This window comes from Leucopleurus acutus (genome assembly GCF_964270905.1).
Source record: "Leucopleurus acutus genome assembly, chromosome: 5".
Taxonomy (NCBI): domain Eukaryota; kingdom Metazoa; phylum Chordata; class Mammalia; order Artiodactyla; family Delphinidae; genus Leucopleurus; species Leucopleurus acutus.
The window spans coordinates 46,178,621-46,250,709 of NC_139147.1; the positions used below are offsets into that span (position 1 = coordinate 46,178,621).

At 38.0% G+C, this 72,089-nt stretch overlaps 1 protein-coding gene across 1 annotated transcript; it reads left to right on the forward strand.

Annotated features, from left to right (window-relative positions):
- Positions 1-6,616: 6,616 nt before the first annotated feature.
- Positions 6,617-56,463, forward strand: LOC309962505 (uncharacterized protein; the record flags this gene model as incomplete). Its single annotated transcript, XM_082840386.1, is given in 7 exon segments — positions 6,617-7,004; positions 7,007-7,120; positions 20,751-20,887; positions 20,893-20,972; positions 20,974-21,239; positions 55,464-56,234; positions 56,237-56,463. Coding segments are annotated over 7 exon segments (1,983 nt in total).
- Between the last annotated feature and the right edge of the window lie 15,626 nt (positions 56,464-72,089).

Below are 72,089 nucleotides of genomic sequence, written 5' to 3' on the forward strand. Positions count from 1 at the left end.
AACCTATGCAGAAAAATCAAATGGAATCCACAAAAAGCTACTACAACTAACAGATGAGTTTAGCAAGTTTCCAGAATACAAGATCAATATTCAAAAATCAACTGCACTTCTGTATAGTGGTAATAAACACTCAGAAATTGAAGTTTAAAATACTGTGTACAATTATAATAAGCATATGAAAACTCAGTTTTAAATCTGGCAAAAAATGTGCAAGACCTATAAATGGAAAAAGAGCAAAAGCTTTTCTGAGGAAAATTAAAGAATACATAAATAAATGGAAAGATGGGTTAGAGGATTCAATATTGAAAAAATGTCAATTCTCCCCAAATGCATTTATACATTTAATAAAATTTCAATCAAAATACCAGCAGGATTTCTTGTAGATATTGACAAGCTGATTCTAATACTCACATGGGAATGCAAAGAATATAGAATAGCCAAGACAAGTTTGCAAAAGGAGCAAAGTTAGAGATCTAACACTATCTGATTCTAAGATTTAACATAGAACTTTATTATCAAGATAGTGTGGAATTGTTGTAAAGATAGACAAGCAGATGAGTAGACTAGAATACAGTCCAGAAATAAACTCATAAATATATGGATAGCTGATTTTGAACAAAGCTGAGAAGGTAATTCAGTGAAGAAAGGACAGTCTTTTCAACAAATGATGCTGGAACATCTGGATACCTATATGAAGAAAAATGAACTATAATCCAAATCCTATACAAAAATTAACTCAAGATGGATCATAAACCTAAATAAACAACCAAGAAATATGACATCAAAAGCACAACCTATAAAAGAAAAAATATTGATAAATTAACTTCATTAAATAAAGAATTAAATTAAATATATTGCTGTTAAAAATTGCTAAAATGAAATGACAAACCATAGAATTTCAGGAAACATGTTTAAATCATATATCTGATAAAACACTCATATGTAGGATATGTGAAGAACTCTCAAAGCTCAAAAATTAGAAAACAAATTTTAACTACTGAAACAGTTAAAAATGGGCTAAAAAATTTGAAGAGACACTTCACTAAAGATGGCCTACAGATGTCAAATAAGGGCAGAAAAATTCTTAATCATCATTAGCCATCAGGGAAATGCAAATTAAAACCTCAATGAGATACCACAACCCACCTGTTAAAATAACTGAAATTGAAAGGACAATCCACTCCAGAAGCAGCAATACAGACCTTTGTGTCATAGATAGGCAACACAATAAATTAGAAGATAATTACACAAAATTGAAGGGGGCAGTAAATTTACGTCAAATTTTCTTTATGTTAAAAGTTCCCTCGGCACATTCTAGTTACCTCTGCACATCCTACTGCTTACTCAGCCCTTCTGCAGAGTTTTCGCAGTGAATCCTAATCTTTAATCTATGTTATTTTTTCTCCACTTTTTTGCCTTTCATTAGCAAAATTCTAAGGAAGCAGGAAAAGGATTAATGCATCTATCAAACAATATGCCCTTTTTCCCTGGTATGTTGCCAGACACATTTCAATTGGAAGATATTTTTTAAAAACTTTTTAGATATAAAATCAATATGTCACAACTAAGTAAATTAAGGTTTATTTTATGAATGTTCATGGATAATTTTCTCTGTTAATGCACAAAAAGCAAATCTGAACACATTACCACCATGTTCAAAATCATGTTAATAATTTTTCTTTAAGTTGGGGTAAAGAACAAAGTCCCTGACCTGGCCTCCAAAGCCCTGTGTTATCTAAATATGCTGGCCTCTCCGACCCCATAGGGCTCCTCCCTGCTTCTCTTTTGGCAAGCCACAGTTACCATGCTGTGCTTCTCCAGTTACCTAGGTTCTCTGATAATCTGATAGTCCCTCCAATGATGAAGGCCCTGTGGATGGGACCTGTCCACAGGCAACAATCACTTTGTTAGAGTTGAAGACCCCTGGGCCCCACACAGACCTACTGAAACAAAATCTGCCTTTTAACAAGATTTCCAGGAGGTTCACAGGCAATAAAGTTTGAGGAGCACTGATCTAGATCACCTCTCACTGTGATCTTTTTTTCCTTTGCTCCTCCCCAGATCTTTGCTTAGTAAGATTTCTCATCAGATTTCAGCTTAAAGTTGGGAGTTAGGTGTGAGTCTGGAATGTGAGCTACAGTTTGCATGAGGAGGACAACTTTACTTGGGGTTCACTCCTGAAGGGAGTCTAGAACTTTGACCTCATTAAAATCATGTATGATTAGCTCAGACAATAGGATACTAAGCAGAGCATCAAAATTTATAGATAAATTGAAGTTTTCATAAACAGATGTGTCATCTGTGGTGAAAAGTAATGGCATAAAGTGTGGTTTCTACTGTTAAAACTGGAACTATCTACAATGATTGATGTTTATAATTTCAGAGCCTATGATGCCCCATGGGACAATCTGCCTTTCTCATACATGTCCAAGTCCACAGTGCCCAGTAAATGCTTAGCTTTGCCCTAAAGGGAATCCTTGCAGGGGGTATCAAGGGAATTTTAGTTCTTCAGTCCTCCTTCTTCTGGCAAAAGTACACAGTTGTATAATTGTTTGACCCTTCTGTTCAAAGCAAATTAATATAAACTATAATTTCCTGAGCTTGGGAAGTCTCCAAAATGAATCAGTGTGCAAAGAATTGCTACCTATTTTATTGTCATTTCTGTGCTGTTGTAGAGAAAGCCTAATGTATTGACAGGATATCCACAATTTCTCATAAGATATGGGTAAGAGAGAAATGATTTGTATAATATTCATTATTCTTTATATAAAAATTAAAATACTGTTTATAATAATTTTAGATTGGGTTCATAAGATGTCAAAATAGCTGTGTAGAAATGAAAAAAAGTGAATTGTGTATTTTACTTTTGTGATTAAAATTTAGACATGTAAAATAGCTGTAAGACAGAATTGTTCCCTTTAATTTAATGATGTCTTATTATTTTGTTAACCTAACTATAAAGATTTATAAGGTAAATTCTGGTGAACCAGAAAGTTAAATAATTTTAAATTGGGTTTAATGTTTCAGGTCATATGATTCTTATATAAGAAATCATTTAGAGCTTTCTGACAAAAAGACCCACTCTGATTAGTTAACTGATTAAAACTTTTAAGGTAAATCATTTAAATATTAATTCCTATATTCCTTCACATACTTATGAGAAAAATTTTATTGAATATTTTGTACATATAGCATAGAAATATATACATGTATTGGAATATAAATGGAAAAAGTATATAAATCATATATATATATGTTAGGAAATATATAGACAATGTTTCTCCACTATGTTTTCCAGCATTTATGAATTAATAAGTACCCACACACAAAATAAATTTGAGAACTTTCAATTACTTAGTGATTGGGATTGAAGAGAAGGAAGGAAATTTCATATAAAAATCTACTTAACAACTGAAATTCTTGATGTTCATTATTTATATCACCTATATTCAAGATCCAGTTTGGGATCAGTTTTTGATTCTCCCTGCAAAACTAAAAAGCCCACAATTGGTGGAGAGTAAAGTGTTCTCAAGTTAAATGAGCAGGATTTCTAGATAAGGTAAGTTCTAATTACTCTAATAACAGAGAGAAAGTAATTTTAAATATGGAAAGAACTTTCTGTCAGTGCCAATATATTTATTAACAACACACAATTTGTAAGATACAATTTAAAATAGAAGTCTCTTTTTCGTACACAAATTCTAGAGGAAAATAAACTTTGCATAAAAAAAGATTCAGGACAGACAACCTTGGGGAACACCAGAGTTAAAACAAACACTCACCCCCAAGTCTCTGAGCCTTTCCCTTTACAGGTTTCCCCTGCTATCTGAAAGTAGAACATTCCTATGAAACCTTTTAAAAGCTGAAATGGCATAAAGAGAAGAAGCTATTACCTTAAGACACATCTTCCTAACAGACGGACAAAATAAATCAAGATAAAGCACAGATACAGACACAGTTCAAAGATATGATGGCTTGATGCTGATAATGATAAATGTAGTTCCCAGGGAAGGAGCTTGGTGGGGCCATTCTGGCTGCTGGGGGTGTGTGTCGTCTCTATAGCTGCTTGCTGCAAAAGAAATGCTGAACACTGTTTTTGCCTTTTATTGGTAATAGCAAAAATCCTTTTCGGATCTCTTTTGGTTAGTGAAAACAATTATTAATATAGTTCTTTCATAAAAGAGAAGTGGTGGTAAAGCAAACTTTTGAAAAGTGGGGCATACCTATATTTCCTCTTCAGCTTTTCTTGGACACTTGCTCTCTCAGATACTTCCTTCTCAGCTCTACTTTGGCTTGTCTTTCCTATACTTATCCATCTATGTCTCTTGATATTTTCCATCTGTTATCTCCCCACTGTTTTCTTTTCACCAATACACATTATCTTCCCACTTTTCCTGTTCCCTTTCTCCTCTCAACTCCTTACTCTCCTCTCTTTTGAAAACTTTCATTAAAATATTCTAGAGGGGAAAAAAACCCCATATGTGTCTAGGAGAAGTAGAAAAATGTCAATGGTTCTCCACCTTTCGTGGAGTACTCCAAATCCTTCCACACACTTGTTTCCCTTTCACTTCTCATTAGTCTCTGGCCTTAACTCAATCACAAAATGCAAACTGCTCTCACTAAAGCCACTAAAAATCCCTTAATTTCCACACTCAGTGAAATCTGATCACCCTTTGTCCTACTAGACCATTTATTTTGGCATTTGACATATCATTCTCTTCGTTCATTTTGAATATCTTTTCTCTAAGTTCATAACACTCAGCTTTCCAGTCTCCTTCCTGCTTCTCAGCTCAGTATCCTTTTCTGGTCTCACCCTAGTCTTTCTCTGTTGTGAACCAGGCCTCTTGGTTGCCACAGGAAACGAGTTAATTGAATGGAAATGGCTCTAACATAGAAATGCATGAGACAATGGAGAAATCAGGTGAAAAAATGATCAGGAAGAGAAGGAAGCAAAGGAGCTAATCAACAGCCCAAATCATGACCCAACACCAGCTCAATGAGACCTGCTGCCACTGATGTTGAGGTTGGAATGCCAGCTCACACTCACAGTGCCATGGTTGTGGATGCAGGATGCGTTTGCTGGAGTCTTGATATTGCTGTCTTTGCAACCAATATTCTCTTTTGTCCTGGTACATTTTTTTTCTCTCTCTCTTCTTATTCCAAATGTAGGTTTTGTGGATTTGATTTGACAAATCTAGGTCAAGTTCCCTCACTCTATGTGCAAGGGGAATGGGAAAGTCAGTTTCTAGTTTTTTGGCTTCTTTTTTTTTAAATTAATTTTTTATTGGAGTATAGTTGGTTTACAATGTTGTGTTAGTTTCTGCTGTACAGAAAAGTTAATCAGTTATAAATATACATATATCCACTCTTTTTAGATTCTATTCCCATATAGGTCATTATGGCTATCATCTTTTGGCTTCTTGAATGGGTGATACCCTCTACCAGCCACCACGACTACGTGGGAGAAAAGGGGATCAGATGTTGGCTATCTAATATATGCTGTGTATCCACTGTGTAACCTCTTTAATATAAGTTCCTCAAGTTTCTTTCTGTGCCCTTCTTCTTCTTATGCATACTCTTCAATGGATAGGTTATCAATAAATATGCCTTCAGCTACCCCCAAAACTCCTAAGACATTATTTCTATTAAGCTATTTGTAGACTCATATTACTAAGTACATCTCATCTTGATGTTCAGAGGATGCTCTCTCCACAAACTGGCCACTGCAGCTGAGATCTTGATTTCAACTTTTGCTGTCCATCTAGCCAGTCACCAAGTGACTCTTCTCTCCTTCACTGACCATCCCTTTCACATCTAATGTTACAAGGTCCTAGTGTCTCTGCATTTTGAATTCTTTTGCATCTCTCTCTCTGTCTTCCTCATGACAACCAAAGTTATATCACCAACGGACTAGGCACTACACATGCATTTGTGGAGCATTTTTTTAAAGTACAGATTCCTAGAACTGAATCTTGACCCACTGAATTAATTTCTACAGTAATGTCTCACAATGTATATTCTGCATAAAAAGCTCCACAATCAATTCTGATGTGTAATCTGGTTAGAAAACCATTGGACAATAAATAGCAATATCTCCTGAATAGTATCCCTGACTCCAGCTTTCCCTCCATGACACCTATTTTCTGTGCTGACAAAAAATTAATTTAAAATACTTTCTGAGGCCTCTCCCTGTCTTGAAAATTTTCAGTATATACATATTACCTGAGGCAAAGAGTTCATGATCCTTCACGTGGCATTCAATTCATTTTATAATCCAGATCCCTTAAACATCTATTTCCTTGACTAATAATCCATGTCCCAGACTCAGAATTTCCCTACCACACTCTATCAGGTCCCCACAAATTTAGCAAATGGTTAGAATGTCTCTTTTATATAAATCTATTAATTTCTGCACATTATTTGAACTGAAATTATCATATTGAGTGGCATTTCTTCAAATCCCCCAGTTTATATAGGGATATTTTATGAAATTAAAAGGGCATTCTGATAGGAGTATGATTTTGACTCCACTTTACAAGTTTTCAATTCATAAATCCATAGTGAATGTTATTTTTATATTTATTGCATTTTATTTCAGGGGACATCCAGTGAAGATATGGAAAAGGAAAATGCAACATTGCTGACAGAGTTTGTTCTCTCAGGATTTTCATATCAACAGGAGTGGCAAATCCCCTGGCTCCTGGTATTCCTGGTGATATACCTCATCACCATTGTGGGGAACCTTGGTCTTATTGCTCTCATCTGGAATGACTCTCAACTTCACACCCGCATGTACTTATTCCTTGGGAGTTTGGCTTTTGTGGATACTTCAGTATTATCCATAGTGACCCCCAAGATGCTGGTCAACTTCTCCGCCAAGAGTAAGATGATATTTCTCTCTGAATGCATGGTACAATTTTTTCCCTTTACAGTCAGTGCGACCACGGAATGTTTTCTCTTGGCAAGTATGGCATATGATCGCTATGTGGCCATATGCAACCCTTTATTTTTCCAGTGATTATGACCAATAGACTATGTATGCGACTGTTCGTCTCATCATTTGTAGGTGGTGTCCTACATGCCTTTATTCATATAGGATTTTTATTCATATTAACCTTCTGTAATTACAACATGATATATAACTTTTACTGTGAGAGTCCACCTGCCGATGCAGGGGACACGGGTTCGTGTCCCGGTCTGGGAAGATCCCACATGCCGCGGAGCGGCTGGGCCTGTGAGCCATGGCCGCTGAGCCTGTGCGTCCAGAGCCTGTGCTCCGCAACGGGAGAGGCCACAACAGTGATAGGCCCGCGTACAGCAAAAAAAAAAAAAAAAAAGAAAGAAGTTTGTAAGATAAAGAGATCAGTAGTATGTAAAAGTTATTCAAATGTGTTGTTGACAACAAGGGGCTTTAAATGCATATTATCAAAGCTCAAATAATGTTAAGATGATATGATGCCATAGTTCCCAGTGGGTAGCTGAGAAATACTTGAAAATACTTGAAAATACTTGAAATACTTGAAAGCTGAAAAAGTTCCCAGTGGGTAGCAAGAATTTGGCTGTTTCATGCTCTAAAAGTCCTTGAAAGGTTGCTCTCCTCACATGCCATACTATTTAAGTATAATAAGCAATCCATTTTCAGAGCCATTTTGCCTTTCCTCTCCTGACACTTAAATTCCATACACATTCCATATCACTCAGGTCCTAACGCTCAAAACTACCGACCTCTGTTATTTACCCCTTCCATCCTGCTGATATTCTTTTCCTTTCCAAACATACCTGCAGGATTAACCTTTATAAACAGGACTCTGATTACATGATATCTTTCTTCAATAACTTTTAATAGATTGTCATTGCTACCAGATTTTTCACATATATGGGAAATGTATCTAGAGCTGTATACATACATATGCATTATGATTATTTCTTCATTTATGTTAAGATTATAATGTATCTAGAGCTGTATACATACATATGCATTATGATTATTTCTTCATTTATGTTAAGATTATATGGTATATAAATACAAGTAAATATATATGCATATATATCTATATATACAGACTTCTTCCTTCCTTCCTCCCTCCCTCCCTCCTTCCTTCCTTCCTTTCTTCTTTCTTTTTTTCTGTTCTTTCTTTCTTTCCTTCCTTCTTTTTCTTTTTCTTTTTCTCTTTCTTTCTTTCTTTCTTTCTCTCTTTCTTTCTTCTTTTCTTTCTTTCTTCTCTCTTTCTTTCTTCATATTTCACCCTGCATATGTTCATCCCGGCATTCAAATAAAACCTTGCTTTAACTCTGAAGGCTCTTTCTCCACAATTCTCCTGTGGACTCTACACTATACCCAAACTGAGTTACTGAAAGCTTTCTGGACAAACCTCTCTCTCTCAGGTTCATGCTTTTGCTCACACAGGTCTCTCCACAGAGAATCCTCCCCACCCAACTTCTCTATCTTCATTTAAAATTGAAAAGGTATCATTTCCTCAACGACTCTCTCAAATTTTACAACTTCTGCGATGTTTTTCCAGTGTACCTCAAAGATAATAGGAATGCTCACTCATCTCAAATGTTTAGCAGTTTATTTATTCTTCTTGGTCACACTTGGCCTCGTATAATAATATTTTTGGCCTACAAACTCTTTTAAATTACAATTTAGAAATCCTTCTGTCTTTTGTAGTAGATAGCACAGTGGCTTACTCACATGAGCTCCTAAATAAGTATTCACAAAATATTTATAAACTTAAAATGATCTGACAGCTCATATACATAGAATACAGTAAGAGTGCATCACTCTTTTTCAACCCGGTAATGAGCCCAGAGAAATTACTGGAACTGGCATGGCTGTTGCATGCCAGCTCACCTTCTTAAATTTCTTTCATGACAATTGAAAATATTATCAGTAGGTTCCTGGGATAGAGTATGACAAAATATCAGGGAGAAGCTTAATCAGAGGTTTGGTTTAAAGATGCAAGACATATAATTATTTAAAACAAAAATCATTACTCTATATTCCTGGAAGTGCGAGTCACAAGATTAGACCAGGTCATCTGCCTTCTTTTTACTCCTCTGAGACATCCCCCTATGTCCCAAAAAGGGAATGCATTCATCACATTCCAGTTGCTTTTACCGTTTCTTCCTAGAGTCTTTTTTTTTTTTTTAAGGAAACTCCATATTGCTCTTCATAGTGGCTGTATCAATTTACATTCCCACCAACATTGCAGGAGGATTCCTTTTTTTCTGCACCCTCTCCAGCATTTATTATTTGTAGACATTTTGATGACGGCCATTCTGACTGGTGTGAGGTGATACCTCATTGTAGTTTTGATTTGCATTTCTCTAATAATTGGCGATGCTGAGCATATTTTCATGTGCCTTTTGGCCATCTGTATATCTTCTTTGGAGAAATGTCTATTTAGGTCTGCTGCCCATTTTTTGATTGTGTTGTTTGTTTGTTTGATATTTTGCTATATGAGCTGTTTGTATATTTTGGAGATTAAACCCTTGTCAGTCTTATTGTTTGCAAACATTTTCTCCCATACTGTAGGTTGTCTTTTTGGTTTGTTTATAGTTTCCTTTGCTGTGCAAAAGCTTTTAAGTTTAATTAGGTCCCATATGTTTATTTGTTATTTCAATTCCTCTAGGAGGTGGATCCAAAAAAATATTGCTGTGATTTATGTCAAATAGTGTTCTGCCTATGTTTTCCTTTAGGAGTTTTATAGTAACTGGTTTTACATTTAGGTCTTTAATCTATTTTGAGTTTATTTTTGTGTATGGTGTTAGAGAATATTCTAATTTAATTGTTTTACATGTAGTTGACCAGTTTTCCCTGCACCACTTATTGAAGAGACTGTCTTTTCTCCATCGTATATTATTGCCTCCTTTGTCATAGATTAATTGACCATAGGTGTGTGGATTTATTTCTGGGCTTTTTATCCTGTTTCATTAAAATAGAGCTACCATACGATCCTGCAATCCCACTCCTGGGCATATATCTGGAGAAAACCATGACTTAAAATGATACATGCACCCCAATGTTCATTGCAGCAATAGCCAAGACATGGAAGCAACTTAAATGTCCATCAATGGATGAATGGATAAAGAAGATGTGGTATAATATATGCGGTGGAATATTACTCAGCCGTACAAAAGAATGAAATAATGCCATTTGCAGAACGTGCATGAACCTAGAGATTACCATACTAAGTGAAGTAAGCCAGACAGAGAAACACAAATATCATATGATATCGCTTATATGTGGAATCTTTTAAAAAATGATACAAATGAACTTATATGCAAAAGGCCCAAAGACATAGAGAATAAACTTATGGTTACCAAAGGGGAAGGTGGTGGAGGGATAAGTTAGGAGTTTGGGATCAACATACACACACTATTATGTATAACATAGATAACCAACAGGGGCCTACTGTATAGCACAGAGAACTTTACTCAATATTTTGTAATAACATATAGGGGAAAAGAATTTGAAAAAGAATAGATACATATATATGTATAACTGAATCACTTTGCTGTACATCTGAAACTAACATGACATTGTAAATCACCTATGCTTCAATTTTAAAAAATTAAAAATAATAAAAAAGAATCATTGTTATTGCATATGTACGTAGTTCAATGATTTTTATTACTGTATAAGGTTTCCATTGTTTAGATGGATTCCTTCAATTATTTAGAGTTTTGCTTCTTCATACATTGTAATGACCCAAAGACTAACTGAAAGTATAGGCAGCGGTATGTATTTCTTCTGCCATCATTAGCACTGTTTCCTAAAGAATTTTTCTTTGAATGAGAAGTCTGGTGTCAAGCTATGAGTATATGAGTGGGTGTATAACCCATCACATCTTAATTTAGGTTGCTGAGTACAGAATAGACAGTTGGAGGCCTCTCAGAAGTGCAGACTTCCTTGAAGCCTTCTCTTGTAGACGTCTAGTCTACAGATTCCTCTGCTCTGTATTGATCTTCAGTACAATCTCAACTACTTTATGCCTTCCAGAAATTACCAAAATCCCTACTCAAATGATGTGATCCCATTCACTTCTATTATAGATTTATTCATTTGTACATTTTTTTGTCATTTCAATGGTACATTGGTAAAGAGGTAAAAGATACACCTGTGAAAAATCCACATTTTTGGACAAGATATTCTGCTGATTCCTTTAAAAAGAAACTATGAAATTAAATCTGTATTGTTTAATGGTTATTTAGATTTAAAGGATGATGTAATTTTGCTAAGTTCATCCAGTTGTCTGGACACTGCTGATGCTAGATTAGATCATTTGTTGGAAATACAAATAATATACTTGAGATATTCTTTATTATGAAGTTGTATTCATTTTTTTAACCTGGAGATTGAAAAGAATATATAATAAATTATCTCTCTTTATGTATATGTGCATATGTTTTTTTCTCTTTGCCTTCCAATACCTTCTACTAAGTAAGACTTCTACTGTTCAGGAGATTGTTGATAATTTTATCCTAGACTGTGTTCAAAGAAATAACATAACTAGGATTGGGCAAAAACAAACAAATATAAATCAAAATTAGAACTGTAAAACTAAAGTCTGTTTTGTTGACTAATTTTGGCATGTAGTCTTAGCACATGTAGTATTAGGAAAGTGTCAAAACCCTCTGGTATAGGCTTTCATTTTAGCTCTTTTTGTTGGTCTTTTAAAACTAAGGTTTGAAAAATTTAGTGGGCATCAGAATCACCTGGAGAGCTTATGAAAACACAGACTGATGGGCATTATCATTAGAGTTTCTAATTCAGTCATGCTAATGCTGTTGTTTTGGGACTCTACATAGCAAACTACTGTTGTGAACTGAATGTTGATTTCCCTCCAAATTCATACATTGAAGCACTAATCCCCTAATGTGGTGGTATTTGGAATGAGGACTTTAGGAGGTAATTAGGGTAGGAATAGATCATAAGGGTCAGGTTTTCATGATGGTATTAGTGCCCTTATAAGAAGAGAAAGAGGCAAGAGAACTAACTCCTCCCCACCACCCCCAGGAATACTCAACCTGCAAAGGCCAAGTGAGAAGGCTGCTGCCTACTAGGCCAGGAAGCAATCTCTCACCATGTACAATAAATATCTGCTGGCCCCTTGTTCTTGAACGTCCCATCTTCCAGAATGTAAGAAATAAATGTTGGTGGTATAAGCAACACAGTCCATGATATTCTGTTACAGTAGCCTGAGCTAAGATAATCACTGCTTTAAAGTAATCAGTGAAGCAAAATTGTTATAGTATTAGGATATTTTGATATCAGATGAAACAGAGTTTCCATATACTCTATTCCCTACTTAAACAGCACTCTGAAAATATTTTGACAGTTTGCACCCTCTATTTATACTTTCCTTTCAGTTTTGGACAGAAAGATGCAAATAGGGCATCTATTTCAAAGGATGAATTATTGTGGATTTTTAAATAATTTTTTCTCGGGAACCATGATTGATAGTGATGATAGCCAATAAAAACCACATTGTCTAATTTCAGTATGGTTAATGGGAGGGTTCTCTGTCCCTTTTGAAAAATTAATTACCAAGCCAGATCAGCATTTAGATCACCCCTTTCAAGTACAACTTCATATACACAATATTCCTTATGCTGTAGTACGTGACGTTTACCTCTTCTGAAAAGGTACCTTCATAGTGAGACTTATTTAGAGCCATAGCTAACAGTTACATCACGATATTTCCCTCACTTTGCAAGATAAAACAAGATGTTCACTAAACATACAGTGAGTTTTGGTTATAGTCATGGTTGTCCAGAGTAACAGAACCAGGAGAATCTATCTCTCTATCTCACTACCTCCCTATATATCTATCTATCATCTATTTATCTATCTATCTATATTTATACCAAGACATTTATTATAAGATATTGGCTGACATGATATGGAGTCTGAGCGGTTCCATGATTTTCCCTCTGCACGCTGGAGAGTGAGGACAGTAGTGTCCTACTTCAAAGGTCTCAGGCAGTAGGGCCAATTGTATAGATTCCTTTCTGAGTATGAAGTCCTGAGAATCAGATCATCAAGGGCAGGAGTATATCAATTCTAACCAGTCAAACAGAAAGTGAATTCCACCTTCCTCTGCCTCTTTGTTCCATCCAAGCCCACACCAGACTGGCTAATGCCCAGCTACACTGCGGAGAGTCATCAGCTTTACTGAGTCCACCAATTCCACACTAACTTGGAACTTCCTCACAGAAACACCCCCAAATAATGTTTAATTAGATATCTAGACAGTTCACGGACCAGTTGACACATAAAATTAACCATTACAGGTTCACCTTTTGTCAACTTAGCACCCATACACATATCTTAAAACTATTCTATTTCTAAATAATGATAATAGCAAGGTCACCTAACATGATACAACTATGCTATGTACAACCAAAAATGTACTTCTTCCCCGGAGTGGAGGTAAAATCTTTGATGTTTACTATTGATTCTCCTTGATATCTGGTAATACAAATACTAAGATGTCAAATTAACAACACTCAATTATTATACTATAAAGTCAGTACATCTTATGTCTCATGATAAGGGAATAAGAGTGGAAAGAAAACAAAGCTGTTTGCTATACACACCCACAAATGTTTTCATATCAAACTAAGAAGGAAATCTCTTGGCAAATTACACCTCATATCTGTAACTGGACATGTGATTGTTGCTGGTATTTTAACTAACTTCTTTCACTACCCATTCTGCATTCTCTTCGCCTCCAGCAAACACCTCACTCAGGTGGTCATTGTTCTTCACCTTGTGGAATAAGCCAAAGGTTCACTCCTGAAGAGTCTGGGCCACTAGAACTACTATGTGGTTTGGCCTGTTAAAGTTTTCCATTGATCTTAACCATGGGAATGATAATGCTAAGAGATAGCCTAAGGTATCTTCTGTATTCCAGATATACTCTTCCTTACCCTCTTTGTGGAATAGTCCAGTTTCCTCTTGGTAGTTGCCATCAATCACCTCAGCCAGCACAGTAACTCACTTCTTTGTCTCATGAGTCAAAGGAATGTAAAGTCAAAGGGACCAAGGGGCAGTCTACTTTCAGCTCAACGGAAGCATTGTTGTGTGTCCTGGTGGAAGCAGGACTGCCCACTGTAAGGTTTTCCCTTCACTACTGTCCTTCCTAAATGTCACAGAGAGGAGTGGTCATGCAACAGCTGTCCACTTTATGATGGTGCCTGCATACCATGCAGAACCATCTGTAAATCAGGCCCCAGTCTTCTCTTCTCTGTCAACTCATCATAGAGAATTCCCTATAGGACCACAGGTCCAGGCTGGGAGACAGACGCCATTGCAGCAGGAGTAGAGGCCAACAGCATTTGCACCACTTCTTCATGTAACTTACTTGTGCCTTCAGGACCTGTTCCTGCCTTGATCAAGTGTCTACTACTTCTATTCGATGAAGGAATGCTGCTGTGCACACTGAACTTTATGGTTAGTGGGTCAAATAACATTCAGTGTGTCAAGGGCAGCTCTGGTATCATGGCAAATTGGTGGCCCATTGTTAAACGTTCATGTTTTACCAAGGCTCACTAGCAGTCCAACAGCTGTTTCTCTAAAGTACAGTCATTATCCACAGAGGATGGCAGTGCTTTGCTCAGAATTCTAAAGGCCTGCACTGTGATCAACCTCTAGAGGCTTATTAAAGGCTCCAAGCATCTGTCACTGCCATTTCAGGCTCCACTGGATCTGCTGGATATGGTTCAAGGAGCAGAACAGCTTGCACAGAAGCCAAGACATGTTGCAAAACCTTCTGCTCTGAGACCCACTCAAAACTAGCCGCTGGTAAATGGGCTGGAGTAACACACCCAAATAATGCTAATACTGCTCCAAAATCCACAGGGGCACATTATGTGTTGTGCCTCTCTTTTGGTTTCAGGAAGGGTCAGGTGTAACAACTTATCCTTCACCTTAGAAGGGTTTTCTTGACATGCCCTATATCACTGGACACCTAGAAATTTCACTGAAGTAGAAGGCCCCTGAAATTTTGTCAGATTTGTTTTCCACCTTTGTCCTACAAATGGCTAACTAATAAATATTATTTCTTGCTCACTAAGACCAATCAGCACAATGTCATCCATGTAACAGACTAGTGTGATATAATATTTACAAATCATATGTGTGATAAAAGGCTTGTTTCCAGGATATATGAAGCACTCTCAAAATTCATAATAAAAAACAACTAAACCAATTAAAAATGGGTAAAATAATTGAACACTTTACCAAAAGAGATATACAGATGTCAAAGAAGGATGCAAAAAGATGCTTTATAAAATTAGTTACTAGGGAAATGCAAATGAAAGTGCTATGAGATATTACCTATCAAAATGACCAAAATTGAAAAGACTACCCAGAGTGGAAGCAGTAATACAGGCCTTTGCGCTCAGAGAGAGGCAACCAAATAAGTTAGGAGATAATTATACAAAATTGAAGAGGGCAGTAAATTTTAGTCAAGTGTTGGTTATGTGGAAGCTACCTCTGCACATCATACTCCCCACATCACTCTTCTGTGCACTTTTCACAGGACTCTTCTCTTCTATGTTATTTTCTCCTCTACTTTGGCTTTCATCAGTAAAATTGTAAGGAAGCAGATTAATTGATCGATCAATCTACTAAAATGATGCTGTTTGCTTTCCCCCATCTAGCCATCCAAGTCCCAAATGGAGGCTAAGCATTTTCTTTTGTTACTCAGATATCATACCAAAATACCACAAATAAGTAAGTTAAGTTTTATTTTTCTGAATGAATGTATACTGACAACTTTCTCTGTTAATGCAAAAAAGGCAAATCTGATCATCATGGTACCACCATTTCTAAACCCCTCAATAGCTTTCCTTTAAATTAAGGTATAGAACAAAGTCCCTGATCTGGCCTCCAAGGCCCTGTGTTACCCCCATATGCTGGCCTCCCTGACCCATCTGGCTCCTCCCTGCATCCCTCTTTGCAAGCCAGCTACATTTACCATGCTGTGCTTCTCCAATTATCTAGGCTCTCTGATAATCTCTGATAATCATGATAAAGACCCTGTGGATGGCACCTGTTCACAGGCATCACCTCTTGGAAATGAAGACGCTCAGGCCCCACCACTGATCTACTGAAACAGGATTCGCTTTTTAACAAGATCTCCAGGAGACTCACAGGCATTAAAGTTTGAGAAGCACTGCTATAGGTTGTCTCCCACTGCGTTCCTTTGTTTTGTTTTTCCTTTACTCCTTCCCCAGACGTTTGCTTGGTAAGATTTCTCACCAGATTTCAGCTTAAAGTTGGGAGTTAGGTATGGGTCTGGAACGTGAGCTACAGTTTGCATGAGGAGGACAAATTTACTTGGGGTTGAGTCTTGACAGGAATCTAGAAATTAGGCCTCATTAAAATCATGTGTGATTAGCTCAGATAAGACCATACTGATCAAGGCACTCAGAGCATCAACACTTATTGATAAACTGGAGTTTGCAAAAACATGTCAGAAGTGTCCTCTGTGGTTGAAAATAGTGCCATAAAGTGTAATTTCTATTGTTAAAACCAGAACTGTCTGCAATGACTGATGTTTATGATTTCAGAGACTGTGGTGCCCCATGCAGCAACCTGGATTTCTTGTACCTGTCCAAACCCACAATGCCCAGAAGAACAGCTTAGCTTTGTCCAAAAGGTAATCCATGGGTGCTATCAGGGGAATTTAAGTTCTTCACTCCTTCCTCTTCTGGCAAAAGCACACAGTTATACAATTGGTTAACTCTTGTGTTCAACACAAATTTATATAAACTTATGTAAACAACATTTTCCTGAGCTTGGATAATGAAGCCTCCAGAGTGAATCAGTGTGCAAAGAACTGTCACCTGTGTTATTGTCATTGCAGTGCTCTTATATTAGTTTCTACTTCAGAAAGCCAAACACTGAAAGGAGCTCAACAATTTCTAACAGATATAGGTAAGAGAGAATGCTTTTTGTAATATTCATTATTTTTTCATAGAAAGTTAAAATACTGTTAAATTTGTAATAATTTTGATTTGATTTACAAGATACCAAAATAGCCAGTTGAAAATGGAAAACAAATAGTGAATAATCTGCATGCTTTATTATCGTGAGTAAAATCTGGATGAGCAAAATAGCTCTAAGAACACATTGTACTCTTTAAATATTTAATCATCTGGTTAGCATACTTACAATGACTCTATAGGATAAGTTTTGGTGAATTAGAACTTTAAACAAATGAACAGTAGTTTAAGGATTTAGGTCAATGTTTTCTACATAAGAAATCTTTCTGATAATTGCATTCAAAATATTTATTTGATTTAATTAACCATATTCTCTGATTAAATTTTAAGTTAAATCACTTAAATAATAACCTTTCTATTCTTTCACCTACTTCTGACAATAATTTCGTTATACATACATGTATATATACATATATATATATATATATATATATATATATATATATACACAGAACAATGAAGAAAATGTTTCTCCAGTGCTTTTCTCAGGTTTATGACTTAATAAGTACCCACACATCAAATTGAGAATTTTTGAAATGTTTAGTGATTTGAGATTGCATGGAAGGATGTTCACTCAAAATAAATATACATTTAACAACTGCAGTTATTGGCACTGGTTATTTATATTGCCTGTATTAAGTCCCAGTCTTTGGATCAATTTTATTCCACTAATAAAACTTGTGGAGAAGCAAATGCTTTAATCGCAAACCAGGAGGATTTCTAAAGAAAGTCAGCTCTAATCATAGTAATAACAAAGATAAAGCATCTTTTATATATGAAAAGAACTTTGAGGCCATATTAGTATATTTATGAGCAAAAAATAAAATTAAAATGAAAGTTTTTAACACACCATTGTAAAGCAATTATACTCCAATAAAGATGTTTAAAAAAATTCTTAATTAAAAAACCTAAAAAAATGAAAGTTTCTAATTAATACACAAATTCCATAGGAAAATAAACTTGGAGTTTTTAATAAAAGAAAAAGAAAGGTGACCCTGTGTTGACAACTTTTGTTGAAGTCAGAGTTGACAGATATTTATCCTCCAAATGCTGAGACTTTCCCTTTATTTCATCTTCAGCCTTCCTCTGATACTTCCTCTCTCTATTTGCTTGTCTTTCCTACACTTATTCATCTATGTTCGTTTGTCTCTTCCAGTTTTTTGTTGTTCCTTGTCACCCACACAAATTTTCCATTCCACTTCTCTACCCACTCTCATCTCAATGACCTCTTCTCTCTCTTTTGAAAACTTTCATGACATCGTTCTATAAGGAAAAATATCGCATCTGTCTATGGGCGGTGGTAAACAAATGTCAACTGTTGTCCACAACTTATATACTTTATTTCATTCTCCTCACTGCTGTGCCATTTGCTTCCTTATCATTTCTCATTATTCTCCGACCTCAACTCTATCCCAAAATGGAAATTGCTCTCACTAAAAACTCTCTTAATTCCTACACACAATGATCTCTATTCACTCCTTATCCTACCAGAGCAATTATTTCATTTTAGGCACTGTATTTTCTTTTGTCCTTCTTGAGTATTTTCCTCTCTTTAAGTTCCCAACACTCAGCTTTCCAGTTCCCTCCTGCTTCTCTGACGCTCTGCTCTGTAGCCTTTTCTGGTCTTTCCTTTTCTCCTTTTGTGTGAGCCAGAGCTCTTGGCTGCAAGATGAAATGAGTTAATTGAATGAAAATTGGCTTGGACACAGAAATGTTAGGGAAGTTGGGGAAATCCACTAGAGAAATTGGCAGGACACAAAGAAAGAAGTCAGACAGTCAACAGCCAAAATCATGTCCCATCTCTAGCTCAATAAGACCTGTTGTCACTGCTGCTGAACTTGAATGCCACAATTCACACTCCCAATGCCATTGCTATGGGTACAGGATTTTCTGGGGTCATGATATTGTTTCCTTGGTTGACTTTATAGCCAAAATTCTCTTTGTCCACATTTGACCTCTTTCTCCCCTCTCCATATTCCAAATAGAGTGTAAATGAGTTTTTTGGGGCTAACCCTATATCAAGCCCCCTCATTCTAGGTACCAGGGGGATGGGAATGATAGTTTCCAGAAACTTTGGCTTCTAGAGAGGATGAGAGCTTTAGTCTGCCACCAAGACTCATTTGGTAGAAAAGAGGATCAGATGTGAACCATCTAATAAATGATGTACATCCATTTTTAATCTCTTTAATGTAACTTCTTCAAGTTTATTTTCATTCCTTCCTCTTTTTTTTTTACCTTATGCACACTGTCCAATGTATAAGCCATATATAAGTATGTTTTCAGCCACCTCAATGATACCCAAGTCATTATTTCTATTAAGCACTTGTAGAATCATACTGCTAAGTTTATCTCACCTGGATGTTCAGAGGATGCTCCTTGCAAAAACTAGCTACTGCATCTGAGTCTTCAATCTCAATTTTTAATGACTACCTATCCAGTCATTAAAGAGAGTGACTCTCTCTCCTTTACTAATTACTCCTTCACATTTAATCTGTCACCAAGTCTTAGAGACTCTACATTCTAATTTATTTTGATCTATCTCTTTGTCTCCCTCATCATTCTAATCATATCACACATGAACCAAGAACCTCACATACATTTTAATCAACTGGGAGCATTTAAAAATGCATATTACTTGACCACATTCATGATCTACTAAATCAATTTCTACAGTAGTACCTCAGACTCAATGTTTTGCATGGAAACCCCAAACAATTCGGATGTGTAATCTGGTTTGGGAATTACTGGACAAGTGTTATAACTTCCTGAAGAGTATTCATGACACAAGATTCTGCTTCCTGCAGACTATTTCTACAACCAAATATTTAATTTCAAAATTAACTGATGATGACACTCCACATCTTAAAAGTTTTCAGTGCTTGCCTATTCCTTGAAGAATAAAATTGAAGATCATTCACATGGCATTCAATTCGTTTGATAATCCAGGCCTTTCTAAGATTTTTTTGACGTGCATACATGTCAAACACACAGAATTTCCCTACCTCATTCAATAGCTTCCCCATAAATTTGCTCATGTTCAGAATTTCTTTCTTTTCTTCTAAATCTGTTTATTCCTATACATATTTTGAATTGAAATAATCACATTTTTCCAATATAGCAATTTCCTGAAATACTTTTCATGTATTAAAGAGTAAATAAAATAAATGGCATTGAGTCTAGTGTATGGTTTTATTTATATTAGCGTAACCAAATCTTCTTTTTAAACTTCTGATAAATGTTACTTTACATTTACTGCATTGTATTTTAGAGGCCATCTAAGGATATGGAAACGGAAAATGCAACAGAGCTGACAGACTTTGCTCTCACAGGACTTACATACCAACCAGAGTGGCAAATCCTCTTGTTCCTGCTGTTCTTAATGCTACACCTCATCACCATGTGGGAAACCGTTGTCTGATTGCTCTCATCTGTAATGACCCTCACCTTCATATTCCCATGTACTTATTCCTTGGGAGCTTGGCTTTTGTAGATACTTGGTTATCACCCACAGTGGCCCCCAATATGCTGGTCAACTTCTTTGCCAAGAGCAAAATGATCTCTCTCTTTGATTGCAAGATACAATTTTTTTCCCTTGCAATCTGTAACCATGGAATGTTTTTTGCTGACCACAATGGCATATGATCGCTATGTGGCCACATGCAAACCATTACACTATCCAGTGATTATGACGACTAGGCTATGCATCTGGCTATTAGTTTTGTCATTTATAGGTGGCCTTTTCCATGCCATATTCAGATTAACTTTTTGCAATTCCATCATAGTACATCACTTTTACTGTGACATTATACCATTATTTAAGATTTCCTGTACTGATCCTTCCATTAATTTTCTGATGATTTTTATTTTCTCTGATCAATACAGTTGTTCACTATTTTCATTGTTCTTGTGTCTTACACACTTATTCTCTTTACAATCTTAAACAAGAAGTCTGTAGAAGGCCTTCTCCACCTGTGGAGCCCAACTCCTATGTGTCTCTTTATACTATGGGCCTCTTCTCTTCATGTATGTGTGCCCTGGATCCACACAAGTAGATGATCAAGATATGATGGACTCTTTATTTTACACTGTCATAATTCCTTTGTTAAATCCAATTATCTACAGCCTGAGAAATAAGAAAGTCATAGATTCACTGACAAAAATGTTAGAGAGAAATGCTAATAGGTGTTCTTTTTTCATTAAAAGAACACATAATTGTACAGGTTAGATGTTGCTACGTGTTGACTAGCGTTCAAAGTTTTTTGCATTTATAATTGTCCTACTATTTTAATGACTTAAGATGTTAGTGCCTAACAAATTCCTTAAAGTATTTGCATATCTTATTCAAAAATATGTAAGGAGGGGGTGGAGGCAAGATGGCGGACTAGGAGGACGCGGAATTTGCGTCCACATTCCCTGTCGACTAGGGCACCTACCAGGCACTGGTAGGGTACCATGGACACCTAGGGTACGGGAGGAACCCCCAGCGACTGGGTAGGACATGGAGCATGGAGGGAGTAAAGGGGGAGGAGAAGTGGAGGCGGGACGGGACTGGCACTCCTGAGGGGTAGCTGGGGGAGGAGAAGGGATTCCCACGCCCGAAGGGGGAAATTGCGGGACCATTGGGAGGACAGAGGATCAAAAGGGAGCATAGCCAGGTTTCCCCTGCCCACCTGGGGCCCCAGGAACCTGCTGAGATCCTGGGCCTGATCCTCTGCCCACCGAGGCCCCCTCCAGCCGCGCAGGTCCTGAAGGAGTGGGGGGAGGGAAGAGGCAGAAAGAGTAAAGGATGGACCTACAGGCCGGCACCTCTGAGGGGCGGCTGGGAGAGGGGAGGAGTTTCTACACCCAGCAGGATCCATCCATGGTTAGGGGTCCAGGGGTCCAGACCCTGTGGGAGACCCTGAGAGGGTAACGGAGGAATGGAAGGGAAGGTGGCCAGCACTTTCCCTGTCCACTTAGGCACTGGGGAGCCTGTTGGGCTCTCAGGCCAATCCTCTGCCCTCGGAGCTTCCCTCTTACCGCAGAGAGCCCAAGCCCTGTCCCTACACCCCCACCCAGGGCCCTACCTCTATACTCAGAGACCCCCTCCAATGTGCTGGGCCTAAACCCCACCCACACACCCTCACCCAGGGCTCTACCTCCAAACTCCAGAACCCCACACTCCACTCATGCTGCCTTTCCCCTTCCACGCAGGTCCTAAGCAGACGCCCTGCACTTCGCTTTAACATCGCCCTGCCTAGGCCCCGCCCCAAAGGCCTTTTCTGGCTGTGTGCGTCCTGAGCCTAAGTCCTGCCTAGGCCCCACCCCTGCCTAAGTTCCACCCCTGCCTAAACTCCACGCCCCCTATAGCCAAGGACTTTTTTTTCTTCTTCTTCTTTTAGGTTGGGGTTCTGTTTTACCTTGTTGTTGTTGACACATTTATATTTTTATTTTTTCTAATAAATCTTTTATTTTTCAAAATTTATTTTATTCTTTATACTTTGTTATTGTTCTGCTCCTTTTGGCTTGTTCCCCCCTTCTTTTTTTTTTTCTTTTTTCTGTTGTGGTTTTGTTTTACCTTGTTGCAGTTGTTTCAATTATATTTTTATTTTTCATAATATATTTTGTACCTTTCTAATTTTATTTTTTATTCTTTGTTATTGTACTGCTCCTTTTTTTCTTTTTTTTTTTTTTCCACTGAGCCACGTGGCTTGTGGGATCCTGGTTCCCAGGCTGGAGGTTGGGCCTCCAAACAAACAAAAAGCAAAAGCCCAAACAAAATTTGTCCTCAAAAATTATATTAAGATTTAAAGGGTTTTCTCTTCTAAATGTTAGAAAAACTAAAGTATAAAAGCAAGCTTTTAATCTACTCTGATATACTTCAGAAAATTTTACACAATTTTCTTAGAATCAGAAAAATTGTAGATGAGTCCCTTCAGATTAGGAATACCACTAACCTGGACTGATTCCAATTATGAGTACTGATATATGCATAGCATTAACAAAAACCTGGAGATGCTGATCAAGCATATTGAGATATAAAATGTTAAAAATTCTACATTTATAAACAAAAACACTTATTGATCCTTACAATTATGAAAGAAAAAAATAATTTACTGAGAACCTACTATCTGCTAGGCACTAAGCTAGAACTCATATATTTTACCCACTAAAGAGTTAGACATGATTTTTCATGACTTTCCTCAGTAAAAAATTTCATACTTTGAAATATCAAGGAAAGGATTTATTACCAAAAGACCAAATCTAGAAATAATAAGCAGATTAACTGATGTATGTGATTCTCTGATCATTTGCCTTTTGGCCTCAATCCATTTTCCAACTTCCTCTCCTGTGTTTTGTTTTATAATTAGGGACCACTGTAAACTCTATTTCCCAGACTCCCTCCCTTTCAAATGTCTTCTGGCTAGATTTGGACAATGATGAGCACTGTAACTAAAGAGTGGGGGGAAACCCACAATATTTCTGCCCTGTTCCACTGCTGTAGGGAGTGTCTCCAGCACAAGCTGCATCTTATCACTGAGTCCACCTCCTGCAGGGAAACTGCTCATGCGGGTCAAATCATGGGTTCTGTTAACTAACCACTCATCCTCATGGGAGCTTCCTACCATTAGTAATCTCTGGGCTGCCTTACTATTCCCTGTTTGACTTTTTGATTTTACAACACTTTCAAACCATTTGCTAAATTAAATTTCCTCTTCTTAACTAGTGGGTAAGGTCTTTGTTTTCCTGAATTGTTCCTCTTACAATGACTACATAAAATTTAAAAACTTTTATATAATAATAAAATAGAAGAGTTAACAGCCACATAAAAATACAAGAAAAGATATTTAAGACATTTATGAGGGAAAGAAAAAGTTTAATACCTTTAATATATAAGGAACTCTTACAATTCATTAAAACATGCAAACATCTGAATGGAAGGAAGGGCCACTGAACATTCAACTGAAGAATTAAAAATATCCAATAAGTTTAAGAAATATATTTAACTTATTTCAATTTAAATAAATGAAATTTAAAATTTTGTTTTATTTATTTTACTTCTATGGGGTGAGGGGAAAGAAGAGCTACCAGTTTGGAAAACATTTAAAAGGATAATGATAGCCAATTTGTGGGAATATAATGGAGCAGTTGTACTGCTAAGATTGATAGTCTTTATGAGGACAGTAAACAAAATAGATTAGATTGGGGGTGGCCACAACTGGGGAAGAATCTTGATCATGGGACTTAGAGGTCATCCGGGCCCAGGGTAGAGCCTGGGTGGGACAGTGGTGGCCATTGATGGCACTTACTAAAGTGGCACCTCAGAAGCCACCCAGATCTCTTAGCAGAGCCATGGACACCTACACAGGCAGCACACTGAACCTCTGTGCATGTGACCCACTCATTTTAACACTCCCCTCTGCTGGGGCAAAGGTTCTAGCACAGGGAGAGGGAAAAAGACACACTTAAAGGGAACAGGGCCCCCTCAAAGCCCAATCCTCATGGCTTCTAAAAAAATAAATAATAAAACATAAATAAACAATTTACCAGATAAAAAATTCAAACATTGGTAGGAAAACTGTGAACTGAATTGGGGAAAATAATTGATCTAAACACTGAACAATTTGACAAGGGACTAGAATGCAAAAACGACCCAGTCAAAAATGAATAATTTAATAGCTGAAATAAAAAACACACTAGAAGAAATGAAGAGCAGACCAACTGATACAGAAGAATGCATAAGTGATTTGGAAGACAGAATAATGAAAATCAACCAAACAGAACAATAGGAAGAAAAACAAGTTTAAAAAATAAAAGCACTCTGGAATACCATGAAGTGTTTCTACATTCACATTATAGGGGTTCCAGAAGGAGAAAATAGAGAAAATGGTGGAAAAAATGTATTTGAGGAAACTGTAGTTGAAAATTTCCCAAACCTGAAGACGGAATAGATATCCAGGTACATGAAGCACAGTGGGTCCCAAAGAAGATGAACCCAAATAGACCCATACCAAGACATGTCCTAACAAAAGTTAAAGAGAGAACTCTAAGGTAGCAACAAAAAGGAGAGCAATATTCAAATGAATCCCCATAAGACTATCAGCTGATTTCTTTGCAGAAACTTTGCAGGCCAGAAGAGAGTAGCATAATGTATTCAAAGTCCTGAAAGGGAAAAACTTGAAACCTAGGATACTCTACCCCTCAAGATTATGATTTAGAATAGAATGAGAGATAAAGAAATTCTCAAACAAGCAAAAACTAAAGAAATTCATCAATACTCAAATGGTGAAGGGTCTTCTCCGAATGGAAAAGAAATAAGAATCTGTAAGAAAGGGAAAAAATCTCACTAGGAAAGGCAAATATATAGTAAGGAGGGAGGACCAATCAATTAAATAAGCCAGTGTGCAGATTAAAAGACAAAAAATTGTAAAAGCAACTTTAACTACAGTAAATAGTCAAGGGATAAGCATGAAGATATAAAATATGACATCAAATACACAAAATGTTAGGTAGAGGAGTAAAAATGTAGATCTTTTAGACTGTGTTTGAGTGTAAACAACTACCAGTTTAAAGCAAGTAGACATACAGGTCAACATTTAGGAATCCCATGGTAGCCACAAATCAAAAATGTACAATAGATTCACACACACACACACACAAAGAATGCAAGCATAATCTTAAAGAAAATAATAAAACCACAAAGGAAGAAAAAAGAAGAAAGAATGAACAGAGAAGAACTACAAAAACAACCAGAAAACAAGTAATACAATGTCAATAATTACTGTAAATGACAATGGACCAAATGCTCCAATCAAAAGACAAAGAATGGCTCATTGGACCCTTCAATAGGCTGCTTTCAAGAGACTGCTTTCAGGGATAAAGACAAACAGACTGAAAAGGAAGAGTTGGAAAAAGATATTTCATATAAACAGAAATGACCAGTAAGTGGGGGTTAGCAATATTCACATCAGACAAAATAGACTTTAAAACAAAGGCTATAATGAAAGACAGAGAAGGGCATTATATTATGATCAAAGTATTAATACAAGAAGATATTATACTCATTAACATATATGCACCCAATACAAGAGCACCTAAATATATCAAACAAATACTAGCAGACATAAAGGGAGAAATTGAAAATAATACAATAATAGTAGGGTACTTTAACAGCCCACTTACATCAATGGACAGATCATCCAGACAGAAAAGCAATAAGGCAACAGTGGTCTTAAATGACATGTAAGCCAAGTAGAACTTAATAGATATATACAGGACACTACAGCTAAAAATAGCAGAATATACTTTCTTTTCAAGTGCATATGGAATGTTCCCCAGGACAGACTACAGGCTAGGCCACAAAACAAGTCTCAGCAAAATTAAGAGAATAGAAATTATATAAAGCATTTTTTCCAACCACAACATTATGAAACTAGAAGTCAATTACAAGAAGAAAAATGAGAAAAGAACAAACAAGTGGGGATGACAGAACATGCTACTAAAAAACCAATGGGTCAATGATGAAATCAAAGCAGAAATCAGAAAGTACCTTGAGACAAATGAAAATGGAAGCACAACACTCCAAAATCTATATGATTCAGCGAAAGCATTTCTAAGAGGAGGCTTTATAGCCATTCAGGCCATTCTCAATAACAAACAAACAAACAAAAAGCAAATAAACAACCTAACCTACCAACTAAAAGATTTAGAAAAAGAAGAACAAAGCCCAAAGTTAGCAGAAGGAAGGAAATAATAAAGGTCAAAGAGGAAATAAACAAAACAGAGATCAAAATGACAATAGAAAAGATCAAAGAAATCTAGAACTGGTTCTTTGATATGATAAAAAATTGATAAACCATTAACCAGGCTAACCAATAAGAAAAGAAAGGACCCAAATAAATAAAATAAGAAATGAAAGCGGAGAAATAACAGCTGATAACACAGAGATCCAAAAAATCTTAAGAGAATACTACAAATGGTCATGTGCCAACACATTGGACAACCTAGAAAAAATGGGCAAATTTCTTGAAATATACACCCTGCCAAAACTGAATCAAGAAGAAACAAGCAATTTGAACAGACTGGTCACCAGTAGTGAAATAGAATCTGTAATTTTTAAAAGTCCCTTCAAACAAAATACAGGACCAATGGTCCTGCATCTTCTTGATTCAGTTTTGGCAGGGTGTATATTTCAAGAAATTTGCCCCCCTGCCAAAACTGAATCAAGTAGAAACAGGCAATTTAAAGATGTAGACATAGAGAATGGACTTGAGGACACGGGGTGGGAGGGGGAAGCTGGGGTGAAGGGAGGGTAGCATTGATATATATACACTACCGAATGTAAAATAGCTAGTGGGAAGCAGCAGCATAGCACAGGGAGATCAGCTTAGTGCTTTGTGACCACCTAGAGGGGTGGGATAGGGAGGATGGGAGGGAAGCTCAAGAGGGAGGGGATATGGGGACATATGTATGCATATGGCTTATTCACTATGGCGTACAACAGAAACTAACAGTATTGTGAAGCAATTATACTCCAATAAAGATCTATTAAAAAAAAAAAAGTACAGGACCAGACAGCTTCACTGGGGAATTGTACTAAACATATAAAGAAGAGGTAATACCTAAACTTCTCAACCCATTTCAAAAACTGAAGTGGAGGGAACACTCCCAAATTCATCCTATGAGGCCACCACTATCCTGATACCAAAACCAGACAAAGACACTAAAGAAAGAAAATAATAAGCCAATATCTTTGATGAAGATAGATGCAAAAATCCTCAACAAAATATTAGCAAACCATATCCAACAAATATAAAAAGGATCATATACCATGATCAAGTTGGGTTTATTCCAGGGATGAAAAGATGGTTCAGTATTCACAAATAATGTGATACACCATATTAATAAAAGGAATGATAAAAATCATATGATCATCTCAATAGATGCAGAAAAAGCACTTGCCAAGATTCAACATCTATTCATGATAAAAACTCTCCTCAAAGTGGGTATAAAGGGAACATATCTCAACATAATAAAGTCCAAAAATTTAGCACATATTTAGAATGTCTTTCATTTTTCTAAGTCTGTCCATTGATTCACATTTTTTGAATTTAAATGATTGCATTTATTTCCATCCCCCCCGCAAAGAAAAGATCCCATCTATTAAGGAGGTATAATAAACAAAATTAAGAGGAAATTCTGAAGTGCATGTTTCATTTCAACTCTCTTCCTCCATAGTTTCACTTTATAATTTCTTACTGACTATTCCTTTCATTTACTCCATGTATTTCAGACACTGCCCAGTGAGGATATGGAAAAAGAAAATGCAATGTTACTGATAGAGTTTATTTTCATAGGACTTACATATCAACAAAAATGGCAAATCCCCTTGTTACTGGTATTCTTGGTGATATATCTCATCACTGTCATGGGGCACCTTGGTCTGATTGCTCTTTTATGTAATGAGCTTCATCTTCACATCCCCATATACTTATTCCTTGGGAATTTGGCTTTTGTGGATGCCTGGATATCATCCACAGTGACCTCCTCCTGGCCCCAGCCAGATGTTGGTGAATTTCTTTGCCAAGAGCAAAATGATATCTCTCACTGAATGGAAGATACAATTTTTTCCCTTTGTAATCAGTGTAACCACAAAATGGGTTTTGTTGATAACAATGGCATATGATCGCTATGTGACCATATGCAAACTGTTACATTATCTAGTAATTATAACCAAGAGACTAAGCATCCAGCTGTTGGTTTTGTCATTTTTAGGTGGCCTTGTTCATGCCATACTTCATAATGTTTTTAAATTCAGATTAACGTTCTATAATTCTATCATAATACAGGACATATACTGTGACATTGTACCATTGTTTAAAATTTCCTGTACTGACCCTTCCATTAATTTTCTGATTGTATTTATTTTCTCTGAGTCAATACAGTTGTGCATAATTCTGACTGTTCTTGTCCCTTATAAAGTTGCTCTCTTTACAATATTAAAAAAGAAGTCTGTACAAGGCATAAGGAAAGCCTTCTACACAAGTGGAGCCCATCTCTTAACTATCTCTTTATACTATGACCCTCTATTCTCCATGTATGTGCTCCCTGGATCTGCAGAAGCAGATGCCCAAGATACAGTGGACTCTCTATTTTGAACTGTCATAATTCCTTTGTTAAATCCAGTGATCTATAGTCTGGGAAATAAGAAAATCATAGGTTCTCTGGCAAAAATGCTAAAGAAAATGCTTAGATCTCATACTAATATCTGTTCTCCATTCATTAAAAGTCACATAAGTGTGCAGATTAGACATGTGTTGATTAGTGTTCAAAGTTTTTGCACTTACAATTGCCCTAGAGATTTTACAACTTAAGGTAGGAGTACTAATAAATATATTAAAATATGTGCATATATTAGTCAAAAGTATAAAAACCATAGAAAAATTTAATCAAGTGTTCAAGTCAAATTAATTAAAGAGGAAAACAAATTAATATATTTTACACATATGTTCTCAATGTGGCTCCATAAATGCATGATGCACTATAACAGCACAATTGCTCTGAAAAAAAACTGAATATGATTTTTTGATAGTAAAGCAGCTGTGCAGCCTGGAAGCTCATATCATGTTTACCTCCACAGTGGAGGCAGGTTTGTGTTTAAGGAAACAGAGGCCAATTACAGGAATTTTGCTAGCCACCAAAAGGACTTTCATTACATTCTATTTGGGACATGGTGAAATTTATTTCTTGTGGGGACTTAATTCTCATATTACACAGAGAAATCAGCAGAAATGAGAAGGCAATAAGAAAAAATGAGAAAGGAATTAAATAAGTGAAAGAACAAATTGTAAGAGGATGCTTTTAGCTAAGTGTGTGTCTATAAATAATGAGAAGAGGGAAGCTGCCTCTCACTGTCTATGATGCCTTGAAAGGCACTGTCCGGTTTTCTTGTATGTTGTATGGTAATCTGAAAAGCTTTACTAATTCAGAAAGCTAAGAGATGAGATTTCAGATTTAATTGGGATGGGCATAGAGAAGAAAAGAGAAATGATAGAATAGGAAGGAAATGGATTAATCCTTCCTACAATTTAAAAATAAAGAAACTGATAAGAAAAAAAAGAAGTAACATGTAAAGGTTATTAGAATATATTGTTGAGTAAAAGAGGCTTCATATGCGTATTACCAAAGTTCAAATAGTTTTAAGATGATATGATATTGGTGAGTCCAGTGAGTAGCTAGAAAAGACATAAAAATGAACAAGAGTTGTTCCCCCAAAGTCCCCCAAATCATGGGGGCATGATTTGTGCCCCCCAAAGTCCTTAAATGTTAGCTTTTCTCTCACTCCATACTCTATGAATAATAAGTGATTCATCTTCATTCAGGTCCATCCCTGACCTTCCAATCTCACCACTGATTCCATACACATTCCTACCGACACGACTGAGGCCCTCACCCTAAAATTACTCATATTTGTCATTTGCAATAGTCTTGTTACTTCCTTTATACTATGTTGATATTCTCTTACTTCCCAAACATTAGTGTCAGATTATTCTTCATAAACAAAACTCTGATTAAATAATATTCCTCTTCAATAAATTTTAGTGGATTGCCATTGCTACCAGATTGTGTGTATATATGGTACATGTATGCAGAACTTCATATATGAATAGACATGTTTAATTTTCAGATCTATGTATAGATAACATGATATATAAACACACCTACATCTAAATATATTACCTTGCATTTGCTTATGCTGGCATTATTTGAGGACTTTCCCCCCAGATTTGATTTAATTCTGAAATCTCTGCCTCCACAATTTTCCTAATGGACCATATGTTATACCCAAAATGAATTACTGACAGCCTCTGCACAAACTTTCCTCTCAGGTACATGGTTTTGTTCATACAGGTCTGTCCACTGAGAATGCTCTCTACAGGTACATCTGTCTTTGTTTACAATTGAAATGGTCCTTTCTTCAAAGTCTACCTTAAATGCTACAGTTTCCATGATGCATTTCCAGATTACCTCAGAGAGAATAGGAATGCTTCCTCGTTAGAAACACTGAGTAGTTTATTTGTTCTTTTAGACCACAAATGACCTTGTGTAATACTTATTTTTGGCCTACAGACTTACAAGTCTGATTATTCTTCAATCTTTTGTGGTACTTAGCACAGCTGTTTACACACATGAGGTCCTAAATAAGTATTTATGAAATATACAAACAATTGAAATAAATATGACTTCAAAAATACTTCAGATGAAGTAAGAGTGCATCCCTTATTTTCAATCTTGTAATGAGTTCAGGGAGATCACTTTGCCTGGGATGGCTACTGCATGTCAGTTCACCACCCTGTTTCTTTTAAGATAATCACAAGTATCATACACATAAAGTGAATTAATCTTATTCTTTTTATCATGAGGATTAGCTCCTGGGATATATCAGGAGAAGCCCTTTAGTTAGATCTTTGGATTAAAGTATTTCTAACAATGTCATTATTACATATTTCAGGAGGTGGGTACAAGATTAGACCAGGTCAACTTCCAGGAGAGATACATTGATTTCACTAGAAAAAAATTAGTTGTCAGGCTGGATCAAATTTTGGACCACCATTCTCAAAGAAGTTTCATATACAAGTTATTCCTTGTGCTATAAAAATATGATGATACCTTGTTTGAGAAGGTACCTTCTAAGTCAGCTTCATTTGGGGGTTACAGTTAACAACTGCATCATGATATTTCCATTTATTTTTCAATATAAAGAATGTGGTTCACTAAATATTCAGTGTTTGTATTAGTCAGTATTGTCCAGGATAGTACCAATAGGAAATCTATATCTATATCTATCTCCACAATACATATACACACATACATACACATACATGTAGACAGATATAGAGATCAACCTATATCACTCTCTATATAAATCTACATCTTCATGTACTTCCATATCCATATCTACACCTATATCTAAAGACTTGTACTATTAGATGTGACTCACCTTATTATGGAGGCTTAGGAGACTCATGATTTGCTATCTGCAAGGTAGAGATCCAGGAAAGCTGACGGTAGTTTTAGGCTTGAAATTGGAGAGCCAATGGTATATATTCCACTACATGTATGAAACCCTGAGAAACAAGAGCATGGAGGGCAAAATAAGATTCATGTTCCTGATCAATCAGCCTTCCTCTGCCTTTCTGTTCCATTCAAGCCCATAATGGATGAGATGACACCCACCCACAAAGGGTGCTGCAATCAACTTTACTTAGTCCACTAGTTCAGTACTAATCTGTTCTAGAAACACCCTCACAGACACACAAAAAAATAATGTTAACTGGATATCTGGGCATCCCTAGGCCATGTCAACTTGACACAAAAAATTAACCATCACAAGTCCACCTGTTGTCAACTTGGCTACCACACATAATTTCTTAAACTACATTTAAACTTCAAACAGAGACAATAGGTTACCTGGGCCAACATGGCAGAGTACAAAAACCCTGAGCTCACCTCTTCTTACAGACACATCAAAATTACATCTATTTACAGAACATGATAAGAAAGACCAGAATCTACCAGAAAATATCTACAACTAAAGATATAAAGAAGGAACCACATAGAGATAGGTAACAGGGGCAGAGTTGTGGTATAATCAAGACCTATACCCCTATATAGATTGCTATATATAAACCTCATGGTAACCACAAACCAAGAATCATAATAGATACAATACACAAAAATAGAAAGGAATCCAAACATAACACTAAAAACAGTATTCAAATCATAAGGGAAGAAAACAAAAGAAGAAAGGAACAAAAATGAAGTACAAAAACAACCCTGAAACAATTAACAAAATAGCAGTAAGTACATACTATCAAGAATTACTTTAAATGTAAAAGGACCAAATGCTCTAATCCAAAGATGTAGAATGGCTGAAGGGATACAAAAACAACACCCATATTTATCCTGCCTACAAGACACTCCCATCAGATCTAAAGACACACAGTGACTGAAAAAGTATAAAAAAGTTATTCCATGCAAATGGAAATCAAAATAAAGTTAGGGTAGCAATACTTATATCAGACAAAATAGACTTTAAAACAAGGACTGTAATAGGAGACAAAGAAGTACATAACATAATGATCAAGGGATCAATCCAAGAAGATACAACAATTGTAAATATGTATGCACCCAACATAGGAGCACCTCAATACATAAAGCAAATATTGGTGAACATAAAGGGAGATATTGATAATAACACAATAATAGTAGGGGACATTGACACTCCACTTACATCAATGGATGGATCATCCAGACAGAAAATCAGTAAGGAAACACTGGCCTTAAAGGACACATTAGACTGAATGAACTTAATAGATATGTATATAGAACATTCCATCCCATAACAGAAGAAAACACATTGTTTCAAGTACACTTAGAACATTCTCCAGGATACATCACACATGGTAGGGCACAAAACAAGCCTCAGGAAATTTAAGAAAGTTGAAATCATATGAAGCATTCTGACCACAATGCTATGAGACTAGAAATCAATAATGAGAAAAAAATCCCCCAGAAAACACAAACATGTGGAAGCTAAACAACATGCTACTAAACAATCAATGGATCAATGATGAAATCAAAGAAGAAATTTTAAAAAACAGGAAAAAATGAAAATGAAAACACAGTGATCCAAAATCGACGGGACGCATCAAAAGCAGTTATTAGAGGAAAGTTTATGGCGAAACAAGCTTACCTCAGGAAGTAAGAAAAATCTCAGATAAACAACCCATCCTTACACCTAAAGGAACTAGAAAAAAGGAACAAACAAAAACCAAAGTTACTAGAAGGAATGAAATCATACAGATCAGAGCAGAAATAAATGAAACAGAGAGTAAAAGAAAAAAATAGAAAAGACCAACAAAACTAAAAACTGGTTCTTTGAAAAGATAAACAAAACTGTTAAACCTTTAGCTAGACTCATCAAGAGAAAAAGAGAGAGGGCCTGAATCAATGAACCAGAAATGAAAAAGAAGAAGTGAAAATCAACACCACAGAATTACAAAAGATCATAAGAGATTATTATGAACAACTATATGCCAATAAAATGGACAACCTAGAAGAATATGATAAATGCCTAGAAATGTACAATCTCCCAAGACAGAACCAGGAAGAAACAGAAAATATGAACAGACCAATTGCCAGTACAGAAATTGAATCAGTTAAAAAAAAAAAAAAAGAAACTCCCAACAAACAAAAGTCCAGGACCAGAGAGCTTCACAGGTGAATTCTACCAAACATTTAGAGAAGAGTTAACACCCATTCTTCTCAAATTATTCTAAAAAATTACAGAGGAAGGAAAGCTTCCAAACTCATTTTACATTGCCAGGATTACCCTGATATCAAAACCAGAAAAATATATCACACACAAAAAAATTACAGTTCAATATCAATGATGAACATAGAGGCAGAAAAATTTTCAAATAAATATTAGCAAACCAAATTCAACAATACATTAAAAGAGTCATACACCATGATCAAGTGGGATTTATCCCAAGTATGCAAGGATGGTTCAAATTCTGCAACTCAATCAATGTGATACACCACAGCAAAAAAATTGAAGAATAAAAATCATATGATCATCTCAATACATTCAGAAAAAACCTTCTGAAAAAAATTTAACATCAATTTATGAAAAATACTCTCCAGAAAGTGGGTATAGAGGTTACATACCTCAATATAATAAAAGCCATAAATGCTAAGCCCACAGCTTACATCATACTCAATGGTGAAAAGCTAAAAGCATCTCCACTAAGATCAGGAACAAGAGATACTATGCTCTATTGCCTGGAGGGAGGAGAATCAAAAAATCTATGAAAATATGTTAACACCACATTAGCAATTAATAAATAGTTGGTAGAGATATTTTGAGACTATAAACTATCTTGTTTCTCCTTTAAGTTTTGCATCACTGGATCTTGCCTGTAGCAATTATTACTTTTTACTTTCATAGCAATTTTCTATTTCCCTGATGTTTTCTACATGTATTAACTGGAAAATATAACTTATAAATAGATATAAAACCCTTGGCTTACACTCTTTTCCTTGAATTTATTGACAATAAATTATTGACAATAGTGATCCACTATTATCTATTTTTTTAACATCTTTATTAGAGTATAATTGCTTTACAATGGTGTGTCAGTTTCTGCTATAGAACAAAGTGAATCAGTTATATATATACATATGTCCCTGTATCTCTTCCCTCTTGCATCTCCCTTCCTCTTACATCTCCCTCCCGCCCACCCTCCCTATCCCACCCCTCTAGGTGGTCACAAAGCACCGAGCTGATTTCCCTGTGCTATGCGGCTGCTTCCCACTAGCTATCTATTTTACGTTTGGTAGTATATATATGTCCATGCCACTCTCTCACTTTGTCCCAGCTTAACCTTCCCCCTCCCCATATCCTCAAGTCCATTCTCTAGCAGGTCTGCATCTTTATTCCCATCTTGCCCCTAGGTTCTTCTGACCATTTTCTTTCATTTTTTTTTTTTTTAGATTCCATATATATGTGTTAGCATACGGTATTTGTTTTTCTCTTTATGACTTACTTCACTCTGTATGACAGTCTCTAGCTCCATCCACCTCACTACAAAAACTCAGTTAAGTTACTTTTTATGATTGAGTAATATTCCATTGTATATATGTGCCACATCTTCTTTATCCATTCATCTGTTGATGGACACTTAGGTTGATTCTATGCCCTGGCTACTGTAAATAGAGCTGCAATGAACAGTTTGGTACATGACTCTTTTTGAATTATGGTTTTCTCAGGGTATATGCCCAGTAGTGGGATGGCTGGGTCGCATGGTAGTTCTATTTTTAGTTTTTTAAGGAAACTCCATACTGTTCGCCATAGTGGCTGTATCAATTTACATTCCCACCAACAGTGCAACAAGGTTCCCTTTTCTCCACCCTCTTCAACACTTATTGTTTGTAGATTTTTTGATGATGGCCATTCTGACCGGTGTGAGATGATATCTCATTGTAGTTTTTTTTTTTTTTTCTTTGCGGTACGGTGGCCCTTCACTGTTGTGGCCTCTCCTGTTGCAGAACACAGGCTCCAGACGCGCAGGCACAGCGGCCATGGCTCATGGACCCAGCCACTCTGTGGCATGTGGGATCTTCCTGTACCAGGGCAGGAACCCGTGTCCCCTGCATCAGCAGGCAGACTCTCAACCACTGCGCCACCAGGGAAGCCCTCATTGTAGTTTTGATTTGCATTTCTCTAATGATTAATGATGTTGAGCATTCTTTCATGTGTTTGTTGACAATCTGTATATCTTCTTTGGAGAAATGTCTATTTAGGTCTTCTGCCCATTTTTCGATTGGGTTGTTTGTTTTTTTGATATTGAGCCACATGAGTTGCTTGTATGTTTTCGAGATTAATCCTTTGTCAGTTGCATCATTTGCAAATATTTCCTCCCATTCTGAGGGTTGTCTTCATCTTCTTTATGGTTTCCTTTGCTGTGCAAAAGCTTTCAAGTTTCATTAGGTCCCATTTATTTTTGTTTTTATTTCCATTTCACTAGAAGGTGGGTCAAAAAGGATCTTGCTGCGATTTATGTCATAGAGGGTTCTGCCTATGTTTTCCTCTAAGAGTTTCATGGTGTCTGGCCTTATGTTTAGATCGTTAATCCATTTTGAGTTTATTTCTGTGTATGGTGTTAGAGAGTGTGTTCTAATTTTATTCTTTTACATGTGGCTGTCCAGTTTTCCCAGCACCACTTATTGAAGAGGCTGTGTTTTCTCCATTGTATATTCTTGCCTCCTTTATAAAACATAAGATGACCATATGTGTGTGGGTCTATCTCTGGGCTTTCTATCCTGTTCCATTGATCTATATTTCTGTTTCTGTGGCAGTACCATACTGTCTTGATTACTGTACCTTTGTAGTATAGTCTGAAGTCAGGGAGCCTGATTCATGCAGCTCGGGTTTTCTTTCTCAAGATTGCTTTGGCAATTCTGGGTCTTTTGTGTTTCCACACAAATTGTGAAATTCTTTGTTATAGTTCTGCAAAACATGCCAGTGGTAGTTTGATAGGGATTGCATTGAATTTGCAGGTTGCTTTGGGTAGTAGAGTCATTTTCACAATGTTGATTCTTCCCATCCAAGAACATGGTATATCTCTCCATCTATTTGTATCATCTTTAATTTCTTTCATCAGTGTCTTATAATTTTCTGCATACAGGTCTTTTGTTTCCTTAGGTAGGTTCATTCCTAGATATTTTATTCTTTTTGTTGCAATGGTAAATGGGAGTGTTTTCTTAATTTCACTTTCAGATTTTTCATCATTAGTGTATAGGAATGCAAGAGTTTTCGGTGCATTAATTTTGTATCCAGCTACTTTACCAAATTCATTGATTAGCTCTAGTAGTTTTCTGATGGAATCTTTAGGATTCTCTATGTATAGTATCATGTCATCTGCAAACAGTGACAGTTTTACTTCTTCTTTTCCGATTTGTATTCCTTTTATTAATTTTTCTTCTCTGATTGCTGTGGCTAGGACTTCCAAAACTATGTTAAATAATAATGGTGAGAGTGGACATCCTGTATTGTTACTGATCTTAGTGGAGATGGTTTCAGTTTTTCACCATTGAGGATGATGTTTGCTGTGGGTTTGTCATATATGGCCTTTATTATGTTGAGGAAAGTTCCCTCTATGCCTACTTTCTGGAAGGTTTTTATCATAAATGGGTGTTGAATTTTGTTGAAAGATTTCTCTGCATGTATTGAGATAATCATATGGTTTTTCTCCTTCAATTTGTTAATATGGTGCATCACATTGATTGATTTGTGTATATTGAAAAATCCTTGCATTCCTGGGATAAACCCCACTTGCTCATAAAGTATGATCGTTTTAATGTGCTGTTGGATGCTGTTTGCTAATATTTTGTTGAGAATTTTTGCATCTATGTTCATCAGTGATATTGGCCTGTAGTTTTCTTTCTTTGTGACATCCTTGTCTGGTTTTGGTATCAGAGTGATGGTGGCCTTGTAGAATGACTTTGGGAGTGTTCCACCCTCTGTTATAGTTTGGAAGAGTTTGAGAAGGATAGGTGTTAGCTCTTCTCTAAATGTTTGATAGAATTCGCCTGTGAAGCCATCTGGTCCTGGGCTTTTGCTTGTCGGAAGATTTTTCATCACAGTTTCAATTTCAGTGATTGTGATTGGTCTGTTCATATTTTCTATTTCTTCCTGGTTCAGTCTCAGAACGTTGTGCATTTCTAAGAATGTGTCCATTTCTTCCAGGTTGTCCTTTTTATTGGCATATAGTTACTTTTAGTTATCTCTCATGATCTTTTGTATTTCAGCAGTGTCAGTTGTTACTTCTCCTTTTTCATTTCTAATTCTATTGATTTGAGTCTTCTCCCTTTTTTTCTTGATGAGTCTGGCTAATGGTTTATCAATTTTGTTTATCTTCTCAAAGAACCAGCTTCTAGTTTTATTGATCTTTGCTCTCATTTCCTTCATTTCTTTTTCATTTATTTCTGATCTGATCTTTATGATTTCTTTCCTTCTGCTAACTTTCAGGGTTTTTTGTTCTTCTTTCTCTAATTGCTTTAGGTGTCAGCTTAGGTTGTTTGAGATGTTTCTTGTTTCTTAAGTTAGGATTGTATAGCTATAAACTTCCCTCTTAGAACTGCTTTTGCTGCATCCCATAGTTTTTTAGTCATTGTGTTTTCATTGTCATTTGTTTCTAGGTATTTTTTGATTTCCTCTTTGATTTCTTCAGTGATCTCTTGGTTATTAAGTAGTGTGTTCTTTAGCCTCCAAGTGTTTGTATGTCTTACATATTTTTTCCTGTCATTTATATCTAGTCTCATAGCATTGTGGTCAGAAAAGATACTTGATACAATTTCAATTTACTTAAATTTACCAAGGCTTGATTTGTGACCCAAGATATGATCTATCCTGGAGCATGTTCCATGAGCACTTGAGAAGAAAGTGTATTCTGTTGTTTTTGGATGGAATGTCCTGTAAATATCAATTAAGTCCATCTTGTTTAATGTATCATTTAAAGCTTTGTTTCCTTATTTATTTTCATTTTGGATGAAATGTCCGTTGGTGAAAGTGGAGTGTTAAAGTCCCCTACTATGATTGTGTTACTGTTGATTTCCCCTTTTATGGCTGTTAGTATTTGCCTTATGGATTGGTGTGCTCCTATTTTGGGTGCATAAATATTTACTATTGTTATATTTTCTTCTTGGATTGATCCCTTGATCATTATATAGTGTTCTTTGTCTCTTGTAATAGTCTTTGTTTTAAAGTCTCTGTTGTCTGATATGAGAATTGCTACTCCAGCTTTCTTTTGATTTCCGTTTGCATGGAATATCTTTTTCCATCCCCTCACTTTCAGTCTGTATGTGTCTCTAGGTCTGAAGTGGGTGTCTTGTAGATAGCATATATACGGGTCTTGTTTTTGTATCCATTCAGCCAGTCTATGTCTTTTGGTTGGAGCATTTAATCCATTTACATTTAAGGTAATTATCGATATGTATGTTCTTATTCCCATTTTCTTAATTGTTTTGGGTTTATTATTGTAGGTCTTTTCCTTCTCTTGTGTTTCCTGCCTAGAGAAGTTCCTTTAGCATTTGTTGTAAAGCTGGCTTGGTGGTGCTGAATTCTCTTAGCTTTTGCTTGTCTGTAAAGCTTTTATCTTCTCCGTCAAATCTAAATGAGATCCTGGCTGGATAGAGTAATCTTGCTTGTAGGATTTTCTCTTTCATCACTTTAAATATGTCCTGCCACTCCCTTCTGGCTTGCAGAGTTTTTGCTGAGAGATCAGCTGTTAACCTTATGGGGATTCCCTTGTATGTTATTTGTTGCTTTTCCTTTGTTGCTTTTAATATTTTTTCTTTGTATCTAATTTTTGATAGTTTGATTAATATGTGTCTTTGTGTGTTTCTCCTTGGATTTATCCTGTATGGGACTCTCTGCATTTCCTGGACTTGATTAACTATTTCCTTTCCCATATTAGGGAAGTTTTCTACTATAATCTCTTCAAATATTTCCTCAGTCCCTTTCTTTTTCTCTTCTTCTTCTGGAACCCCTATAATTCAAATGTTGGCACATTTAATGTTGTCCCAGAGGTCTCTGAGACTGTCCTCAATTCTTTTCATTCTTTATTCTGCTGTGCAGTAGTTATTTCCACTATTTTATCTTCCAGGTCACTTACCCATTCTTCTGCCTCAGTTATTCTGCTATTGATCCCTTCTAGAGAATTTTTAATTTCATTTATTGTGTTGTTCATCTCTGTTTGTTTGCTCTTTAGTTCTTGTATGATACGTTTCTTGTATTTTCTTCATTCTATTTCCAAGATTTTGGATCACCTTTTCTATCATTATTCTGAATTCTTTTTCAGGTAGACTGCCTATTTCCTCTTCATTTGTTAGGACTCTTGGGTTTTTACCTCCTCCTTCCTCTGCTGTGTGTTTCTCTGTCTTCTCATTTTGCTTAACTTACTGTGTTTGGGGTCTACTTTTCACAGGGTGCAGGTTCGTAGTTTCCGTTGTTTTTGGTGTCTGTCCCCAGTGGCTAAAGTTGGTTCAGTGGGTTGTGTAGGCTTCCTGGTGGAGGGGACTAGTGCCTGGTTCTGGTGGATGAGGCTGGATCTTGTCTTTCTAGTGGGCAGGTCCACATCTCATGGTGTGTTTGGCGGTGTCTGTGGCCTTGTTATGATTTTAGGCAGCCTCTGTGCTAATGGATGGGATTGTGCTCCTGTCTTGGTAGTTATTTGGCATAGCGTGTCCTGCACTGTAGCTTGCTGATCGTTGAGTGGAGCTGGGTCTTGGCATTGAGATGGAGATCTCTGGGATATTTTCGCCGTTTGATATTACGTGGAGCTGGGAGGTCTCTTGTGGACCAGTGTCCTGAACTTGGCTCTCCCACCTCAGTGGCACAGCCCTGACGCCTGGCTGGAGCACCAAGAGCCTGTCCTCCACACGGCTCAGAATAAAAGGGAGAATAAAAAGAAAGAATGAAGAAGAGAAGATAAAATAAAGTAAAATAAAGTTATTATGTGCTGGATTGGGCGATTGGGATTGACATATATACACTGATGTGTATAAAATTGATGACTAATAAGAACCTGCAGTATAAAAAAACTAACAAACCAAAGAAACACAACTAATACTAAACTTTCTTTGGGTTATTTGAATGGAAATATGTTAATATAAATATTTCAGACATTACATGAAATTTCCAAAAATCTTATGTTCTGGTATAATGTTATAAGTCATAACTCTAGTTATTACTTTAAAATGTATATCTCAGAAATAATTAAATTTCCTTGTCAACTGCATTATTATGAACTTTCATCAAATCTTTAACCGTGGTCATTTTAAAGTCTTTTGTTATGTACAGACAGTTCTGGGTGTACTTTGATGCTTTTGCAAAAATGTTCCTATAAATGGGTTTCATCTTCAAGAAATTCATGGAAAACTCTGACAAGTACAGGTTTCCGGTAACTGACTATGCTGCTGAACTGAATGAATAAGCATTTTCAGAACTCTAATGGAAAACTGATGAATTCATAAAAGTGCTAACAAAAGATCAAGATGAAAAAAAAATTAATTACATGGGAGTGAGTGAACTGATGAGGATGGTTATAATTTTTGTGGCTTTCTGTTTGAATAAAAAAAAAACCACAAGGACTCAAAGGCAAAAAATATACAAATCAATTTTCACTGCAAAGTAAAGGAGCTGTTACAGTGGAGGATTACTGGACTGAATGTCAATATTATGAAATAGTATGAGTTTTTTTCATGTTTGGTAATTGTAACCATTGTTGCTTTTGTTGTGGTTATCCAAAAAAAAAGAAAAGGAATGTTAGATTTAAAAAAAATTAAGAAAAAAAAATTTTTTAAGTAATAAAAAAAAAACAAAGGACACACAGAACCCTAGGACAAATGGTAAAAGCAAAGCTATACAGACAAAATCACACACAGAAACATACACACTCACAAAAAGAGAAAAAGGGGAAAATATATATATATCATTGCTCCCAAAGTCCACCTCCTCAATTTGGGATGATTCGTCGTCTATTCAGGTATTCCACAGATGCGGGGTACATCAAGTTGATTGTGGAGACTTAATCCGCTGCTCCTGAGGCTGCTGGGAGAGATTTTCCTTTCTCTTGTTTGTTCGCACAGCTCCCGGGGTTCAGCTTTGGATTCGGACCTGCCAATGCGTGTAGGTCGCCTGAGGGCGACTGCTCTTCACTCAGACACGACGGGGTTACAGGAGCAGCTGATTCGGGGGCTCTGGCTCACTCAGGCCGGGGGGAGGGAGGGGTACGGATGTGCGGCGAGCCTGCGGCGGCAGAGGCCGGCGTGACGTTGCACCAGCCTGAGGCGCGCCGTGCATTCTCTCGGGGAAGTTGTCCCTGGATCCCGGGACCCTGGCAGTGGTGGGCTGCACAAGCTCCCGGGAGGGGAGGTGTGAATAGTGACCTGTGCTCGCACACAGGCTTCTTGGTGGCTGCAGCAGCAGCCTTAGCGTCCCATGCCTGTCTCTGGGGCCCGCGCTGATAGCCGCAGCTCACGCCCGCAGCTCACGGAGCTCCTTTAAGCAGCGCTCTTAATCCCCTCTCCTCAGGTACCAGGAAACAAAGAGGCAAGAAAGTCTCTTTTCTCTTTGGCAGCTCCAGACCTTTTCCCAGACTCCCTCCCTGCTAGCTGTGGCGCACTAACCCCTTCAGGCTGTGTTCACGCCGCCAACCCCAGTCCTCTCCCTGCGATCCGACCTCCGAAGCCCAAGCCTCAGCTCCCAGCCCCCACCCGCCCCGGGCGGGTGAGCAGACAAGCCTCTCGGGCTGGTGAGTGCCACTAGGCCCTGATCCTCTGTGCGGGAATCTCTCCGCTTTGCCCTCCGCACCCCTGTGGCTGCACTCTCCGTGGCTCCCTCCGCCACCCGCAGTCTCCGCCCGCGAAGGGGCTGCTAGTATGTGGAAACCGTTCCTCTTTCACAGCTCCCTCCCACTGGTGCAGGTCCTGTCCCTATTCTTTGTCTCGGTTTTTTCTTTTGCCCTACCCAGGTACGTGGGGAGTTTCTTGCCTTTTGGGAGGTCTGAGGTCTTCTGCCAGCGTTCAGTAGGTGTTCTGTAGGAGTTGTTCCACGTGTCGATGTATTTCTGGTGTATCTGTGGGGAGGAAGGTGATCTCCGCGTCTTACTCTTCCGCCATCTTGAAGCTCCTCCTGTATAATCCCATCCCCAACTCAGAAGAGATCAATCCACTGTTAATACGTGCTGTTGAGATGCCTATATGATTTCCTTTCTTTGTAAGTGAGGCTGTCTTTCTACATGGATTTTTCTTGAATTATTTTAAATACTATTTCTGTTCCATTATTTTTTTTCTTTTTCAGGGATTCCAGTTTTGTTTGTGTATAACCCTTGCTTATTTTCCATACCATCATCCTCTGAGTCTTTTTACACATTCATTCTCTTAGTCATTTCCTTTCCTCTCTTCAATTACCCTTTTAAAGATAATAGTATCTCTTACCTTTGAGGATCCTGTAATTTAATCTTAATTTCCAAAATGATTATGTAATTTTCTCCAAATCATTTCCACCTTTAGTCGGTTTTCATCTTATGTATTTTGTTTTCTCCATCTCTAATTTGGCTTCGGAATTTTTGATAAAAGATGTTTTTCCATTATCTTCAAATGCTTATTTAAAGGTAAAGAAACAGACTCTGAGATGGAGATGTGCATTAAAGAAGTCTGTTGGGGAATGCCCTCAGGCACAGTGCTTATTAACTGAATGAAGGAAGTAAGATCAGACAGAAAGATAATTTGAATGTAGTTACAAAACAAAGACCTTAGCCAATCCTGTGGGGAAGTGGGGTTTGTGATGTCTCTTCAAAGTTCCCAAGCCCTAAGTCGGGGGCCTGGAATTTATACAAGAATAGTCATTGGATACAGGCTGACCCCAAGGCAGTAATATGACCTTCATAAGACACTTATCTTCAGATAAGGATATTTCCTAGAGAGGGACTTAGTTGAGAGCCGTCAGCTACTAGCACTCTTACTGCTAGGGAAATAGGTGGGATCTGGGCTGTGAACAGTAGATCCGTTACTGGCTACCTCTTACACTGCTCAGAACTACTTATTTTTATAATAAGTTCTCGGGAAAGCCCCGCCAGAATTTGGATTTTTCTCTTTTCCTGGAGAATCTTAAAAAATGAAGGTTAATGGGACACCTGCAGTTCCAACGGCTACAGCTAGTCTCAAAGCCACACTAATATCCGTCTTCCTCCTCTTGGTTCCCTTCACATTTGCCTCATACCTCTGCTGGTCTAGGTGATAATATGGGAGGATAATCCAGAAGTCATATCCCTGGGGAATGTGAACCTTACATCACCATGCCCTTTTCAGTCCTCATTGCTGTATTTGTCTATTTACTATCAAACTTGAGCAAGGGAGTACCAGCCAATACCTATGGATCACCTGAATGCCAAACAGAATTTGTCCTGCTTCCATTGCATAATAGCAACCCTGTCTCTTCCTGAAAACAGGGTCAGTTACCCCCTTCAATTCTCATGGACTCCTTTTCTTTCCTGGTGGTCTCTTGGACAAGGAATCCAAAGTGACTGGGTAGCTGCTGAGGCTTTATGTATAATAGAATTCTTGCTGCATTCCCTGGTAAGAGCATTTCCCCTCTGAGAAACAGGACTTCTAAACACATAGAGTGCAGATATGTGGGGACATAGAGTACAGATTCCCCAAGTGGGTCACTTAGGGAAGTCCTGGATTCAGGTATTGAGCCTACTGAAGACACAGCCCCATATAATGGTCACTGATTTCTGGTGGAAGGTACACTCTGGAGGTCATAGTACTGACACCTCAATTATACTTTCAACAGGCCGTTTCATCTGTTTATTAAGCTAGTAGTTTCCCATTGATGTGAAATGGGAGAGAACCAGTGTACCAGTCACTGCCCAATATGACACTTCTTTTACTGAAAAGTGGATTTCTGGCCCAATGCCATGTTATACACCACTCTATCAGCCTCAGATACTGGTGCTACCCGAGGTCTTGCCGATAGCAAAGATAACTCATACCTGAATTACGCTGGTATTAGTCAAGATGCATTTCTGCCACTTTCAGAGTACAAGAGGTTCATAGCAGCAAACCTGACACCAGCAGCTGGCTGATCTTCTTGAGGGATGTTGCTATATTGGGGGCCACAATGGTTTCTGATAAGTTAGGCATTTGGAAGCAACATTACCTAGATCAGCATGGAAATGTTGGAGCCTATGCATATGCATTCCTTCATCCCAGCCAATACAGCACTTTTTTCATGTGCCCATTGTGCCAGCACTGGCATGGCAGATGAACAAAGCAGGATGACCTCAACTGGCTAATTCTGTCTATTTGGTTGTTTAACAGCTCTTCCATGGTAGATGCTCTCTGGTGGACATTTATATGGAATATGAGGATCACCAAACACTGTATCCACTCTAGTAAAACCATTCATATGCCTCTTCCTCAGATTTCCTGGTCCCTGACCTTCTCATGTTTCCCCCCACAGGACACTGACCAATATCCAAACTTTACACCTCTACCCTGAGTCTATATATTCTTAGCTTGGACCACTTCTCTTTCTATACAATGGAAATAGATGATGATTCCACTGCTCTAAGGGAGAATTTCCCCTTAGTGATGCCTTTCACGGTCAGCTTGGGTGGAGCTATAGTTCAGCAGCTGTACATTATGACATCAACACACCAAGATGACCATCCAAGAACCTACTTGGCTTTCTGAGGCCAGATGTGTGAGCTGAGGGAAAGATGTCAGTGCAATGGTGGTAGATGACAAGGTCTGGGTCACCTGCTGGTGAGGCTTATGGTATTCTCTGCCCTGCTGAGGCCAGATCCTTGAATTTGCCACCTTCAGCTTCTAATGAATTGCTCCTGGTTCTGCTCAACCTTATACTTGTTAGTGTGACAAATTCCAGCTCATGAAGGCAATTCTGGTTTTGGTCACTTAATGTCCCAAAGGCAGGAGCACTTCCTCTAGCATGTTTCATAGTACACCAGGGAGTTTTTGGGTTTGGGGTTTTTTTTTGTTTGTTTTGTTTTGTTTCTGAATGGTTTATAATTCTCTGCTAAGAGAGCAAATCCTTGATCCAAAACCTTAAGGGTACCTGAGTCTCCAGTTAGAGGGTTTTTGTTTTTTTTTTTTTGGCGGTACGCAGGCCTCTCACTGTTGTGGCCTCTCCCGTTGCGGAGCACAGGCTCCGGACGCGCAGGCTCAGCGGCCATGGCTCACGGGCCCAGCCGCTCCGCGGCATGTGGGATCTTCCCGGACCGCGGCACGAACCCATGTCCCCTGCATCGGCAGGCGGACTCTCAACCACTGCGCCACCAGGGAAGCCCTCAATTGCCCATTAAACACCTTTTTCTAGAAGTCTCAAAGGCACCTCTTACTAAGTAAATGTGAAATCAAACTTATCTCCTGCTCTCCTCTTTCCCCAAACCTGATCCTCTTCCAGGGTTACCTCTCTCAGTGGGTCATCATCATTCTGTTGCATTAGCCAGAATTTTAGATCCTTTGTCTTTAAACCCTACATTCAATCTATCACTAAATCCTGCTCACTCTACAATCTAAAGAATTCTCTAAGTTCTCCATTCCACTCATCACCACCACCTGATCCATGCTACCATAATCTTTTTCCTGGACAGTTTCAATAGTTTGTCCATATCCAGTTTTGCCAGCTTCCAATCTATTTTTCATGCTTCATCCAGAATTAAGTTATAAAATCTAAATCTGATCATGTCAACCTTCTTTATAAGAAATTCCCATGGATTCTTATTGCTGTTAGAATAAAGACCCAAATTCTTAATATTGTTTACAATACCCCCATATTATCTATATCCTGCCCACCTCTCCACCCTCCCTTAGACCATTTTCCCCCAACTCTCTCTGCCTCACTGATTTTGTTTTGGTGCCTTGAAATTGTCATGTATCCTCCAGAAATAGGGCCTTTGTATATGTTAACCTCACAACTCACCCATCCACCTTTCCCTGAAAATTCTGTTTACCAAATTTCAGTTCAGTCATCACTTCTTTAGGAAATCTTTCTGTCACCTCCTCCCTACCTCAAGTGATAACGACAGTGGTGGTGGTGGTAGTGATAGCATTTAGTATTTATTGAACACTTACTATAACCAGGCTCTCTTCTGGTGTTTTACACATAATTCACTAAGTCTTCTAAACTACTTTTTAGTCTCAATTTTCAGAGTATAATCTATTATAATATCCATATTCTAATGAGGAACTTGACGCACAGAGAGGTTAAGTAAATTTCCCACTATCAGCTATAAAGTGGCATAGCCAAGATTCAAAATTAGGTCCTGTTTTCAAAACCCACAGGGTTAGCTACTACATTATTTGCGTTTTCAGACTAAGATAAACCTCTCTATTGTAAGTCTTATATCTCCAATAACCTTGCCTTCATAATAGCAAAGTTGTAATTTTCAATTCATCTGGGTGATTATTTGGTTAATGTCTGTCTCCCGTCTCTTCTTCCCAATTCTATAAGGTGAGGGGAGGCAGATACCACATCTGCTTTTGTTTATCGCTTAACCTTAGTGCTGAGTATTGTGGCTGACATAGAGTAGACACACAATATATGTGAATAAAATGATAAAACAGTTGTAAGTATATATGAAAGAAGAAAGGAAGGAAGATAGGGGAGGGAACGAGGGAGGGAGAGAGGGGGAAAGAATAAGAAAGCAAGTTCCATGTCTCCAGTTATGGATTATTCCATTGAGTACAGCTCAGTATACCACTTTCTATCTCTTAATTTCTACATGTGTCTTAGGAAGTCTTCTGACTATAAGAGCAAATTCAGAAATGCTGTCTGGTATGTACTAAATGACTTTAGAACTTCTCCCGAGTAATTACTTGATTATGAATAGCTGAGTCATTCAATATGTATTTCAGGCAGAAGATGTCAAAACCAGATCAAGCACTGAGTCATCCACCTATAACATAATTATGAGAATGAAGTTCGCTAATACACCCTACACTCCAGCCAGTCTGGGGACTGCTTTCCATTCCTCCAACACTTCATGAGCTTTCATGCCTCTGATACTTAACTTAGCATTCCCTTTCCAACCTTCTCTGCTGAGAAAATGTCTACATATCTTTCAAGGCCAGGGTCAAATGTCCTCACCTGAGTAATCCATAATAAAATACCCCCAACTGTTTTTGTTGTGTGTTTGTGTGTGTATTTCTTATAGAGATAGTGAGCCTAATCGTAGGCTATTTTAATATGATTTCTCTGTTAAAGATGTGGCTCTATTCTTGTGGTTAAGGTTGGAAGCTTCCCTTAAGGGTTGGGCATTCCTAATGTCAATCTCAAGGGGAAGAACTAAGTCCTCAGACAAAATAACAGAAGGGGGGCTCCTGTCTCTCACATTCTTAGCAATAGATCTGGTGGGGTTTAGCCACGCCTAAATTTCCAGGCAACTGGGAAAAGACAAAATCTGCCTGTCAGAGATAGACTTAGGGATAGGTAAGGAGGCCTTGCTATAGGGAACCCTAAAGACAGGATGACTGACCCACTTATATAAACCAGATTATCAAGATCAGCAGCATTCAGACGATTTCAACGCCTTGATGTGTCACAATCAGTTATGAGATGCATCACAATCCATTTCTAATAATAAACTACCATAGTTTAATATGATTTTATATATATATATATATATATATACACACACACACACATAAACTAGGATGGATTCCATATTATCTCAATAATACCTTCCTCATTCCTTTACATTATAATATACTACCTTGAATGGGAGAAATGCAGGGGTATCATAGCTAGCCAATGAGCAATTATTCATTACCTGACAAAGCCCACAGGAATGTATCACGCAGTCAACATCATTTGCCAACTTGCTTTCTCAATGTAGAGAAAGGTTTGAGTACTACTCCTCTAGTTGCATATTACTACATTTTGTTTCCGGTGGTTATCTCTAAGTCTAGTCAGGGCATGTACGAATGATCCCTCTTAATCTTCTCTTTGCTACAGGAAATCACTTGGGCCAGAGTGATTGGGAGAGCAATGCCTTTTTGGCAGCCAATGCCATGGTTTTGGCAGTAGTGGTGACTACTTCCCCAGGGGGAATATGAGAATCTGGGAAAAGGTTTCAAGGATGTGTTTTGCCCCTCCCACATGGAGATTTGCTCTACTGCCAAACTAGAATGTTATTTTATTATGAAAAAGACAGTTTTGTTCCAGAAAGCATTTTTAACACCCCCAGACAAATTAAGTCATTCCCATCTCTTCTCCCATAGTTCCAAATGTATGATTATACTATAGATTCTATCACCTTGCACTCTAATTATTTGTTTACATGACTGCCTCCCTAGCGCATTGGGAAGTTACTGTAAACAGGGATTGAGACTTACACAGCTTTGAATTACTGTTGCTTATTAGCCCTGTGCTTGGCATTGTAATAAGCACTGGCAACTCTTTTTTTTTTCTTTTTAGCTTCGCCGCACGGATCCTGTTCCCCGACCAGGGACCGAACCCAGGTCCCCAGTAGTGAAAGCACCGAGTCTTAACCACTGGACTACCAGGGAATTCCCACACTGTCAACTCTTCAACAAGGGGTCAGACCTTATCAGAAGAGCAAACCAAAAATTCATCATTAAATTTGGGGTCTTTTTTGTTGTCTTAGGATTTTTTAATAACAATCTTAAAGTCATCTTTATTCCACAGCTTTAATCTTAACATGATACATGAGGGGCACCCAAACACTTGTTTATTAATTTATCATTTATCCCATGTCAACATGCAAAATATAGCATAGAGAATAAAGCAATGAGTCACACATAGAATTGTTTTTCTGAAACTCAGATTTGATAGAGTCAGTCCCTTGACAAATTTATTCAGGTCCTACTAAATAGAATTCAAGCTCCTTGATTTGGCATTCTGACCTCATCTTTTTTAGGATACCTCCTGTAATTTCTACACCACTGAATTCTATACCCACCAGGCATTTTGTATGGTAGATAATCTGGTCTAATCTAAACCAGAGAGTACCAGAGGGTTCTCTCTCAGTCACCCTTCTCTATTCTGTCTTCCCACTCTCCCTAAATGATCTCACTCAGTACCAAGGCTTTAAATATATATGCTGATGACTCCTAATCTCCAGCCTTGTCTTTTATATTCGATTACCTGTTTGACATCTCCACTCAGATAACTGATAAGCATTTCAAACATAACATGGATAAAATAAAACTCGTATGTCTAGCTCCATTATCCCCCCTAGAATATTTCTCCTGAAGTCTGCTTCAACTCAATAAATGCTACTATGTTCTCCTCAGATGCTCAAGGCAAAAAATCCAGGCATTTTCCCCACTTGCTCTTTTTACCACCCTCTCAAATAGAAATCATTAGCAAATCCTGCTGACTCATCCTCCCAAACACAACCCAAATCCATCTACATTTCTCCATGTCCACTGCTATCAGCCTAATTCTGAACTACTACAGTGTCCTTTTAACTGGTCTCCCCACTTTCATCCTTACCCGTAATGATCCATTTTCTGACAACGTGAATACGGTAATGCCATTTCTCTGCTTTAAAAAACTCTGGTTTGGTAGGCATAATGATGGTCCCCCCAAAGTTGTCCACCTACAGTAATCAGAAATTGTCAGTATGTTATGTTACACGACAAGGGTGAATTACATACTCCTGGATCATCCAGGTGGGCCCAGTATAATTTTTTAAATGGTGGGAACAGAAGCAGAGGAGTTAGAATCAGAGTAGTACAATGTGAGAAAGATTAAACCGGCCCTTTCAGGCTTTGAAGATTGAAGGGAGCCATGAGCGAAGGAATGCAGACAGACCCTAGAAGCTGAAAAACGCAAGGAAACGGATTCTCCCCTACAGCTTCCAGGAAGGATGTCGACACCTTAATTTTAGCCCATTGAGAATCATTTCTGATTTCTAACCTCCAGAATTGTGAAAGAATAAAAATATGTGTTGTTTCAAGCTCCTGAGTTTGTGGCAATTTGTTAGAGCAACAATAGGAACTCAATACACCTTCCCAAGGATTCTCATTGAGCTGAAAATAAAACGCAAACTCCATACTCTGCATTACAAACTCGGCAAGATCAACTCTTCAATCCCATCATCAACCACTTTCCTCTACCTTTTATGGGTTCCTCAAACATGCAAAACTTATAGCTGCCTTAAGGAATTTTCACGATAGCCTCTGTACCTAACATGCTCATCCCTAAACTGCCACAGCTGGTTTCCTGCTACTCATGTCTCAGCTTGACTGTTCACCTTTCCTATAGACCTTTTCCAATCATCTGATCTAAAGTAACTCCCAGTTATTCTTTATCACACCACTCCATTTTACCCACAGCACAGCACTTACTAATTTTTGCTATTTTTCTTATTTATGTATTTATTTATGTTTGCTTCCCCAGTCTCCTCTATTAGAATGTAAGCTCCATGAGAACAGAATCTATAACTGTGATGATACAGAGTTGTTGGTTTGCAAACTGGCCCCTATACACAGAGGGCAAGGAGAGACCAAAGAAAGAGGCAAACAACTCTAGATTAGTAGGTGGTAGTTTTAATAAGCAAGAGAACTTATATATGAGGTTTGTCTTGGGCAGTTGGTTGCAAGACAAGTAGATCTCATACCATCTGGATAGTCTCAACAGCACCTTGCTCTCTCAAGGCTGCATCCTCGGAAGAGCTTCCACAGTGGGAACAGTGGGCAAGAAGTACATTCTAAGGACGGGGAGGGGGCAATTACCCAACTGTCCAGGTCCAGGTTTCAGGTCAACCAGTGGTCACGTCCTCTGGCTGACTCCTCTGACAATAGTAGGCACTATAAAGTATTTATCGCATGAATGTGCAAAGAAATGATGCAAGAAACGGCAGCTGTTTTGTGGTACTGAACATGAGGACTTTGCGAAATGTTTAAGTAAGCCTAAAAATTGTTATATATTTGTAAGAAAATTAAAATAACAAGAAATGAGCTACATGATCCTTTTCACTGACTCCATGAATATCTGGCTGAGCTCACATTGTTTCATGGGTAGGAGGTGAACTAGAAGCAACGTTCATCATTCTTCCACAGTTGCTTTGGTAGAGCCTCGTCCCAGGAAATCTTAACAAACTCTCATTATAGGAGAAAGTTTCCCTACAGTGTACTTCAGCACAGACTTGGTCCTGCATCGTCATAGTGATGTAGCCCTCACCTGAAATAATCATATTGCTCTAGAATTGAATTCTGAGGGAAGGGATTTATTTCTGCTTTGTTTTTTGGTGTATCTTCAGGGTACATCTCAGAAATATGCATAATCCTGATATAAGTGAGGTTGTAATCGAACTGGGGGAATAAGACTTACACCCATAAATGCCAGAGGACCACACAAGGCAAATATTGAGACTTGAGAAGGTGTTACATGGGTAATAAGAGCCTGGGAGGAGGGAAGAAGACAGATGAGCTTGTCCGGGGTAGACCTTGGATTGACCATTAGGGAAGGGGTAGGATTTGGATAGATGGAGGAAAATGGTGAGGAAAATATAGATAAGGTAAAATGCACCACATGAAGAATGACAGTGACTTATTCAGAAAGCCATGAAGAGACGGGCTTGGCTTAGGGATGGTAAAGGGTAGTGCAAAGTACAAGAAGATAAAGTGAATTCAAATGATGTAGATTAGGAAAATCAAGATATGTAATTAACCAAACAAATTGTGACTAGTGATTGATGGGCGATAGGGATTCATTGCACTATAAATGATGAGAAAGTCCTAATAAGGGAATATTTTGAGGAAAGAAATATCTCCAGAAGGTGCTTCTGGATTTTCAAGGCAATTTTAATGGTTATTTTTTTAATTATTATTATTAAAAATGTAAAGGTTACTTCTAGTAACTAAGGTATAAGATTAAAGATATTATGAATGTAACTTCAAAGGAATATTCTAGAAATTATATATTGACTTTAAAAAGAGGTGAGAAAGGTGCTACTTTAAGACCTCTGCTCACACAACCTCTCCTCTGAGTCAGTAAGTCCTAGTTCAGTTCCCACTTCCTCTATGAGGCTTTTGCTGACCAATCCAGTGGGATTTTTTTTTCCCACCTAGAATTTTATATTCAGAGTGGTAATAAAGATAAATAGTATAAACTTATATAAATTAAAATCAAAACATGTCCCTTAAAATTGGCTTAGAAATGGGCATTTGCCTTACTCTTTAGGTTTCAAATGATACATTTAATTATTCCAACTTAGTAGCTTTGTAATGTTTAGGAGATTAGGTCTCTCAGGAAATACTCTGATGTCAATGCCAATTAAATCTCTTTAGAATTATTTAAAATATTTGAACCATTCTCTAGCAATGATATAAATATTATCATTGACTTGTTGGTAGAAATATTCTCCTAAACAATCAAGACGATAGAGTTTTATTTCTGGATCTACTTTAATAACCATCATCAGGCAACCATCTAGACTTTATTAAACTCTTATTGGAGAAATCCAGGTGGGAAAGAATTTTAAAAATTTTTTGGTAGAAATATTAACCTCCAGAAACATTTATTTAAGTTCTTTAAGGTTTTTGCCTTGCAATTCTTATTTTTAAATTTTTTAAGTTCCTTAAAGTCTTTCCTCTACCCTAAGGTCCATTGTGTAAGAACTGGACAAATGACTATCATTTATTTGCATCACTTCTGAATTTAAGAGAAGCCTAAATTTACCCAAAAATAGATAAGTAAAAGCATACGTTTATAGTAATTACAGAAAACCTTATCAAAGTTTTGTGAACTTCTTTTAAAAATGTGGTTTGCCATATAACTTACAGCTTAACAGCCTCTACAATGAAATGTTGTTTAAAATTTTTGTGTCAGACATTCCCTATGTATTAAATAAATTATATGAGGAAGGAATATATTTTTAAACCATTCTTTTAAACCCCTGATGTAATTTTAAGGAGCTTTTTAGTTTATCTTTTGATTTTTAGAGAAATAAAATATCAATGTAAAACTTATTTCTGTCTGATTAATTATCATCAACTAGGGAAAATGAAGGAAAACTATGTTATGTGACTTCAAGTTGGCAAGTGTAAGGCATTTAATGAAAAAACTTATTCAAATTACCTAGATTTAAAATGTTCATTTTTTTTAGACTTCAGGTTATCAAGAGTAAGGCATTTAATGAAAAAATAATAATTCAAATTATATAGCTTTCAAATGTTCATTTCTAATATTGTTTCTAAATGTATCAGTCACAAATAGTCTGAGTTTAAAAGTTAGTAAACAGTTGCAGGAAGCCAAAGGAGAGAGATCTTCTCTCCAAAATGCAGGCAGACTCTCAACCACTGCGCCACCGGGGAAGCCATGAATTTATCAATTTTTAACCCTTAAGGATGCTTCAATTTCTTTTGATAGCATTTAAATTTCTTTAGATTTTAATATGCACATGCACACAGGAGCAATTTTATATTGTGTGCCTAAATGACATCATAAATACCATAAAGACCATGAAAATAGTTTTTTTAAATGTTTTATAGTAGAAAAAATATATAACATAAAATTTATCATTTTAACTATATTTAAGTATTTACAGTTCAGTGGCGTTAAGTTTATATTGTTGTGCAACTATCATCACCATCCAACTACAGAAATTTTTCATCTTCCCAAACTGAAACTCTGTACCCATTAAACAATATTCCCCATTCCTTCCCTCCCCAGACAACCTTTAATTCATGTAAGTGGAATCACACAATATTTGTCCTTTTATGCCTAGCTTATTTCACTTAGCATAAAGTCATCAAATTTCATCCATGTTTTAACATGTGTCAGAATGTCATTCCTTTCTAAGGCTGAATAATATTCCACTTTTTGTCTATACCACATTTTGTTCATTCATTCATCCAGCAGTGGAGAGTTGGGTTGTTTCTACCTATGACTATCCTGAATAATGTTTCTATGAACATGGGTGTACAAAAATAGTCTTTCAAACAACACTGTTAATCTGTACAGATACTGTCACTGAAATTGTTTGGGAACATTGATACCAACTGCTGACACCTAAATTATGAATCAGCTTTAGCTAATCCATATAGAGAAGTTTTTTGCACTGAATATTCCTCTCAAGACCTCAAAAGCCATCTTTGTGCATCTAATCTGATGTTTTCTCTTGAAAATATGCTGGGAAAATGTTAAATAACTAGCTTAAAAGTTAAGAGCTCCTGGAGATTGATACGCCCAGAGAAATGGGCATACACCAAAATCCACGTGACTTGTGAAGGCATTAATGGAAGATGTTCCTCGTTCTTCTGGGCCAGAGAGAGCTCAAGAGTTGAATTGGGCATATTATAAATTAGTACCTCATTTCTCCACAATTTTTTCTCAACAGCAGAGTCAGGAATGGCTAAAGAAAATCATACTGTAAAACATGAGTTTATCCTCACAGGATTTACAGACTACCCAGAGCTGAAGACCCTTCTGTTTGTGGTGTTCTTTGCCATGTATCTGATCACCATGGTGGGGATTCTTGGCCTGGTGATACTGATTTCAAAAGAGCATCATCTTTGCACACCAATGTACATCTTCCTGGGCAACCCCACTCTCGTGGATTCTTGCTGTGCCTGTGACATTACTCCTAAGATGTTAAGGAACTTCTTTTCTGAAAACAGAACGGTTTCCCTCTATGAATGCATGGCACAGTTTTATTTTCTTTGCACTGTTGAAACTGCAGACTGCTTTCTTCTGGTGGTAATGGCCTATGATCACTATGTGGCCATATGCAGCCCTCTGCAGTACCATACCAGGATGTCAAAGGAACTCTGCATTCAGACGACCACAGGGGCCTACATAGCTGGAAACCTGCATTCTATGATTCATATAGGGCTTCTATTTAGGTTAGTTTTCTGTGGATCAAATCACATCAAACACTTTTATTGTGATATTCTTCCTTTATATAGGCTCTCCTGTGTTGACCCTTATGTCAATGAACTGGTACTGTTTATCTTTTCAGGCTCAATTCAAGTCTTCACAATAGGTAGTGTCTTAATATCTTATCCCTACATTCTCTTTACTATTTTCAAAATGAAATCCAAAGAGGGAAGGGTCAAAGCCTTTTCTAGCTGTGCATCCCACTTTTTGTCAGTTTCATTATTTTATGGATCTCTTTTTTCATGCGCATTAGACCAAATTTGCTTGAAGAATGGGATAAAGATATACCAGCTGCTATTGTGTTTACAGAAGTAGTTCCTTTACTAAACCCTTTTATTTGTAGCCTAAGAAATAAGGAAGTAATAAGTGTTTTGAGGAAAATTCTGAAGAAAAAAATTTTAAACAAATGGGGTCTACTGTACCTTAATGATTTAAATGCAGAAAAAAAAACTTCCAAGTGAAATTACACAGAGAAAATGCACAAATTGTATGTAAAATATTAAAACATATCATAATGCATTCAATTTAAGTAGCAGTATATATGGGAGAAAATATACAAGAAGGAGAAAATTATACTAAATCTTAATTCAAATTAACAAAAATCAAAAACAAATTTTGAAATAATTCAAGAAAAACACAGTATGCTGCCAAGGTCATGGATTGTGTCAGCATCGGGGGATATCAGCACCCAAAAGAAAAACAATTATATCTCAATAAAACTGAAAAAAGGTTTTAAATTGTCAGACTGAGGAAAAGAAAAGGAAGAAAACCAACAAAATTAGCAATTTCAAATATAAAGGAAAATCCTATTAAGCATTAATAGCCAGCCCACATTAATAGTTTGGAGCATGAGCACTCCAGTTATGCTAAAAGGGTTTAAGGTTATATGAACCTTCAACCAATGAAATCACTTACAACCATGAGTGACAAAGCTGAGGCAAGTGAATTTTGAGGAATTACTTTTAATAGCATTTTGAGGGACATTGTAGTTAGAATAGAGGCAGTTAGGAAACAAAGGTGTGAAATAAAAGTGAATATTACATTTCCAAGTTTAATTTCCTATGGAGTTGCATAATTAAAGATGGAATGGACGAGTTCCGGGAAGATGGCGGAAGAGTAAGACGCGGAGATCACCTTCCTCTCCACAGATACACCAGAAATACATCTACGCGTGGAACAACTCCTACGGAGCACCTACTGAACGCTGGCAGAAGACCTCAGACCTCCCAAAAGGCAAGGAACCCCCCACGTACCTGGTTAGGGCAAAAGAAAAAACTAAACAGAGACAAAAGAATAGGGACGGGCCCTGCACCAGCGGGAGAGAGCTGTGAAGGAGGAAAAGTGTCCACACACTAGGAGCCCCTTCGCGGGTGGAGACTTCGGGAGGCGGAGTGGGGGAGCTTGGGAGCCGCGGAGGAGAGCACAGCAACAGGGGTGCGGAGGGCAAAGCGGAGAGATTCCAGCGCAGAGGATCGGGCCGACCGGCACTCACCAGCCGAGAGGCTTGTCTGCTCGCCCGCCGGGGCGGGCGGGACTGGGAGCTGAGGCTCCGGCTTTTGTCGGAGCGCCGGGAGAGGACTGAGGTTGGCGGCGTGAACACAGCCTGCAGGGCGTTGGTGCGCCGCGGCTGGCCGGGAGAGAGTCTGGGGAGGGGTCTGGACCTGCCGAAGAGGCAAGAGACTTTTACGTCCCTCTTTGTTTCCTGGTGCACGAGGAGGGGGGATTGGGAACGCTGCTTGGGAGAGCTCCGGAGACGGGCGCGAGCCGCGGCTAAGAGTGCGGAGCCCAGAGACGGACATGGGACGCTAAGGCCGCTGCTGCCGCCGCCAGGAGGCCTGTGTGCGAGCGCAGGTCACTAGCCACACGCCCTTCCGGGGAGCCTGTGCAGCCCGCCACTGCCGGGGTCCCGGGATCCGGGGACGGCTCCCCCGGGAGAGCGCATGGCGCGCCTCAGGCTGCAGCGTCACGCCGGCCTCTGCCGCTGCAGGCCCGCCCTGCACTCCGTGACCCTCCCTACCCCCCGGCCTGGGTGAGCCAGAGCCTCCGAATCAGCGGCTCCTTTAACCCCGTCCTGTCTGAGCAAAGAACAGACGCCCTCCGGCGACCTACACGCACAGGCGGGGCCAAATCCAAAGCTGAGCCCCTGGGAGCTGTGAGAACAAAGAAGAGAAAGGGAAATCTCTTCCAGCAGCCTCAGAAGCAGCGGATTAAAGCTCCACAATCAACTTGATATACCCTGCATCTGTGGAATACCTGAATAGACAACGAATCATCCCAAATTAAGGAGCCCTGTGGATGAAAGGCTCTTGGTGCTGCAGCCAGGACTCAGTGCTGTGCCTCTGAGGTGGGAGAGCCAACTTCAGGACACTGGTCCACAAGAGGCCTCCCAGCTGCACATAATATCAAACAGCAAAAATCTCCGAGAGATCTCCATCTCAACGCCAGCACCCAGCTTCACTCAACGACCAGCAAGCTACAGTGCTGGACATCCTATGCCAAACAACTAGCAAGACAGGAACACAACCCCACCCATTAGCAGAGAGGCTGCCCAAAATCATAATAAGTCTACAGACACCCCAAAACACACCACCAGACGTGGACCTGCCCACCAGAAAGACAAGATCCAGCCTCATACACCAGAACACAGGCACTAGTACCCTCCACCAGGAAGCCTACACAACCCACTGAACCAACCTTAGCCACTGGGGACAGACTCAAAAAACAACAGGAACTACGAACCTTCAGCCTGCAAAAAAAAAAAAAAGGAGACCCCAAACACAGTAAGATAAGCAAAATGAGAAGACAGAAAAACACACAGCAGATGAAGGAGCAAGATAAAAACCCACCAGACCTAACAAATGAAGAGGAAATAGGCAGTCTACCTGAAAAAGAATTCAGAATAATGATAGTAAGGTTGATCCGAAATCTTGGAGATAGAATGGACAATAGAATGGACAAATTGCAAGAATCAGTTAACAAGGACCTAGAAGAACTAAAGATGAAACAAGCAACGATGAACAACACAATAAATGAAATTAAAAGTACTCTAGATGGGATCAATAGCAGAATAACTGAGGCAGAAGAACGGATAAGTGACCTGGAAGATAAAATAGTGGAAATAACTACTGCAGAGCAGAATAAAGAAAAAAGAATGAAAAGAACTGAGGACAGTCTCAGAGACCTCTGGGACAACATTAAACGCACCAACATTCGAATTATAGGGGTTCCAGAAGAAGAAGAGAAAAAGAAAGGGACTGAGAAAATATTATAGTTGAAAACTTCCCTAATATGGGAAAGGAAATAGTTAATCAAGTCCAGGAAGCACAGAGAGTCCCATACAGGATAAATCCAAGGAGAAATACGCCAAGACACATATTAATCAAACTGTCAAAAATTAAATACAAAGAAAACATATTAAAAGCAGCAAGGGAAAAACAACAAATAACACACAAGGGAATCCCCATAAGGTTAACAGCTGATCTTTCAGCAGAAACTCTGCAAGCCAGAAGGGAGTGGCAGGACATATTGAAAGTGTTGAAGGAGAAAAACCTGCAACCAAGATTACTCTACCCAGCAAGGATCTCATTCAGATTTGATGGAGAAATTAAAACCTTTACAGACAAGCAAAAGCTGAGAGAGTTCAGCACCACCAAACCAGCTCTACAACAACTGCTAAAGGAACTTCTCTAGGCAAGAAACACAAAAGAAGGAAAGGACCTACAATAACAAACCCAAAACAATGAAGAAAATGGGAATAGGAACACACATATCGATAATTACCTTAAATGTAAATGGACTAAATGCTCCCACCAAAAGACACAGATTGGCTGAATGGATACAAAAACAAGACCCATATATTTGCTGTCTACAAGAGACCCACTTCAGACCTAGAGACACATACAGACTGAAAGTAAGGGGATGGAAAAAGGTATTTCATGCAAGTGGAAACCAAAAGAAAGCTGGAGTAACAATTCTCATATCAGACAAAATAGACTTTAAAACAAAGACTATTAGAAGAGACAAAGAAGGACACTACATAATGATCAAGGGATCAATCCAAGAGGAAGATATAACAATTGTAAATATTTATGCACCCAACATAGGTGCACCTCAATACATAAGGCAAATACTGACAACCATAAAAGGGGAAATCGACAGTAACACATTCATAGTAGGGGACTTTAACACCCCACTTTCACCAATGGACAGATCATCCAAAATGAAAATAAATAAGGAAACACAAGCTTTAAATGATACATTAAACGAGATAGAGTTAATGGATATTTATAGGACATTCCATCCAAAAACAACAGAATACACATTTTTCTCAAGTGCTCATGGAACATTCTCCAGGATAGATCATATCTTGGGTCACAAATCAAGCCTTGGTAAATTTAAGAAAATTGAAATTGTATCAAGTATCTTTTCTGACCACAACGCCATGAGACTAGATATCAATTACAGGAAAAGATCTGTAAAAAATACAAACACATGGAGGCTAAACAATACACTACTTAATAATGAAGATATCACTGAAGAAATCAAAGAGGAAATCAAAAAATACCTAGAAACAAATGACAATGGAGACACAACGACCCAAAACCTGTGGGATGCAGCAAAAGCAGTTCTAAGGGGGAAGTTTATAGCAATACAAGCCCACCTTAAGAAGCAGGAAGCATCTCGAATAAACAACCTAACCTTGCACCTCAAGCAATTAGAGAAAGAAGAACAAAAAAACCCCAAAGCTAGCAGAAGGAAAGAAATCATAAAAATCAGATCAGAAATAAATGAAAAAGAAATGAAGGAAACAATAGCAAAGATCAATAAAACTAAAAGCTGGTTCTTTGAGAAGATAAACAAAATAGATAAACCACTAGCCAGACTCATCAAGAAAAAAAGGGAGAAGACCCAAATCAATAGAATTAGAAATGAAAAAGGAGAGGTAACAACTGACACTGCAGAAATAAAAGAGATCATGAGAGATTACTACAAGCAACTCTGTGCCAATAAAATGGACAATCTGGAAGAAATGGACAAATTCTTAGAGAGGCACAACCTGCCAAGACTGAATCAGGAAGAAATAGAAAATATGAACAGACCAATCACAGCACTGAAATTGAAACTGTGATGAAAAATCTTCCAACAAACAAAAGCCCAGGACCAGATGACTTCACAGGCAAATTCTATCAAACATTTAGAGAAGGGCTAACACCTATCCTTCTCAAACTCTTCCAAAATATAGCAGAGGGAGGAACACTCCCAAACTCCTTCTACGAGGCCACCATCACCTTGATACCAAAACCAGACAAGGATGTCACAAAGAAAGAAAACTACAGGCCAATATCACTGATGAACATAGATGCAAAAATCCTCAACAAAATACTAGCAAACAGAATCCAACAGCACATTAAAAAGATCATACACCATGATCAAGTGGGGTTTATTCCAGGAATGCAAGGATTCTTCAATATACGCAAATCTATCAATGTGATAAACCATATTAACAAACTGAAGGAGAAAAACCATATGATCATCTCAATAGATGCAGAGAAAGCTTTTGACAAAATTCAACACCCATTTATGATAAAAACCCTGCAGAAAGTAGGCATAGAGGGAACTTTCCTCAACATAATAAAGGCCATATATGACAAGCCCACAGCAAACATCATCCTCAATGGTGAAAAACTGAAAGCATTTCCACTAAGATCAGGAACAAGACAAGGTTGCCCACTCTCACCACTCTTATTCAACATAGTTTTGGAAGTTTTAGCCACAGCAATCAGAGAAGAAAAGGAAATAAAAGGAATCCAAATCGGAAAAGAAGAAGTAAAGCTGTCACTGTTTGCAGATGACATGATCCTATACATAGAGAACCCTAAAGATGCTACCAGAAAACTACTAGAGCTAATCAATGAATTTGGTAAAGTGGCAGGATACAAAATTAATGCCCAGAAATCTCTGGCATTCCTATATACTAATGATGAAAAATCTGAAAGTGAAATCAAGAAAACACTCCCATTTACCATTGCAACAAAAAGAATAAAATATCTAGGAATAAACCTACTTAAGGAGACAAAAGATCTGTATGCAGAAAATTATAAGACACTGATGAAAGAAATTAAAGATGATACAAATAGATGGAGAGATATACCATGTTCTTGGATTGGAAGAATCAACATTGTGAAAATGACTCTACTACCGAAAGCAATCTATAGATTCAATGCAATCCCTATCAAACTACCACTGGCATTTTTCACAGAACTAGAATAAAAAATTTTGCAATTTGTATGGAAACACAAAAGACCCCGAATAGCCAAAGCAATCTTGAGAACGAAAGAAGGAACTGGAGGAATCAGGCTCCCAGACTTCAGACTATACTACAAAGCTACAGTTATCAAGACGGTATGGTACTGGCACAAAAACAGAAAGATAGATCAATGGAACAGGATAGAAAGCCCAGAGATAAACCCACGCACATATGGTCACCTTATCTTTGACAAAGGAGGCAGAAATGTACAGTGGAGAAAGGACAGCCTATTCAATAAGTGGTGCTGGGAAAACTGGACAGCTACATGTAAAAGTATGAAATTAGATCACTCCCTAACACCGTACACAAAAATAAGCTCAAAATGGATTAAAGACCTAAATGTAAGGCCAGAAACTATCAAACTCTTAGAGGAAAACATAGGCAGAACACTCTATGACATAAATCACAGCAAGGTCCTTTTTGACCCACCTCCTAGAGAAATGGAAATAAAAAGAAGAGTAAACAAATGGGACCTAATGAAACTTAAAAGCTTTTGCACAGCAAAGGAAACCATAAAGAAGACCAAAAGACAACCCTCAGAATGGGAGAAAATATTTGCAAATGAAGCAACTGACAAAGGATTGATCTCCAAAATTTATAAGCAGCTCATGCAGCTCAATAACAAAAAAACAAACAACCCAATCCAAAAATGGGCAGAAGACCTAAATAGACATTTCTCCAAAGAAGATATACAGAGTGCCAACAAACACATGAAAGAATGCTCAACATCACTAATCATGAGAGAAATGCAAATCAAAACTACAATGAGATATCATCTCACACCAGTCAGAATGGCCTTCATCAAAAAATCTAGAAACAATAAATGCTGGAGAGGGTGTGGAGAAAAGGGAACCCTCTTACACTGTTGGTGGGAATGTAAATTGATACAGCCACTGTGGAGAACAGTATGGAGGTTCCTTAAAAAGCTACAAATAGAACTACCATATGACCCAGCAATCCCACTACTGGGCATATACCCTGAGAAAACCATAATTCAAAAAGAGTCATGTACCAAAATGTTCATTGCAGCTCTATTTACAATAGCCCAGAGATGGAAACAACCTAAGTGTCCATCATCGGATGAATGGATAAAGAAGATGTGGCACATATATACAATGGAATATTACTCAGCCATAAAAAGAGACGAAATTGAGCTATTTGTAATGAGGTGGATAGACCTAGAGTCTGTCATACAGAGTGAAGTAAGTCAGAAAGAGAGAGACAAATACCGTATGCTAACACATATATATGGAATTTTAAAAAAAAAAATGTCATGAAAAACCTAGGGGTGAAACAGGAATAAAGACACAGACTTACTAGAGAATGGACTTGAGGCTACGGGGAGGGGGAAGGGTAAACGGTGACAAAGCGATAAAGAGACATGGACATATATACACTACCAAACGTAAGGTAGATAGCTAGTGGGAAGCAGCCGCATAGCACAGGGAGATCAGCTCGGTGCTTTGTGACCGCCTGGAGGGGTGGGATAGGGAGGGTGGGAGGGAGGGAGACGCAAGCGGGAAGAGATATGGGAATATATGTATATATATAACTGATTCATTTTGTTGTGAAGCTGAAACTAACATACCATTGTAAAGCAATTATACTCCAATAAAGATGTTAAAAAAAAAAAAAAAAAAGATGGAATGTCGGGCTTCCCTGGTGGCGCAGTGGTTGAGAGGCCGCCTGCCAATGCAGGGGACACGGGTTCGTGCCCCGGTCCGGGAAGATCCCACAAGCCGCGGAGCGGCTGGGCCCATGAGCCATGGCTGCTGAGCCTGCGCGTCTGGAGCCTGTGCTCCGCAACGGGAGAGGCCACAACAGTGAGAGGTCCACGTAACACAAAAAAAATAATAAAATAAAAAAGCCAAACTCATAAAAGTAGGGTAAAATCGTGGTTACTAGGGGCAGGGGTGTGGGAGAATTGGAGAGATGTTTGAGTGTATAAACTTGAAACTAATAGTTTCATGGTAACCTTGGACATGCCTGAGTCTTGTATGCCTTTCAGAAATTTAAAATTGGTATCATAAATTATTTCTATTAATTTGAAGTTTTCATTAATTTTTTACTAAAATAAATTTTTGACTAAATATAGATATGATTTTTTTCAAAGACGGTAAACTTGTTAATGGGATCGGGTTCATTCGTTACTTGAAAAAATGTTTATTAAGATATCTGTAGCATCAACACTGGATATATGAAGTAGGAGAGGAAGTATGCTGTTATACAAAACAACATAAATATACAATATAACATAGCATAGTGACTATATTTATTCAAAATATTTCTTGGGGCTTCCCTGGTGGCGCAGTGGTTGAGAGTCCGCCTGCTGATGCAGGGGACACGGGTTCGTGCCCCGGTCCGGGAAGATCCCACATGCCGCGGAGCGGCTGGCCCCGTGAGCCATGGCCGCTGAGCCTGTGCGTCCGGAGCCTGTACTCCGCAACAGGAGAGGCCAGAACAGTGAGAGGCCCACGTACCACCAAAAATAAATAAATAATAATAACAAAATATTTCATGTATAAATACTTAATAGATACAGTCATAACTTAGTTCCATCTTCTATAGCTCACAAGTCACAAGTAGAAAAGGTTACATTTTGCTACAAATATTTACACTGTACTTGTTTCAGCAAAAATTTACTAATATTCCATGGATCTTATAGTTAATGGATAAACAATTTTCAAAACTTCAGAAAACTGAATTTTAAAGATAATTTTTTAAAATATAGCATAATCAACTATACTCCAATATAAAATAAAATTTTTAAAAATTAAAGAAATTTTAAAAAATATATGTAACAATTTTCTTTATGACTCTATAATGACACAGACAATATGTTTTAAAATATTTCTTAAGGAAATATTTAGTGGTTAACTATACAAACTCTTAAAAATCAAACATATTTTGGACATTAAAAGGATAATAAGGGAATGTTAAGAACAACTCTATGCCCATAAATTTGATAATCTGGATGAAATGGACCAATTCCTTGAAAAACACAATCTGCCAAAACTCATACAAAAAGAAATAGACAAGCTAAAAAGCTTATACCTATTAAAGAAATTGAATCAATGATTAATAACCTTCCAAAACAAAAAGTACCAGGCCCAGATAAGTTCAACTGATAAATTCTACAAAACATTTAAGGAAGAAATTATACCAATTCCCTACAATTTTTTTCTGAAGATAGGGGCAAAGGGAATACTTTCTAACTCATTCTATAAAGCCAGCATTACTCTAAAACCAAACCAGACAAAGACAATACAAGAAAACTACAGATAAATATCTCTCATAAACATAGATGCAAAAATTCTCAACAAAATATTAGCAAAGTGAATCTAACAATGTATAAAAAGCCTATGCACCATGACCAAGTGGAATTTATCCCAGGTATGCAAGGCTGGCTCAATATTCAAAAAAGAATTAATGTAATCTTTTACATCAACTGGCTAAAGAAGAAAAATTACATGATCACCTTAACAGATGCGTAAAGAGCATGTGACAAAATTCAACATCCAACAAAATTCAACATTCACTCATGATAGAAGCTCTCAGTAAGCTACAAATGGGGAAAAACTTCCTCAACTGGATGAATAATATCTACATAAAACCTACAGTTAATATCAAACTTAATGGTGAGAAACTTGAAGCTTTCCCACTAAGATCAGAAACAAAGCAAGCAAAAGCACCACAGCTTTTCAACATTGTGCTGGAAGTGCTAGCTAATGCAATGAAACAGGAAAAGGAAATAGAAGGGATACTTGTTGAGAAGAAAGAAATAAAACTGTCTTTGTTCACAGATGACATGACTGGCTATGTAGAAAATCTGAAAGAATCAACAAAAAAACTCTTGGAACTAATAAGCAATTATAGCCAAGTTGCAGGATACAAGGTTAGTACAAAGGTTACACAAAAGTATATTTTAAGGTATTGTTTTTCTGTATAACAGTAATGAACAAGTGGAATTTGAAATTAAAAACACAGTACCATTTACATTAGCACCCATAAAAATGAAATACTGTTATAAATATAAAAAAATATGTATAAGATCTATATGAGGAAAACTATCAAACTTTGATAAATCAAAGGAAACTAAAATCAATGGAGAGATATTCCATGTTCATGGGTACAAAGGTTCAGTATTGTAAAGGTGCCCCAAATTGATCTATAGATTCAATGCAATCCCAATCAAAATCCAGGCAAGTTATTTTGTGGCTACTGACAAACTGATTCTCAAGTTTCTATAAAGAGGCAAAGGCCCAGAATAGTCAACACAATATTTAAGGAGAACAAAGTTGGAGAACTGACACCACCTAACTTCAAGACTTACTATAAAGCTACAGTAATCAAGACAGTATGGTATTGGCATAAGAATAGACAAATAGATCAATGGATAGAAGAGAAAGACCAGAAATAGATCCACATAAACATGATCGTAAGATATTTGGCAATGGAGCAAAAACAATGCAATGGAGCCAAGACTGTCATTTCAACAAATGCCGCTAGAACAACTGAACATGCAAAACAAAACAAATGAACAAAAAAGTCTAATATACCTTACACCCTTCACAAAAATTAACTCAAAATGTATCATATGACAGTCTCTAGATCCATCTACATCTCTACAAATGACCCAATTTCGTCCCTTTTTAGGGCTGAGTAATATTCCATTGTATATAGGTACCACATCTTCTTTATCCTTTCCTCTGTTGATGGATATTTAGGTTGCTTCCATGTCCTGACTATTGTAAATAGTGCTGCTATGAACATTGGGGTGCATATGTCTTTTTGAATTATAGTTTTCTCTGGGTATATGCCCAGTAGTGGGATTGCTGGGTCAGATGGTAGTTCTTTTTTCAGTTTTTTAAGGAAACTCCATACTGTTTTCCATAGTGGCTCTATCAATTTACACTACCACCAACAGTACATGAGGGTTCCCTTTTCTTCACACCCTCTCCAGCATTGTTTGTAGATTTTTTGGTGATACAGAGTGAAGTAAGTCAGAAAGAGAAAAAAATATATCGTATATTAACGCATATATGTGGACTCTAGAAAAATGGTATAGATGATCCCTTTTGAAAAGCAGAAATAGAGACACAGACATAGAGAACAAATGTATGGACACCAAGGGGGAAGGGGGGTGGGAGGAATTGAGAGATTGGGATTGACACATATACACTGTTGATACTATGTATAAAATAGATAACTAATGAGAACATACTGTATAGCACAGGGAGCTCTACTTAACGCACTGTGGTGACCTGAGTGGGAAGGAAGTCTGAAAGGAGGGGATAAATGTATATGTGTGGCTGATTCATTTTGCTGTACAACAGAAACTAGCACAACATTGTAAAGCAACTATACTCCAATAAAAATTATTTTTTAAAAATGTATTGCAGACGTAAAGGAAAAATGCAGTATTATAAAATTCCTAGAAGATACCAGGAGAAAATCTAGATGACTCTGGGATTGACAATGAGTTTTAAGATATAAGACCAAAGCCATGATACATAAATGAAAGAATTGATAAGCTGGACTTCAATAAAATTAAAATTTTCTGCTTGCAAAAGACACTGCCAAGAGAATGAAAAGACAAGCCACAAATCAGGAGAAAATATTTGCATAAGACACATCTGATAAAGGGCTGTTATCCAAAATATAGAAAGAACTCTGAAAACCCAACAATAAGAAAACAAACAACCGGATTAAAAAAGAGGCCAAAGATAATAACAGACACCTCTACAAAGAATATATACACATGATGAATAAGCGTATGAAGAGGTGCTCATAGCCATCAGCAAAATGCAAATTAAAACAACGAGACACCGTTACACACCTAGTAGAATGGCCAAAATCTGGAATAATGACACTACCAAATGCTGGCAAAAGTGTGGTGCAACAGGAACTCTCATTCATTCCTGGTAGAAATGCAAAATTGTACAGCCACTTTGGAAGACAGTTACGGGGTTTCTTACAAAACTAAACATATACTTATATCATTCAGCAATCTCACTCCTTGGTATTTACCCAAAGGAGTTGAAAACTTATGTCCACACAAAAACCTGTGTATGTTTATAGCAGCTTTATTCATAATTGCCATAACTTGGAAGCAACCAAGTTACCCTTCAGTAGGTGAATGGATAAATTGTTGTATGTCTAGACAATGAAATATTACTGAGAAATGAGCTATGAAAGCCATGAAAAGACGTGGAGGAAACTTTCATGCATTTTATTAAGTGAAGGAAGCCAATCTGAAAAAGCTATGTACTGTGTGATTCTAAATGTATAGCATTCTGGAAAAGGCATAAAACTATGGAGATAGTAAAAAGATCAGTGATTGTCAGGGGTTGGGGGAAAAGATGGATGAATAGCAGGAACATAGAGGATTATTAGGACAGTGAAAATATTCTGTATGATACTATAATGGTGGATACTTGTCACTATCAAGGTATCCAAAGCCGTAGAATGTACAACACCAAGAGTGAACTCTAATGTAAACTATAGACTTTGGGTGATAATGATGTGTCAACCAATGTAATAAATGTACCACTCTGGTGGGGATGTTGATAATGGAGAAGGCTATGCATGTGTGGGAACAAGGGTATATAGAAAATCTCTGTACTTTCTGCTCGATTTTGCTGTGAACCTAAAGCTGTTCTCATACATAATGTCTATTAAACATAAGCAAAAATCAAACACACAGTCTGTAGCTCACACAGCAATCTTCTTATCTCAGCTCTGCCTAACCAAGTGCTCTGTGGTTTACCAGTTACTAGCAAAGACCAGTCTCATTTTATCCCTTCAAAGTCTTCATCTGATTTCTGGTTTCTGCTGTTCTTTTGCCATCTATACTCATTATGATGCTGAGCTGAAAAAGTTCAGATTATTTTATGGTATAAATTCTCCCATGTGGCCTCTTCTCATCTTCTCTGTAAAATAACAAATACATGACAATTCCAATTTTCACCTAAAACTGACTGTAAAAAACAGTCTCTTGCTTGTTTTTCTATCTGGTTCCCTGTTTCCTGTTTGTCTCTGGACAAAATCAGAAGGCTTTTTCTTTCATTTTCATTTTTTCCAAAAGTTGTCATTGCATTTGGCCAACCTATTTTTGAGGTTTATAATATGTGAAGCCCTAAGGTAGATCCTGGGTGGAAATAAAAATTAAATATGACCTAATATTGACTTGAAAGGATAGAATTTGTTCTCAAGAAGCAAAGCTATTTCAGGTTAACCCTTGTGAAATGTTTTCGTAGGACAAAAATTGATAGAATATTGACAATGTCATGGTTCATTCCAATATATATTCACAAATAATTCCAATAGTAGCATGACCATCAAGCATCTTTTCTTATACCCAGAATCTCATTCAAATATCTGTGAGTCATCCCATAATCAGAGTGGCCCTCAGTCTTCACCCAATATCTCAGCAGGTACTTCATGCAAACTTTAATTTCTGCCTCTGACACTTTTCTTTAGAGGGGCCCAAATTCACTACAGAGGCCAGACCAGGAATGAAATATATATATTCTCCCTCTTATGCCAAACTTATCTCTCTCAAAACTAATTGTCACAGGTTAGATTTCCAGAGAAATAGTCTGTTCAATGGAGTTTTCTGTGCTGGATGTTTATTAGAGAGTGCCCTGGGGGATAACTCTTGTGGAAGAAAGAGTTTTAAAGGATTTGTCAGGGGGAGAGACCCAATATAATACAGACCCCTGATAGCATGTGGCGACTCCACAAATACCCTAGAGCTAAAAGAGTTCAGAGTTCTCAAGAGAAAATAAGCATAGGAAAAAACAAAACAGAGGCTTCCGGGAAGATGGCGGAAGAGTAAGACGCGGAGATCACCTTCCTCCCCACAGATACACCAGAAATACATCGACACGTGGAACAACTCCTACAGAACACCTACTGAACGCTGGCAGAAGACCTCAGACCTCCCAAAAGGCAAGAAACTCCCCACGTACCTGGGTAGGGCAAAAGAAAAAAGAATAAACAGATACAAAAGAATAGGGACGGGACCTGCACCAGTGGGAGGGAGCTGTGAAGGAGGAAAGATTTCCACACACTAGAAACACCTTCGCGGGCGGAGGGGGAAAGCTTCGGAGCCGCGCAGGAGAGCACAGCAACAGGGGTGCGGAGGGCAAAGCGGAGAGATTCCCGCACAAAGGCTCAGGGCCGACCAGCACTCACCAGGCCGAGAGGCTTGTCTGCTCACCCGCCTGGGCGGGCGGGGCTGGGAGTTGAGGCTCAGGCTTCTGTTGGAGCGCCGGGAGAGGACTCGGGTTGGCGGCGTGAACACAGCCTGCAGAGGGTTAGTGCACCAAGGCGAGCAGGGAGGGAGTCCAGGGAAAAGTCTGGACCTGACGAAGAGGCAAGAGACTTTTTCTTCCCTCTTTGTTTCCTGGTGCGCGAGGAGAGGGGATTAAGAGCGCTGCTTAAAGGAGCTCCAGAGACGGGCGCGAGCCGCGGCTAAAAGCGCGGACCCCAGAGACGGGCATGAGACGCTAAGGCTGCTGCTGCCGCCACCAAAAAGCCTGTGTGAGAGCACAGGTCACTATCCACACCCCCCTTCCGGGGAGCCTGTGCAGCCCACCACTGCCAGGTTCCCGGGATCCAGGGACAACTCCCCCCGGAGAACGCACAGCACGCCTCAGGCTCGTGCAACGTCACGCCGGCCTCTGCCGCCGCAGGCTCGCCCCACCCGCCGTGCCCCTCCCTCCCGCCGGCCTGAGTGAGGCAGAGCCGCCGAATCAGCGACTCCTTTAACCCCGTCCTGTCTGAGCAAAGAACAGACGCCCTCCGGCGACCTACATGCATAGGCGGGGCCAAATCCAAAGCTGAGCCCCTGGGAGCTGTGAGAACAAAGAAGAGAAAGGGAAATCTCTCCCAGCAGCCTCAGAAGCAGCGGATTAAAGTTCCACAATCAACTTGATGTACCCTGCATCTGTGGAATACATGAATAGACAACGAATCATCCCAAATTAAGGAGACGGACTTTGAAAGCAAGATTTATGATTTTTTCCCCTTTTCCTCTTTTTGTGAGTGTGTATGTGGATGCTTCTGTGTGAGATTTTGTCTGTATAGCTTTGCTTACACCATTTGTCCTAGGGTTCTATCCATCCTTTTTTTTTCTCTTAATAATTATTTTTTTATTTTAATAACTTTATTATATTTTATCTTACTTTATTTTATTTTACTTTATCTTCTTTCTTTCTTTTTTCCTTCCCTCCTTCCTTTCTTCCTCCCTCCCTCCCTCCCCCCCTTCTTTCTTTCTTTCTTTCTCTCTCTCTACTTCTACTAATTCTTTCTTTCTACATTTTTTCCCTTTTATTCTGAGCCGTGTGGATGAAAGGCTCTTGGTGCTGGAGCCAAGTGTCAGTGCTGTGCCTCTGAGGTGGGAGAGCCAACTTCAGGACACTGGTCCACAAGAGACCTCCCAGCTCCACATAATATCAAATGGCGAAAATCTCCCAGAGATCTCCATCTCAACACCAGCACCCAGCTTCACTCAACGACCAGCAAGCTACAATACTGGACATCCTATGCCAAACAACTAGCAAGACAGGAACACAACCCCACCCATTAGCAGAGAGGCTGCCTAAAATCAAAATAAGTCCACAGACACCCCAAAACACACCACTAGACGTGGACCTGCCCACCAGAAAGACAAGATCCAGTCTCATCCACCAGAACACAGGCACTAGTCCCCTCCACCAGGAAGCCTACCCAACCCACTGAACCAAGCTTAGCCACGGGGCACAGACACCAGAA